Below are 72089 nucleotides of genomic sequence, written 5' to 3'. Positions count from 1 at the left end.
TGGTTGCCAGAAGAATTTCAGAATAGGGCAAATGTACAGATATTTCTACATCATACTTTCCCAACATTTTTGGATTTCCTAATGCAACAATACATATTTCTCCATTAGAAATATAAATTATGTACCTCTTACTTAGTTTTGGGGACCTGTTTTATGGAAAATAAATATATCCAGATAAGCATGTACACACACACACACACACACACACACACACACACGGTTGTTGTCGGAGTCTCAATACATATGTAGATAAATTCCCATTCTAATGCCAAAGTGCATTCTTGGTCTACTTGGGTGATGGCAGAAAGGAGGTTGCTGCACATTGGTACATCAGTGCATGAGTAAGATTTTTATTGATTGTCTGTGGAGTATACCTGTGCCGGCTCAAAACATCCAGCCTTCATGGTTGACATCTGTCCTCAAAAACTGTGGACACTTGAAAAAAACACGGAATCACAGAGAATCACAGAGAATCACAGAATCTTTAAGGTTGAAAGACACCTTCAAGATCATCTAGTCCAAGCATCAATTTAGCACCAGAATCACCCCTAAACCATATCACTAAGTGCCATATCCAGACACCTCTTGAACACTTCCAGAAACTGTTACTCTACTACCTCCCTGGGCAACTTATTTTTTCTAATATCCAGTCAGAATCTTTCCTGGTATGACTTAAGGCCACGTGATTTCATTATACAAAATAATAAAAAAAAATTGGAAGGGAGATTTTCATTGTCTTCTGACTCTTAGATGTTCATTTGGGGAATGTTTTTTGACCTTTTTTCCCCCAAAGATTTAAAATAAAATTTGTTTCCAGTTCCTGAAGTGTCATGTAGCCACATCTTCAAATACCTTAAGCTGTTAGGAAAGCAGCAAATCCAGCTAGCATTGACACAGCAAGTAATTTTTAGGTAAAAAGCTTCAGTCAGGCTTTCACAGCCACTGCTACATTCCTTCTTTATGATGCTTTAGAAGTTCCAGACAGAAGAGGAAGTGCTGAAATACTCAGAAAAAGGCACTTCTCTGCCCTAGGATGGAGTCCTGTCTGGAACTCAATGTGAACCACTGTACCATGGAAGGGAGACCGTTCTTGGGCGAGACTGATTCTGGCTTCTACAAACCTATGGCAGCTGAAGACTTGAGCTAAGATGTAGGGCTATAGACTGTGACCTTTTGTGTGCATTCTTCCCATAATTATACAACAAAAATGCAGACTGTTATTTCTATCTTGCTAAATATCAGCTGTGAATTTGAAACTGTCCAAGATCCAGACCAACACACTTTCTCTTTAACTTAGAAGTTAAAAGCTTAAAAAGTAGGCAAAAGCCACAAGCTGGAGATCAGGGATAGCAGTATGTCTTACAAAAAGAGGTGTGATAAGACAATACTGATGGAAATTTGTGTTTGTCTGTTGGGTAGAAACTGGAAATTTTCTAAGACTTTCTAGGAGAAAGCCGTGTGGAGTGGTTTTGGGATGTCAGAAAACTTTGACAGTAGTCAGGTAGGGAGAGCCTTTAGGAAGGTCAGAGAATGGGTTGAGGGAAGGATTTGAAGAAGTTGTCATTAACTTTGCAGAAACTGCGAGGTAAGAGAAATAATAGCAGAGAAACAAAAGTTATTTTATTACTGAAATTATATTTGCCAATCAAACATTTCTATTTAATGAGAATAGGTGATAACAATTCCTAGGAAGATATCATGGGTCTCAAAACCATTTAATCCTTGCTCACTTGTGTACATACAAAATCACAGTGGAAAGAGAGCTCTGAGGTCAGTTCAGCAATTCTTTTTTTGGCACTAACCTGTGTTTGTCTTCCAGATGATCAGAGAAACTTATTGAGCAATGTCTTGTAGTCAGTGATAGCAGAAAAGATATCATAATTATTTCTGATATTTGGTTGGTGCTGTGCCTTCACCAAGCCATGGCTGCTGAGGCAGATACGCAAAGCTTTACATCACGCTGACTGAGCTTTTCCTTGATAACAGGAAACACCTGCATAATGTTAAACCAGAGCAGATTATCTACCTTGCAGGTATCTGCAGCTTCAGAAGGGCCTGGAGCACTTCCATAGCTAACTGGTTTGTGGTCATCATCGGTATTATAAGCCAGAAGTGAAGTCTCTTCCCCCTCTGAGCACCTTCTGAAACACTTTTGTAACATGTACCTTTCATGCCACTTCATTAATTTCCTCTGCTTCTCAGAGTATCTTGTACTTTTGTAAAAAAGGTTGATAGTGAACATAGTCCCATGATGCAAATTAACAGGCATAGCAGACTTAACTGAACTGGATTGAAGTCAAGCCTGTCCGTACAGCCCATTGCCATGCCAAAAAGACGAAGATGTGAGTTACGATGTATCTCCTGTGTGTTGTAATTTTTTCTATGTGGAATACTCAAGCAGAAATATTATTGGTGATTCAATGTATTTCAGCCTGATGTATTATCTAGAAATAACATATATTTTTGAACAGGTAACAAATGGACATATTTTGCTCGCTGATAAAGAAATATCTTGACATATTAATTTGTTGTAATCACCTTTTCCAGTCTTTTGTTACTTTCAGCTATAGTTTTGTTAGGAAGTTGTTGTAGATCCGGAATGGGACTCCTAATGAAGATGAAATGCAGTTGCAGAGCAGATATAGCCCAGTGCACAGGGCCATCTGTCTAATTCCAATGAGAAACCTAAACTTAAATCTCCAACATCCTAGAAACTGTAGGAGCTCTCTCTTCCCCCACTCCCTTCATGATCAAGCATCAGAGGTTCCTTTGAGGATTTATGTTTTGTACAGGATCTGGTAATATTTAAATGAATTATGGCCTAAAATAAATGTGCACAGAAAAAAAAGGATATATGATTTTTGAAGTATTTTTAAAACCAGTAGAACTTAAACCCATCAATTCAGGGAGTCACAGCTGTGCATTGTGCCAGGAACAACAAAATTAAGTGAAAGAGTTTTCTTATTTTTCTTCTTGGTCATCCATCTTAAATGCAAATGCTCCTATTTGTGCAAATGTTGACACTGAAAATAGGATAATCAGGGTTTTAGTAGGATTTTACTATGGTGAGAATCAAATACAGTGTTATCCAATGACTTTGTGAAGGAAATTATTAACTCTGCAGAGAGTCTGAAGTGACTACAGATAAAATTGGAGAGAGCCAACAGAACTATAAGCAAAATTTATGTCTATCCCTAATGTTGATTTTGGCACAAAGGGAAATGACTGAGCAAGTGCAAGAATAGGAAAAAATTGAACTTTGTCAGAAATTTTTTAGTGTTCTTAAGCAGCCTGTGAATAAATCAACAAGAGAGAGAAAACTCCCAGGTATGTCCACAAAACTACCTCTCATTAGATGAAGGACAGTGAACAGTGGCTCTTCAGGTGAGTGAAGGCTACCGCTGAAGCGGGCTGTGCTTTAGGCAGGAATAGACTGCATTTTGGAAGTCAGTCTGAGTGTGGAAAATAGGGAGACTGTAGGGAGTGGAGTTAGTAACAGTGAAATAGGGAACAGCATTATTAACACATTGAATACATTACTCTCCTGCGATAAATGAACAAGGGCATGTGTTCTGAGACTGGGACTTCCTTGCTTTTCAGGCTAGAGATAGATCTGATGTTATTTCATGTTGTCCTTGGATTTGGCAATATTACATCTCACCAAGAAGGAGTCATCTTTTCATTGCTTCTGCCACCTTTTCCACATCCACTTGTGGTGACAGGCTAAAAAGGTTGATGCAGTAAAGCAGAAGTATTTCTTCACGTGCTTGTTTTGATTGCAAAGCTTTAAGTTTGCTCCTCCTTTGCACTCTATGGAAAGCCGACCAATGCAGAAGTATATAAACAGCTTCTGGGTTGCCAAATAATAGAATTCCCTCATAAGTTAATGAGAGGATGGGCACTCAGGTGAGATAAGGTGTGGCTCAGTAATTGTTTTTTTCCACGTATGTGTAGGTTTCTTTGTTTGTTTATTTGTTTGTTTAATACCTCAAAATGCAGAGATTTTTGCTTGTTTCTTCCATTCAATATTCTAACATTCTTATTTTTTTATAACCAAGGTTCTACTTTAGAAATTTTAATTTTAGAGCAAATATTTAAACACTTGTTTATTTTCTGCTAAACACAGGCCTGAAAAAGCATGTGTTTACAAAGTATTTTTGGGGTTGGGTTGAGAGTTGCGGCAACAAGAAAATCTAGGGTGGTTTGGGGGTTTTGGGGGGAGGGAGAGGTTTGAGACAAGAAAAGACACTAGTACTTTTTGTGAAAATCACATCTTTGAGAAGGAAAACAACCTCACATGTTTTCCAGTTTCCCACAGGTATAAGATGGAATAATAGTTTTATTCCGCAAAATAGCTATGCTTCCTTTCATAATAAAGTGGATAGAAGAGCTTTGATTTTGGCCAGATTAAAGAGGGGACACTGCTACTTGCTGTGAAGTGTGTAACCTATAATGCAGCAGTAGGAGAGCTGCAAAGAGAGCCTTTTTCTCGACACTGTGATACTCAGTTGGACTAAGTACTTGGAAACACGATTCTGCATGTGTTTAACTTTTGATGTACAAATAATTCAGCTGAAGTCAAGCTCACATGTGATTCCATGCACCCTTCTTGGGAAAGTATTCATTACTGCTGGGAATATTCCGTGGAGCTACGTGTATAAGGGCCACCTATATCGAGAACAAACATAGACAGTGTTGCCAGGGAATCCCAGGAGCTTTGAGAGTGCACGACAGCAAAAGCAGACTGAAAGGGTCTGTCCTGTACTGCTTACACTGCAGAAGTACACACTGTGGATTATAATCAGCCCCTTGAGGGCTGCCAGTTTATCCTGCCTGCATTTCACTGCAAATCATTCCTCTCTGCTGGGTGTATAGCCACTGTGACACTACTGAGGTCATTTTACTTGAGTCAAGGTGGCAGTCATTACAACTAACTACTTCTTTGGCAAAACATTGACAGCTTTATGGTGAAAGTAATTTCTGAGAACCTGGAGTCCAGCACGTCCTTATTTATTTTTGTCTTAGATGTTTTAAAATATTTGGTTACACCATTAAAACTAGTGGATCACGTAGGTCATGTTAACCAGCTATCTTTCTTCTCTCTGTCATTGTACTCACAAACCCATGCTTGCATTAGGGTCAGAATATTGTTATTTTTAACTTTCTCTCTGGTTGCTTTTGGGCCATGTCAACACTTGTTTTCTTCTTTTTTTTTTTTTTCACAGCTTTTTAAAAATCAAGATTCTTGTCTTTGTCCTCAGGGCATTTCTTCATTTAACTCATCTACAGAGGAGGACAGTTGAAGCTGCTGTTTAGGAAGATGGCCACAGACATCAAAGACTAGCTCTGCAAACTGTCTACTCTTTGCACCTTATTTTATTGTCATGGAGTCACCCCTACCTGACTTATCTGTGCATTTGTTTCACCGTTTTTTCACGTGCTTCTATGTTAAATGTGGGATGTTCTTTTTAAATGAGCCAAAACACCACAATACTGACTCTTAGAATCATAGAATATCCTGAGTTGGAAGGGACCAACAAGGATCATCAAAATCCAACTCCTGGCCTTGCACAGGACAGCCCGAAGAATCCCACCACATGCCTGCTTGTCCAAACATCCCCAAGAGTCACACTATGTGCCTGAGAGCAATGTCCAAACACTTCTTGAACTCTGTCAGGCTTGGTGCTGCGACCACTTCCCTGGGGAGCCTGTTCCAGTCCCCAACTACCCCTTGGGTGAAGAACCTTTTCCTGACATCCAGCCTAAACCTCCCCAGACACAACTTCAGGCCAGTCCCTTGTGTCCTGTCACTGGTCACCACAGAGTGGTGCCTGCCCCTCCTCTTCCCCTCAAGAGGAATCTGTAGACTACAATGAAGTCTCCGCTCAGTCTTCTCCAGGCTGAACAAACCAGGTGACTTCAGCTTTCCCTCTAGAGCCTTCACCATCTTCATGCCCCCAGGGCCCTTTCCATGGCATTGCTTTCCAGCACCTCATTCCCCAGTCTGTATGTACATCTGGGGTTGCCCCATCCCAGGTGCAGAATCCAGCACTTTCCCTCATTGAAATTCATGTGATTGGTGATTGCCCAGCCCTCTAATTGGTTCAGGTCTCTCTGCCTTTGAGTGAGTCAAGAGCTCCTCCCAATTTAGTATAGGCAGACTTATTTTATTTTATTTTTATTTAAAGCACTCTTGTGTGTTTTGCTTTTGCTGTGTACAAGACTTTAGCCAATGGATACAGTAAAAGGTAACTGTATATATAAGGATTTGTGAACCTAGGATTTGTGAACTGTATGCTGGCAACTCTGTTGCTTAGCTTTTCACTGTTGTGTGGTTAGCTTTCTGGGCTTTGTGTGTGGATTCTTGAGATAATACAATGCAAATTACAAAAAATGGAGGCAGGACAATGAATTCACACAGCTTTGTCTCTTGCCTCTGAAAATTATGGGTAGAGTCTTAACAGCAAAGACAAAACCAAATAAGTGGTGTTGGTGGTGAAAACAGAACATCTCCTGTTTCAGATACTAATTTAAGGTCAGGAGGTAGAAATGAGGAGTAACTAGGAATGCCTTAATGGATTCCTGTCCTGCCATCAAGGCTTTGAGCTTCAATACATTTATTCAAATCTTCAATGCTTCACAGCAATATTACAGAAAGTAATTACTTGGCCATTGTTTGTGGAATTAGTTTCTAACTGCAAATGAAGAACAATATAATTTTCTCAAATTTGGCTGAGATGAGTTTTATGTAATGTTTCGATTCCATTTCTATGAGTGTAATAATTTTCTATTTTGGTCTGGCTGCTTGGTGAAAGGCAAACAGGGGTGCAAAGGAGTTTTTTGAAAATGCTTGGAAATGCTTGTTAGGGAATTCATGGCATGAAAACCAGCCAGATGTTACAAAGTCTAGAATAAAACCAGGTCTGGTCAGTGGAAGTAGAGATCACAACAACCTTTAATAGACATGACCTGCCCTTAGGCATCAGATAAACTTTGTTCAACCTGTGATGTTTAGAAGAAAGAAGTAGAGACAATGAGACATGTTTTCATTTCTTTCTTCCATCAAGTTTGCTACTTAAGCCTTTTCTCATAAAGTAGCAACAGTTTTATTTTACTTAAATTGATATCGTAATTAAATGAAAAGCAGAACTGCCTTTCAAAGATTTTAATTTTTTTTCCTTCCTCTAAGATAAGATACCAGAGTAAAGTTATATGTACAGAACAGCATGGATGTTCAGTAAATATGTGGTGTATCTCATCTTTATTTCAGAAACTTCAGCACTGGGTTCCCTCAATAGGCAGTAATCTACAATACCAGATATGGGTATCATCCTGAAAAGTTCAGGTAAGTGTAATAATATATTTAAATTATTCTGGATATTGCAGATTACATCTCACTGTTTTTTGTTAGAGGTTCATTCTTTCACATACTGGTACAGAAATGAGTTTTGAATGAGTTCTTTTGCACCTTGAAATTTTACTCAACCATGTAGTAATGTTCTAACTTTAAATACCACAGGAGGCTTTCATTGTTTGAAGGGCTGACAACTGAAGAGTATGTTTGCACAGTATGTTAAAGAGATCTTGGGGAGTGTGAGGAGAACAAGGAGGGTGCATGCGTGTGTTGGCTGTTTTTCAGTATGTTACCACTATGTTCAGTGTGTTTGTTTTTGTGCTCTACTTTCTGAACTACTGTTTTATTCTCTGTGTGTAGAACTTTAAATTTGGAAAATACTACCACTGGAGAGCTTCTCTAGGTGCTGGTATTGTCCCAATTTTCTTAGCAACTGTGTGTCTCAAAAATGTATAGATTTCCAGTACCTCAGTGACACGGAGAAGGACTGTCATTCCGATTTTAAGACAGAACATGTGCAACTTTTCAACATGACAGTCTCTCTGTGTCAGGATGAAAATGAAATACACAAGTGCTGGATTCAAGCTTAGTTTTGGCATGATCTTCCCCTGCACTGGAAAGGAAGAAATTGTACCTTTTCTTACCCAGAATTAGAATTCTTCTTTAGCCTATAAGTGCTCATTAACTTTTACATACAAGTGACAAATACATGAGCACAGTGCAGGATAGATCTTTGGCTGATGTACATTGATCCGACTCCACCAGTCCTATGAAACTATGACAATTGACAGCATCTGCTCATATTCATTGCAAGAAATTATTCTCCTTAGTGCTACGTATGATGAACCAGCTCTTAGAAAAAAATTAATTCTAAAGACTGAATCCTCGGACTCTTAAATTTCTTCAAGTATTGAGCTGTGACCTTCACTTAAGCTCTTTGAGTTCACACAGCATCATACCTTAACCCTTCTTTCCTATTTGACTTTATTCTTTCTCTTGAATAGTGTCATCTTCAGAGCATTTGAGTGGGCCTCCAGAAATCTGAGCTTAGTTCCTGGTCTTGCCACAGGCCTCCTTCAGGCAGTACTTTATATTCCCTGCTTTCAGTGAGTTATGGATTTAGAACTGTTGGTCTAGTGAATATAGGTGAAGAGATTTTGATTTATCTGTACTCCTGTACTACTATGATGCAACTATGAATAATCATATTAGTACTGTGTTTGTGTACATATACACACACTGAATCTCTCTCACTCATGCCTGTGTCATGATTTGGGCACAGGTAAAGAAAAATAAATAATGCAAAAGTGTAATAATTTAGGACTTGTCAGGCTGAGGGATGCTATCTCTTTGCACAATCTCTCAAAATCATGATGAAGTGCCTAGGCAGGGAAGGGACAATGCCCTGGAGCTTGTTTCCAATGGGTGTTGGGTTGTTTTTTTCTCCCCCACTCCCTATTTTCTGTTCTACTTTCTACCACTGCAAAAATTCTCTTAACCATTCTGCTATTAATCAATGCATTTGCAAGTGACTTAATTAAAAAACTTCAATTATGCTGAACACCAGAAATTAATAATATCCATTGAAACAATCATTGTTGTCCACATCAAAAAGATTTTAGCAGTAGACAGGATGCATAAATGAGAACAACATAGGCAGCAGAACCTGGTATATATATGCTGATGATTAAAAAAAATGAAAATACCTTTTAATCTCACAATTTAATTATCCTGTAATTCAAATAATTGCTTAAGCATTTTTTAATTGAAACTGAAGGAAGAAATTCAGTAAAAATTAAAAAAATGCTATACAAGTGATTGCTAAGTTCACTTCTGGATACTCTGTTGTTGCAATTGTGGTAGTAGCTGCTGTGATAGTGATGACTGCTGTACTAGATGAGGGCTCCTTTTGTGTTAGGTGCTGCACAAACACTGGGTTCAGCAGTGAAGAGAAATTAGGCTCTAGGATCTACACTGTGAAACGAAGGCAGAAGAATCTATACTTAAGTGGTTAAAGGAAATGGAAATTCCTTCCTGTACCTCCAGAGCTGAGGGCAGAGTTGAGGCAAAGACCCTAACAGTGATTTAAAAAAAAATAAACCCCAATATTTAATGAAAACTAATCTTGCATGTTTACATATAGAAAAAACTTATGTAAATGAATAGAGAGGCCACAAAAAGAAACCAATAAGACACATAAACCAAAGGCTGTCAAGGCTAGGATTAGACCTTATAACTTGACTCACAATTCCTCGTAGTTAGTAGATCATACTGCATGACACCAGTCATGTGTTTTCATCATCCATTCTCTGGCTGATTAGTTATTTTGAGTCGCTACAAACAACATACTTAGTCTACAGGTTTTCCTTTCCCCTAAAAGTCTGTTTTTCCTAATTCCCAGATAAACTGGAACACCTCCTGTAAGCATGATCATTATATATTTAAGAGATAGAAGGAAATCCCTTAACCTGTAAGAACAATGTCTGGCTTGCCTGCCTTTTGTAGAAGCTTGAGTATTCAAAGAAAGGTCAGTGTTTCTGCACTATACAGGAAACCAGAGATTGCTTATGGTCAGTTGCCTCAAGTATTTTTATGGAGTTTAGTGACCTGCTTTTTTAGAGCAGACAGTGTCAGCTGCAGGTTGTTTCACCATGGTTTTTTTTTTTCCTCCAAAACCCATTTATTTTATACTTAGTGACTCAGTCACTTTTGCCAAAAAGGTTTCTTAGTTTTTTATTCCTCACAATGGGACATAGAATGGCGTTGAGAGGTATTGTAGCTGGCATAGCCTGCAGGCACTGTGAAACTGGGTAGAATACTTCATCTCTTTCTCACTGTTTAATCTTGGCTTACAGTCATACAGACTTATTAAAACAAAATGGAAAAAACCCAACCCACCCAAATATTCCAGCTTGATTTTTATCTGAAAGGGCTTCTGTGCCAAGAAGACACCTGGTTGGTTTCAGAGTGTTATTTTCCAACATAGCCAGATTATTAATTATTTTTCTTTTTAAGGGCCATGTCAGAATTTTGAACTCTGAACATCACGTACCTCTCCACAAACAAAGCAGATGTATAGGATGGCTTTTATTAATTGTCCCATCCTGAGACTGCAAGGTACTGACAAGAGGGCATAGTTGTATTAACCAGATGAAGATCTGGAATCTCCCTGAGCTGTTATGCCTTTGCCTTTTCATCAACACACCCTAGAATCTTCACTTTCTTCATATTTCCAATGCAGTTTCAGACTTCTGCCTAGTCTTTATCAGTTCTCTCTTAGTTTATGACCTTGAACATTTGGAGATGAACTTCTAAACTTGCCAGTTCCAAACCCTATGATTATAGCAATAATTCAAGAAGTCAGGAGCCAACTGGAAATTCAGTTTCAAAAGTGAAATTCAGAACTACAGGCATATCATGAGCCCAAGGAGACATTTCCAGAAAAAAAAGCTTGAAAGTTGCTATACTAGAAATGAAGTTGTGGCTGTCAGTTGCTGTTATTACGCTAAATAATGATAGCTGGCCTAATGCTGGAAAGCATGTGACACACATGAGGACCTCTGTGATCTTGCAACAAGATGTTTTAGCCGCAACCCACTGGAGTGAAAAAAGGGGTACCAAAACTGTACTGAGAGTTATCTAAAGCAGAATGAGACCGAAATAACTGAACTTCAGTGTTATGTTCCTACAAGAATGACACTGAGGCTGACTGCATGCTTCTCACCTTGTATTCTCAGTGGACTTTGGATGTACATCATATTTAACACAGCCTTAGGGACATATCTACTTGCCCAGGCAGTCTCTAGCTCTACAATCATCTCTTTTCAACAGCTTTGGTCCAAAAGGAAAGCCTGAGAGTTTCTCCTGCCATGATTCTAATGTTGCTTACCATAGATGTATATGGCATTTGTAGTCTGATTTAAAAGTGAGAGCAGGCTTTCGTATATCTGGCTGGGTCATGGGATTATCCTGGAATACAGAAGGTTCCTCAAGTGCTCTGTCAGATATGGCGGTTGAAACCTCTGAGAGCAAGGAGTATGTATAATACACCTTGTAAATGAGGACCTCAGAGTATAAGGTTCTTTGTAGCCTTTTATTACTTGTTCTTTCTATATCATACAAATCTTTTCTTTAGTTCACCATGAAATTCATCCCGACTAGAATCTGGTATATATTGTCTGAGTCATTCCATTCTATCATTACAATGTATTTTTTCATCATGACATCCTACTTAATCTGTCGTTTGATCTCAAAATCTTAGCAAAGTTGAGTCTGGGTGGCATCTGGATGAATGTCTTCCAAGAAAACATCAATATTGCACAGGAAATAGCACTAGTGATTCATGACAAAATTATGATTCTTTGATTTGAAATACTTTAGAAATAATAAGTCTTCTGTATTTTGAAGAGGTAAAAAAGCTAAGTCATTCAATTCAGCATGAACCCTGAGGGGTTTGGGTTTAAGGTTGGTCTTATTTTTTTCTGTGTGGGAAGCTTCTCCATCTTGTATAGTGTTGCTTTACTGTTGCCCCTTATTAACCCCAAGATTAGTCTGTGGTGGCTCTACCTGACCCTCTCTCAGATTTTTGTCATGCAGGAGGTATTTGGTAATAAATCCGTTGGCCCACCATTACTGCCCTTGCTGCCAGTATGTCAGCTTATTACACTTTCTTCAGGACACAGCGGGTGTAGAAGACTACTATGTGCATAACTAACTTGCTACTTAAGTGAGCTGAGTGGTAGAGGCTGATGACTTCTTTAAGATGAATTAAATATGTTGAAGAATATGTTGCTAATATTGTCAAAACAATAAGAGGCATTCACACGTGAGAAAATTACTTGACCACTTGTAGAAGTGAAGTATATGGACCAGGATGGGGGGGATGCAAAGGGAATGAGTTTTTTAAATCTAAATTTGCCAGTAAGATTACTATTCCTCATCAGCTTTCATATTTGCATCAAACATGACATGTAAAGATGAAAGGATTACCCACAGACCCAAAGAGAGCCAATGATCAACACCCATTATTTTCCTAGTTTCCTGAACTTTTGAAAAGTAGTTTGCTTTTTTCCCTTTCTGTTCAATTTTAGGAGATGTTTGTTATTCTGAGTTAAAAAGTTAATGAAAGGGTATTTATGTCATTGCAAATGTAAGATGCATCTACACCAGCAGAGGCATTCTCCTCATCACAGGCTTTGCAAAGTCTAGCATAATTTTCAAAAACCTTGCAATGATTTTTTTTGTGCCAGTGGAGCAACACAAATTGGGCCAAGCCAAGTCTGATCTTAGATATAATTCAATTGAATTTGGATTAGTGACTTGCGTGGTCCAATACATATTCTTTGCTCAAAGGAAGATTCAGAGGGGATGATACACCAGATGGCTGTGCTGCCATTCAGAGGGACATCAACAGGATAGAGAAGTGGGACTGCAGCAATGTCATAAAGTCTGACAATGGGAAGTGCAAAGTCCTACACCTAGAGAAGAACAGTCCCAGGCACCAATAATGCTGGGGCTGACTGTCTGGGAAGCAGCTCGACAGAAAGGACCTAGGTGTCCTGGTGGACTCCAAGTTGAACATGAGCTAATAACATGATCTTCCAGCACAGAAGGCTAGCACCTTCTGGTCTGCATGAGGAACAGCATTGCCAGCAGGCCAAAGGAGGGGATTTTCCTCTCTACACAGCATTGGTGAGGCCCTTCCTGGAATGCTGTGGCCAGCACTGGACTTCCCAGTACAAGAGGGTCATGGACATGCTGGAGCAAATCCAGCAAAGGACCATGAAGCTCATTAAGAGAATGGAACATCTCTTATCCTAGGAGAGCCTGAGAAAGCTGGAAGTGTTCAGCCTGGAGAAGAGAACTTAGGGGTGCATTTGTGTGTCATATTGCCACCCATATTTTTGTGTTCAATATCTGATGTGGAGGGAGTAAAGAAGATGAAGCTAGACTTTTCTCAAGTGTTCTCTCCAGTGTTGCCCAGGGACAAGAGGCAATAGACACAGACTGAAACACAAGAAAGACCACTTTAGCAGAGGAAAAAACCTTTTCATTGTGAAGGTGATCAAACACTGGAACAGGTTGCCATGAGAGGTCGTGGAGATATTCAAAACTTGACTGGATAAGGCTCTGAGCAACCTGCTCTAGCTGACCGTGCTTTGAATAAGGGAGATGGTCTAAATGATATTTGACTGTTCATTTTAAGGTCCACCACTCTGGGATTCTGTGTAATTATCTACAGATAACTGAACCGTATGAACATTGGAGAAAACTAGCTGCCATATTTTGCATTCCTCAGCAAAACTAAGGTCAATGGAGTGATCTTTTGAGAATAAAATATAGGTGTTAAAAGCCTTTCAAACTCTCGAAATTGTAGGTTTGTCAAATCCTCTGCAAGAGAAGTGGCAGAAATCACGTGCCTTGAAATTTCTACTAGTTGAGACAATCCTTTCAGAATAATTGTAGAGAACAAGATATTTTGGCATAGGAGTGGACTGCACAAGTCTCTGCCTGTTCGGGCAAATTTCTGTGATTCAGATATTTCGACACAAAGGGACACATGTTATTAAAGCAGTACTTTATTTGTGTTATGTAGATGTACTTGCACATGACAGGGACTCAAAATGTACTAGCAAAAAAAAAAAAAGTCATAGTCAAGGGGAGTAACTGGGTAACTGTTGTTTGTTACCCAGAACAGTTTGAGCTAGATGTCTTATATTCTAGACTGTGTGAAGGATTTATCTGTGTAATGCAAGTGGGACATAGAAAAGCAAAATGTGTGAGGCCAGGTTTGCTAGTCTAGCTGTGTCCTTCCTAGTACCTGGAAAGCTTATCCATTGCTTACAGATTTTGCCTATCTGTGGGACCTGAAATTGGAGGTTTTGTTGGTTTTGTTGTTGTTCATACCTTCAAATATGACTAAAACATTTAGAGAAAGCTGGGCAGCAATGCCTTCCCAGCATAGTGTGCAAATTCACACAACTATCGCAGGGGAAAAGGGAAAAGGTCTCTGATTTAGGCAGCAAAGTATTTCTGCTTACCTGATACACATAAAGGATTACTTTTTACTGCATGGTCCCTCATTAATTTTTATTTGTTGCTAGTCAACTCCTTAACTCAATTCACTCTAATTAATTAAAGTGATAAGATACAATACCCCAATAGACCTATTAATACAAATGAGTGGAATCAACCTTGCTGCACACCTGTTCTCAGTAATCTGCTCAAATACTAGTGAATTATAATTGCCTCTCAGAAATAACATCCACGATGACATCTTGTTATTCTTTGTTGCTGGCTGATAGAGGCTCATGTTATCACATCGCACAGGATGCTTTGGAAAATACAATCTCTGTGACTGTGAACTATGGCTGAGCTTCATACATCTTGAACAGACAGCTCTAATTTGCTTGCAACCCCACCAGATCTGTCTGAATTTATGGCTTGAAGTGTTATAATACAAAAGTATCTCAGAAATATCAAAAGAGATTCACGTTTCCAATTTGGGACCATAAAGTACAAGAAAATCTCCCATTTTGCCCCTTTCTCACCCTCAATGTCAGTTTAAAAAATCTTTGTCTTATTCAAGAGTTTTGTTCCAGAGCTTAAACTTTGGTCCTCAAGCCCAGAGCCCTGGCATTTTGCATTTGCTAGAAAAGATAAAACTGAAATCCTGAATAGTAGTTTCTTCTTCAGGCAATGATCTCATGAAAGCTACTCCTAAATGTATGTTGACAAGACAGTCCACCAAACACTTTCACCCAATTTGCCCAGCCTTACAAACAGTATATCTTGGCATACAAAAGTAATCCAGAATTGCAGGATTTTTGGTACCTATTCTTACAGTTTTCTGTGTGCTGCCACTTCCAATTTATACTCTACTGTCTTCTTGATATGATATTTGAAATGTCATGGCAGTCAGGTGAAGCCCTGGGTGACTGGAAAAAGGGTAACACTGTACCCATCTTTAAAAAAGGTAGAATGGAGGACCCTGGGAAGTACTGATCTGTCAGCCTCACCTCTGTGCTGGGAAGATCATGGAACAAATCCTCCTAGAAGTTATGCTAAGGCACACGAAGGACAGGGAGCTGATTTGGGACAGCCAGCACAGCTTCACCAAGGGCAAGTCCTCTCTGACCAACCCAGTGGCCTTCTATGATAGAGTGACTTCATCAGTGGACAAGGAAAAGGCTGCAGATGCCATTTATCTGGATTTCTGTAAAGCCTTTAACGTGGTCCCCCACAACATCCTTTTCTCTAAATTGGACAGAGATGGATTCAATGGCTGGACTGTTAGGCTGATAAGAAATTGGTTGGATGATTGCATCCAGAGGGTAGTGGTCAATGGCTCAGAGTCCCAGTGGAGATCAGTGACAAGTGGTGTCCCTCGGGGGCCTGTATTTGGACCAGTGTTATTTAATATCTCCCAAATCTTCGTTCGCGAAGCCTAGCCATGATTCAATATCTCCATTAATGACACAGATGAAGGGACTGAGTGCACCATCAGTAGGTTTAGGTTAGATAATAGCAAGAAACTCTTTGCTGTGAGGGTGGTGAGGCACTGGAATAGGTTGCCCAGGGTAGTTGTGGATGTGCCATCTCTGGAAGTGTTCAAAGGCCAGGTTGGATGGGGCTCTGAGTAATGTGGTCTAGTGAAAGGTGTCCCTGCCCATGGCAGGGGGGGTTGGAACTGGATGATCTTTAAGGTCATTTCCAACTCAAATAATTTTATGATTCTATGATTCTTCTGTACCACCTCCTACAAAGGAGAACATAGCATCTCTAAGTGGTACACTTTCCTACCTTTTCCATAGAAAATTTTAAACGGTATTAGATGCAAGCAGCAATTCCTTGTTCATTTTCATAAAATCTGCTGTCCAGAAATCAAGACTTCATTGCTCTTACACACTTAGATAACACCTGCTAAAGACATAGTATGCTCTCAGATATCCATGTATCACCAGTGACGTCTGGAGAATATTAAGAAGAGACTAATATACCTCTGAAAAACAAAAAGGATGTTTTATATACATTTAGTTAAAATATCTTTGGAACAGGATGCTGAAAATGGTTAAGAAACTGATGGAGTTCACTAGCCAGAGGGATCTTTCCTGCTTCTCGGTAGGGATAGCAATGATTGGCTAGGATTATTGTAGCACTGTATGGATCAGTTAGGTACAGAATTGCTCCTACGTTAGAAAAATAGCCTTTGAGAGTTTAATGTTGTATGCATTAAAATTTAGGGTTCTTAAAAATGAAAAGCAGGGTTGAGAGATACATCCCAAGTCCACGTAGATTTGTTATGAAAGGAAAAAGAGGGAAGGGCATATAGTCACATGGGGAAAGGGATTGAAAATTTTAACATGAGGTGGTATGGCCTTTAGCTGTGAGAAGAAGCTGAAGTGTAGTCTTGATTGCTTACTGCATGCAGTCTGACATTTTGGCCAATATGATGGGGAGAATGGCAACCAGTATGCAACTGTCACCATAGAGGATTAGCTCCTGGCAAAGTGTGAAAAAATAAAGTAAAAGGAAGCTGTGAAATTCAGTTGGTGCAGCATACTACTCTTTTACTGGTAACCTCCTTCTTATGAGGAACAAAAGGAAGTTCTCTGATAGGAAATGCAGCATTTTTCTTGAGGGCAGGTGGCAGGAGTGCCGAGAACAAGCCCTGTTCTTAGAAATAGAAAGGTGTGGTTTTGCACAAAAAAGAAAAGCTTCTTTGTTTTATTGCTGTGAGTAGCACTGCTGACATGAAACCAAACAATTCAGGAAAGGCAAGCACCTTCTTAGAAAGCACATAAAAATTGCTAAGAGAGTTCAGTAGTAAAGTCAGTGGGATTTTTTTCCTGATATGTTGAAATGTTGATATCTCTGAAATAATGAAAAAGAGAAAAAAAGGAAAAAGCTGTAACATATAATTTAGGGCTTGATCTTACAGCTTTTACTTGTGCAAGTAGTTTCACTGTTTTCCAAAGGCTTATTCCATGTGGTTAAGCATTATTTTTCCCTAAGCTTAGGTTGCAGTAATAATTTTCAAACATAAAGGTATTTGGGGACAGATCTTTCTCTTGCTGAGGTCATGAGCAACACTTCTAACTTATTTCAAGTGTCCTTTAATCTTTTCAAGGCATTTTTAATTAAAATGAATTATTTACTATGTGTGCAGCACTTTGTAAGTACACATAGCTACGTAAGTGTGCTGTTGTTATTATTGTTCAGTTCATTATTATTATCTTTTAGGTTTACCATAAAACTAACTGTGACTTAGCTGCTGTTAAGCTCCTTAGTTCTCAAGGAAAATTAACATTAAAAAATGCTTTGACTTCTTTTTTTTTTTTAAACCATGGCAAATTACTACTACTGCTGATTACAGCAGTGATGATAATGTACAAGCACTAGGTGAACCAATTAAGAGACTGATTGTAGCTACACTTCTTTAATAAACTACTCTTATGAATTGCTGTGCTTAACTTGATCGTGATGGTCCTATTTGGAAGCATGGATACATGAAAATGATTTGTCATTGCTCCATTCTTTTTATAGTCACCAACATTGATGCACATTATGCATGCAAACAGATGAACCCTTAGAAAATCATAACTATACACCTGGTTTGTACTCATGTCAGTGGTCACAAGAGGTACAGGGCAGTGGCAAGTCAAAAGTGGAAGGTACTTGCATTATGCCTGTGCATATGTGTTACAAGAATGGGACACTTAATCTAATGATGTCATAAGGAATTTGTTTCAGTGTGAGTGAAAGATGCTAGCTGCATTTGCAAATCCATGCATTTGAAGTTTCTAAATACATCTTGTTTAAAGTTAGGTGTGTGCATGCTCCAATGTTTTGGAAGATATTTTCAGGCAGGTTTAGGAAAATGATCTGATTTTTTTTGGGAAGAGGTACAACTTTAACTTTTTTCATGTGAAATTAGAACCTTGCTAACATCCTAAAACAGACACTCTGCTAAGTTTCTCATTGAATAGCTATAGTAATAAATATAAAAGTATACCACTAAACATATCAATAAAGTTACATGTTTTTCAGAGTGCATATATGCCTTAGCCACATATATTATCAATGTTTTGATGTAAAAATTAAATTTTACTACAGGCAAATATTGTGAATTAATAGGAATGGGATCGGGTGAATTTTGGATACCTCTGAGGTAAATGCTGCATAGCATTATTTAGGCTACAAAAATACTTGTCCCGCACTTAGTTGTCTGTTGGTTTAGTTGTAACAGAAGGACCAGAAGAATACTTTAGCCCTTGGAGTTTTTAAAAGAAATATATAGTAACATATAGGATATAGTCTATCTCTTTTATTTCCTAAATTAATAATGTTAATCCTACCTGTACACACTCGGAAAGAGACTTCATAGAGAAAATCACATAAAACCTTGATAAGATTCTTCATACTTTGAGTGAAAGGGAATAATAGGTTACTGTCTAGTTAACTTGAGGTATAATGAAACTTTACAGATGAATTACATTAATTTTTGTGTCTGCTGTATTATTCTGATGACTTCTGTTAGTAATATATGACATATGCATCTTTCCTCTGAAGATGTAAAAAGCACTTACAAGCTCACTTAAGTTTCGTTAAAACCTGTATTTGATATAACTCTTTAGGTAGAAATAGATATATAGGAGAAACTGTGGCAGAGGTTTTCGGTGGCTTATTTAAATGCACTCAATGAGTTGCTTGCTGACTGGGGACAGGTTTTTGATTCTTAATCTGTCATTCCATCTAAATCACGTATTTCTACCACCACCACCAGATTCTTCTGATGTAAAGGGAATTACATTTAACTTTCTGAATCACTACATTTCCTTTCGCATGCCTGTTCAAATACAGTTAGGAGGAAATGAAAACTAATTTTCCCGTGTATATGCTCATAGCATTTATTGAAATGGTCTCTCATGCTGAACCTCAGAACAAGCAGCTTTCGTCATCTATGAAAACTTTACCTTTCCCAAGAGAAGGCTAGCTGCTTGGAAGTTTTCTTTTTCAGGTTAGGAAGGTGGCATAACAGACCCTACAACAAGTATTTAGGCAACTATAAAGAACCAAATGCACTTGGAGCAGCAAAGGACATGGGGGGGAATAAAAAGCAAAAGTCTTGGTCCCTGTACCTGTGTTAAATTTATCTTTAAGACAAAGATTTGATTTTTTTTTTTAAAGGAATTGTCCCATTTTATAAACTTGCATTTTAGGGTACTCTAACATTAAATCATCAAGATCTTCTTTACTTGACCTACTGTCATTGACCAGCTTGTTGTGGCATCATCAAGTGAATAAAGACCTGAGAATCAAAACTTTTTTTCTGTTTATTTCTGGATGTAATGATTCTTTGCTGTGGTAAAAAGGGTAGACAGATTTACTGAAATAAAAGAATTACAGGACCCTGAAATTCAAGTCCTGACTTGTGACTGCAAATTGCTGAATTTCTCAGAGACTCTGTCCTTTTCTCCACTTCTTTCTTTCAAATTTGCTATTTAAATTGAAGTCCTTCAAGGAAGGGATTTTCTATAGTATATACTAATACAACATTTAGAATAGTTGATTATTTAACCTGAACATCATATTTATAAGTAAAATGAACAAACCTTAAAGAAATGAGCATGAATCATGACCCTAATGTGGGGAACTGCGGTAGGAGATGGATAGAAGCAGGGATGGGATTGTCCAAGTGTCACGAAATTCTAACCACAGAAAATGAAGAGTGACAGAACACACTTTTGCAAGGCACCTAGGCCTAAATAATTTCTAAATAAAACAGGGTAATGGGATTAAAATGAACTTAAAAAACCCTCAAAACTAAACAACTGAAGAACCCAAAGCGGTAATGGAAAAGTTAAATTTCACCAGAATCAAAGCAGAAGTTTCAATAAAGCTACTCTCTGAATGCGTCTGAAGTCAGTGTTAGCAGAAGCATTCTTATTTATAGTACACAGTTCTTGAGTACTTTCTACTGCTCACATTACTGAGTTAGTATCCTCTCTAGCATCCCTATTATCTGTGGAAATACAACTCATAATGTGAGGAGTGCTCTTTTTCATGTGAGGAATGAAACACTAGGGAAAAGAGTGAGATTTTTTTTTGGAGAGGTGACTGACTTGAAATATTTTCCTCAATTTCTTTTGTTGCCAGAGTGCTGTAAAATACCCTCATGGGGAAAAAAAAAAGAAAAAACACATCAATTTATACGTATGTAACATCCCTCTATAGGAAGCAAAAAACCACTTCTTGCATTATCATTTAGATTGTTTTAGGGTGATAGAATTAACTTTTCCTAATGTTGCAAAGAAAATGCCCTGTATGAACAGTATTTCAAACTGAAGACAATATAATAAGAAAAAACCCCAAACCCCAAAACAAAAGCCCAGCATGAACAGATGTTCTGAGTAGTTTAGGAAAAGCTAGTGCCCTGGGGCTAAGGCAGACTTTGAGCAATATTGTGCATATGTCCCACGTACTTTTAACAGTTTTTAATAAAGAACCTGTGAAACTGAAGGAGTTAATTGAAGAAATGCCATTCAGAAATGGCCTGAAAGTAAATGTATAAAACAAATTTACAAGGAGTTTTGGACAGTTACAATACGGTTTCATTCAAAGATTTGTAGTTTCTGTCATGAATATTGAAACTACTGAAATGAAAAAAGAAGCCTTGGCTTTCAGTCTTTGATATAAGAAGTTCCTTGTCCTCACTTAGGGAAATAAATTGCCCATTAACTCCTTACTGCCTCATCCAAGAAGATCGCTCCCAAGGATGAAGACCTGCAAACTCATGGATATCCCAGGAAGCTGCAAACTTCTGGGATATTTTGGCTGCAAATTCATGATTTATAAAAGACATGCAAATGAAGATAATAAAGTACTGAAAAAACTATGAGAGGAAAGGTTAGTTTGGAAATTTGAATTCTACTCAAGAAAACTTCAAAATTGTCTGACTTGACACTGAGCATGAATGGTATTCAGATGAGCTTTCACTGAGAATAAAACCCTGATGAAACTGCTCGTAGCTGTTAGCTGGGATGGTCATTCCACTACATTTTGCTTGGCAAGATGGAAGAAGGTTGAACTAAACAGGGTGTGTAAAGACACTAAGATGGCCATTTGTAATGTATGAAACTTATAACAGGATTAAAGGATCTGATTTATAGATTAAGAAATGCAGGAAAGTCGTTGTTGATTCTGACTTCAGGTTGGCAATGGCATTAGGGAATATAGTATAGACCAGCTCAATCTCAGATTAAGACAGCTTGTTTATATATTTTTAAAACACATTTTTTTGTTACATTTTTGTACTATTTTCCACATTAAGTTGAAAAAGAAAATGAGGAGTTCAGTACCACTTTAGTATCAAATGTGAGCAGGATGATGATAAAATAGTAGATTTCTAATGGCTTCTATTTCAGTATCCACAGCTTCCTAGACTTTGATTAATGCTTAGGGCATATAGTTACTAATCTCATGCATCCAAGAGGCTACTTTTGAGAAGAAACCTTCACTCAGAAAGGTAAACTGCTGCATTACTTACTGTAAGATGTTTAATTTCTTTGTGTTCCAGTGCTCCAGATTGAAAGAGAATTGAATATTTGGGACAAAGCACAGCAATATATATATTAGACCTACAAGGAGGTACTGTGGCTACCTTTTTTACTTCTACCTGGATATCTTTTGATAAAGACTGGAAAACTCAGTTCTCAATCCATGGAAGATCTGAACTATGTCTTGGTTTGGGAAGATATGGTAGGAGAATAGGATTCAAGTTCAAGGAAACAGGATTCTTAGCAATTTCTGGTTTTGGCTTTACTACAAATACAATAATAAGAACTTTTATTATGGCATTTCAGCATTTCTGCCTCCACTCCTACACAAAAATTATCTACAGGAGGTGGAACTTCAAAATATATGAGGATGAACAGAGGGAGATTGAAAGTTTGGGTCACGTATAGCTTTCATCAGCAACTGAAATTCATGTACAAATATGCAGCAAGAATGACAAGGGCACACAACTCATTTAATTCAGTGGTAACACACTGTATAAGAAGCTCTCCAGAGGGATACAATGAAGCAAAAGGTCAGTGATTTCCTGGGAAAACGGAAATGGCCCTTTCTCAGCTGGAAAAGCTGGGACTGGAGGGCTTTTCTAGAACTTTGAGCCAAATGACTTAGAAACCACTACAGCGATAATAATAAAATTTTACACCCCTTGCACCTTCCCTCCCCCCTGCCCCCAATCTGTCTAGTGTTTTAGATGGGTAGGAATACCTTAACATCATAACTTGTTGACAGCTATGCATATAGCTGACAGTATAGTTCTAGTAATGTGAGAGGAAGACTTTAAATTCTGGTCCTAGCTTCTCTTGGGAGTTTGGGAGGTAATTTACAGAGTCTACGGGTAGATTAAGTTGTTCTCTTCTCATATTCAATACATAAAAGTCTTTTTTCCTTTTCTTGTGCAATATGCAGAGTATTTGGGCTGACTAATTTTAATTCTGACAAGGTCTTCTGATTGTCCTTATTTATAGATCCTGTTTTTCTTAAAACAAGCTGCCTTATCTATTAGGGTGGATAGGGTGTTTTGGTTTGTTCCAATACTGTCTGACTCAACCAGGTGTGTTTTAGCGTCAGGTTTGTTTACTGTAGCTTATTGAAACAGGGAGATTATTTTTGTTTTGCATAGAAATTTGGGGATCATTAACAAAGGGATGTGGGGATTTTTTCTAGTCTCAAATTTGTCACTATTATACAACCACACCCATGAGTCAATTTTTTCATTTTGCTGTCATACAATGAATGCAGGCTCTTAGGAGGTGCCAGACTGACAGCTTTGAAGCCAACAGAACAGGTTTTGCAGAGACATCAGCAGTCCCAGTTCTCCTTGTGCACGTTGATCTTTCTGAACCACTGTGGCTTGATTACAAGACAACCTCAGTTATAGACAACTGGTATATCTAAGTATAACTTGCCAAATCTTAGGATATTTTGTTCTTTCCCTATCCAGAAGTGACCCAATTATATGGTCTTTTTCTTCCTTAGTTCAAATGAATACTGTCCCAATTTGGCATCTACTGGATGAAATGTCCTAATTGTAGTGCTGCCTTATGGACTGAGTGGGCAATGAGGCTGACTACCTTTTTCTGCTCCAGGAACTTCACTCCAAATTGCCATGAGGAGCTGTTCCTGTGGGCAATTTGCATTCTCCTTACCTGTGCTCAGCCTCACTGCAGATAAACTTAAGGAATCAGGTCTTCTGGGCTATTAAATCAGCACCTCTCACAGCTGCCAGTTTCTCAGAATAATCAGCTCTCAATTACACAGCATAATGGCAAGGTAGAACAATCCAAATAAAACAAAACCAAAGCTGATACAAAAGTCAAATAAATTAGGCAGTAAGGATAGATTTAGTGTGTTCACCTTTGAAAGGCTGGTAAGCAGATTCTATAGAGAACAGAGGCAGCTTTAAGTAGGCAGAGTGGGGCTGGTTACCTGTGGGATGAAAGTTGCTCCATTCAGATGTGGTGCCGTGGCCAGGAATGACAGAGGAAGGTAAGGCCTGGTGAATACATACCATGGGTAATCTGTTCAGGTAACACTGCAACTTGCCTGAATAATTTTATTTTTAATTGAACATATTATTTCTTTAAGAACATGTGCTGCTGATCCCAATCAAAAAGTGCAAATAGACAGTCATTCAATGATCCACAGCATTTTAAGTGAAGGAATTGTTGCTGAGAGAAGGGGGTGATTTTTCTCTTTCGGCAAAGAGAAAAAATGCAGTTTTATGAGAGGTACAAATTCTTGTTTGGCTGTAATGAAAAACTTTTGCCCAGGGCCAGGGAGGCAAAGCTAAGCAAAACTTTTCTCCTCCTCATCTCTAGCCATATCACTCTGCAGCTGCACAATTCTCCAGGGATAAGCTCATGGACACACTAACTAGCTCTGAAACAAAAAGCTTCATTCTTTGTTTTTGGCAGTGAAAGCAGTGAGAAGCGGCAAGGCAGGCACACAGGTTGTGCTGAATCCCTCGGGATGATCTCTCCCATGAATCTCCTGGGGGTAGGACCAGAGCAGTAGCCTTGCTTTCCTGTCGCTGTGAGGTACCCTTTTGCAGCTGTGCTGCAAAGAGTAACTGCATTCAAAATAGTCTTGCTTAGTCTGAGAAAATAAGGCTGAGTAAACAAAATATCAATCAATCTACTTATTTTGTACTCTGGGGTCTTGCACTTAGGTACCTAGATACAGTTTGATGGAGTGCCACAGCAACTTACACAGGTAGTTCAGCCACAGGTAAGTAAAGACCTACACAACCAAGTGCAGGTTGTAAAATACACTATCTGACATGCAAAAAGCTGGTATGGATCTACTATAAAATGGTGGCCTGAGCAGTTGTAACTCCACCTCACATTTCCTATGTCCAGGTACAGTTATCAAGGCAGTTACAGTAAACAAACTTACTAGTTCCTCATGTCCTGGTCTTCATGCTACTGTGGTTGAAACTGGAAAGAAACGTGACGCTATGCATGGATTCAGTTTTGATGGCACTGAATTTTATAAACATTACAGAATATGAACATCTATACCGATACTGTTGACTTCAGCCACATACAAAGTTTATTAACAGTGAATGCTTTAATGTTGTTGGCTTTGCTCATTCCACCTTGACAAATTATGGATGATATGTTTAATTTCCCATTACTGAACCTGACTGCTCCTTAGATTATGAGAAGACTTTTATTTTCTTTTGCTGATGAAGAACTGAGGTACATTGTAGGGCTGTGCCCAAATTATATAGGAAGTTATGGCAGAGGAGGTAACTGAAATGAGCTTTAGCTGAAACCTGTCTCAGTTCTCTCATGTATAACTTCAACTATGCCTAATTCTTCCTCGTGTATCAAATTCATCAACTTTCCCTTCAAGAAAGTAAATGTCTCAAGGCATGAAATATCTAGCCTTTCTTCCTTTCTTCATGACCATCTGCAGGGAAATAGCAACAGACTGTTGGCTTCAAATGTGAGATTATGCTCTAGATACCCAACTTTCACAAAAGATGCAATTCGTGAATTCCCTCGTATTTTTAATATCTGAGATAAGTAAACACAGGGATCAATTGTTTCAGTCAAGAAGGAGAAAAACAGTATCAACAAGAAGAAGGGTTAAGCTTTCCTTCTCTGTTGAGGGCTGCCGGACTCTGCTGTCAAGTTGACCAGTAGTGCCTTGTGCTCTGCAGGGACAGACTGCTTCTGAAAACAGTAATGGCAAAACCTATCTTATTACATTTATTTAGAAAAAGATTTATGTCTTTATAGTTGGATTAGGGAGTTATCACCCATCTCTTGACTGAAGCTCCCAAACACAGCCTGTTGTAGTTCTGTTTAACTCAATACACACAGTCTGCCTTATAGGCAAGGAAGGTGACGTGGTAAATATGAACTACCATCTCACACCAGTGCTCCATGGGCTTCCTGCCCAGCTTCCAGCACTTCAAAGCTCCATAGCTGTCTGGTCTCCAGCTGTCTTACAAACAACCTCTTCACCCATGAAGCATGCTGTGGGTAGGGGCAGTTGTTTCACAGGAACCCAGAATACATTATGTTCCCAGGGTAAGTTCTTGCCTGACTTTACCTCCAGGGAACAGGAAGAGCCTGAGCTGGACTGTCCTCAGAGCTGTTTGCAAACTGTTCTCAGAAACAATGGCTGATGATTCATCTGGCACTGTCATCAACAACCTCCAGGCCTGCCGTTTAACAGACCTTCCCAAAATAAAGAAAAGAGACCTTCCCAGACAGAATCATACATTTTTTAGTGGTGGATCTACAGAAGAGTAACCTAGGCTTAAGAGTGCTCGTAATCAAGTGATTACATATGCTTGCCTGAGGTTAGAGAGCAAGCCAGTTTAGCAGCTCTGGGGACCCTTGTTCCTGTCTTGTGCTCACATGACATGAGCACACTGACTCATCCACGTGTGGGGATATATAAATGCCTACTTATAACGTGTTTTTGCAAGTTTTAGTAATAAAGCCAGATCTGTGAGGTTGCAGTCCTTCTATGGCAACAGAACACTGTCATCACCAACATTTGACTTAAAAAATAGTTTGAAAAAGAAACTCAGCTCCTTTGTTTTTGTTTATGTTAGTAATGCAGAAGGTCACTGGTTTAATGTGTGCAACATTTTAAAGTTATCTCTATGAATAAACATTTGCTGGAAGATATCCTGCCTGGGTGATATCTTTTGAAAATGCCTGAAATTATGCTACCTAAACAAACTTTTCTCTGGTGAGAACAAGCCAAAGTATGGGGTGGCCTCTCTAGAGGCAGACATCCTAGTATGATAGGCCAAGTGATATCACAATATCTGAAAATGACAGACCCTAGAGCAGAGAAGATGGATGGTGTCTACCCTCTGCAATTGCTAGCAGTGAAAGGATAGTGACGACTGAGGAAGACCAAGGTACATTATTGAAGTAAGCTTGTACTACTCATGAAGGATGTGAGTTGACAGAGGTTACATATCATGCTGGCATCTCTGGGAATGAAATGTATCTGATGCATGGAGCCTACATAAGCACATAGGGAAGCCATCCACTGAAAACCAAAATTGTGGATGTCTGCAACATGATATACATAAAATATTTACCTAAGGGATTTAAAACCATGCTAAAAAAACCCCAAACAAAACATGTCTACTGAATCACCCCCAAAAAAATCATGTGAAAAGAGGACTAAAAATTGGACTAAAAAGGTGAAACAAAGAGAAGTGGAAATTAACAAAACAATCCTTCAGCATGGGGCTGCAGGGAATACTTGCAGTTGCTGTAACACACATGGCTCTGCCAGAGGAAATTTCTGTTTTCTCTTTACAAGATTTTAACCAAAAGTTAGTTATCCTTATTAGACTAGTGGATGTAAATAGTTATCTTAGGGGAATATTGAAATCCTTGAAGCTTAGTTGATTAATAACACTGAAGGCTGAAGCATATTTTTATTTAAGCAGGGAATTGTAGCTTAAAAACCCCAAATACATCAAAACCTTTTTTTCTCTCTTTCTCATCTTCTCTTACACATTGGTAGATGAATTCAGTGCAGGGTGTTCACTTATGTTACCAAGAAAACAACACAAATCTTTAAACACTGTACATGTTGTACTTCATGCAGGTGGGAGGAAGATGTACAGAAGTGTGCCCTTTCTTGGGATGCATCAACTCACACACCTTCCTGGAAAAGACAAAAGGACAAAGAAAAAAACCTCAGCCATGAGAAAAAAACATCGACAAAGAATTCTGTGTTGCTCTGTCACTTTCCATGTCATATGAAAATACTTCTTCCAAAATTTGGAAGCATTTTGTAAGAACATTCAGAAGCATATTGGGTTTTTTCTCTCTTTTCCTTTTCAAAGTAAAGCAAAGTTCCACCCTTGCTCTCTGTCTCTCTTTTTTGTCCTCTCTCTTAAGGGAAAAAAAAAAAGTTTTGAGAATTTCATTTTTTTCTATTCACTGCAGTCCTAGCCAAAGTAAAGCCCTCTTTTACATTGACGTCAAGATCTTTACTAAGATTAGGGTTTCATTTCTCTATTGCAGCAATTAGCTAGGGAATGTATAAAAGGCTTCAGGGAAGCAAGCGAGGACTCCAGAGGGGAGAGCACTTTGCACCATAGGCAGATAGCAAGAGAGAGTGCGAGAGGAGGAAGGCAGGAATACAGAAACGCGGAGTGGGGGGGGTGGGGTGGGCGGGGGAGGCAGAGAGGGAAAGAGAGGGAGGGAGGCAAGGAGGAAGGAACAGAAAGTTTATGTACATAAACCTTTTTTAAAAAGTATTGTTGCACCTGGTAGCTAGCTTTAGTGGCACAGAAATGAGAGGTCTGTTCAGTGCTTAAATAGCTGAGAAACAATGGGATAGTGCAGGAAAGTTAACAATTAACAGTCTCAGCTTAAATTTTGTAACTGCAGGGAACTGGAAACACAGCTGCCTCTCTCTTCAACAAAAGCAGGTCTCCTGGTTAAGAGAAAAATTTTTCACATCTTAATTTCTGAAAAATAAGCAGCTCAGAACTGAATGAGTATAGTTCAGTTATGGTTTTAACCAGCCTGCTCATATTTAACTATCTCTGCTCATTTTAAAAAGAACAGCTGAGAGAAGAATAGGGAGGCTTTTGAAATGCCTTTTACTTTACTCTCTTAAATGAGGGTACAGAGCAATAAAGAGAGCTAAAGGCATCCAGCTGAAAAGAAGCAGCAAGGAAGATGGGTCTGCTAAGTGTGGATTTGCTGATCACGCTTCAGATCTTGCCGGTCTTTTTCTCCAATTGCCTCTTTCTTGCGCTGTATGACTCTGTGATTCTCCTGAAACACATGGTGCTGTTTCTGAGCCGCTCTAAGTCTGGGCGCGGTGAGTGGAGGAGGATGCTGACCTCGGAGGGGCTGCGCTGCGTCTGGAACAGCTTCCTCCTGGACGCCTACAAGCAGGTGAGTACACGGGGACGGGGACTGTCAGCTTGGGGTGGGTGAGCTGGGATGAGCATCCCGCTTGTCAGCGAAGAAGGAAAGGGAATGACTCTGTGCGGTGCAGACTGTTTCCTAGCTGATGTTAAGTTTGATGGGAAAGGTATCAGTACTGAATACTGAATACTGAATACTGAAGGGATCAGTACTTCTAAGTCGAGGCTAAGTATTCACGAGATTCTGGAGCTGCTGACTCTGCTCTGCCACTACCTCTCTGCACAGCTGTGGCCACTCCAGTTAGGTGTGCCTCAGTTTCCTCACTGGCACGAATAATAATCTTCATATTTTTCAAGTATTTCAAGATCTTCATATAAGAGTAATTGTAAAATGCTCTAGATGTTTTCACAGCTGTTGTTTATTTGTTTGCTGTATAAGATCCTCAGATATTATAAAAAGACTGCATCTTCAGATAGAGCTCCACAGAAACAGATGTCAGCTATGTAACATAGAGAGTTGTTTTGCTTAGAGTAAAACATAGAAATGAACCATTGTCATTACACTGGCATTTTCTATTACTCATATGTTAACTTTTATGCTGGGTGCAGGGTGAAACAGTGACCTTTTTTCCTTCATGAAAACAGTGACAGAGGGACATGTCAAGAGATTAAAAATGAACTTGATTAGCTGTCGGACAGCTGCCTGGTGTTCTAAGATAATAAAGCCAGTAGCAATTATGCAACATGTACTTTTCCTCTTAAGATTTCTTCAAACATTACCCAGTAGTGCTGTCCAGGTCTGATGAGGTAGCTAGAGTTCCCTTTTATAGATTGAAAAGGTGGACCCAAACCCATGAATTTTCCTGCACAGACCACCCAGTTAGTAACTAGAAGAACTGAATTCAGACCTCTGTGGCTTTCAAAACAGTGCTTAGTCTGTTGATGTGTTGTCTTATTTAGACCATCTAATTTAACATACCCCATGTGATGTCATCCAGATGACAGCTCTCTTTTTTGAAATATTTCTTTTTGTATCATCTTCCCCCCCAGTTCCTTTTTTCACCTCTACAGAGGCATTTGTATTTCCTCTTATTTAAAGATGTGAAGAACTGGTGGTGTTGGTGTTTTCTGGCTTTGTGATATGGAATACAGTCTGCTTAATGTGAAACCCAAGACATTAATTTTCAGTGTAAGACAAATATAAATAACACTATCTTTTGCCAAATGGGTCAACCTCTTACTGCCACCTTAAGAATCATCCAGCTGGCTACCCAAATAAAATAATGCTGAATGAAGCCCACTATTCTCCTAGCCCGTTTAGTCTTTTTTTTATTCCTTTCATAGATATTAACTACATTTAGAGTGACCTTTTTAAATGGGTTGGTGAACGCAATCATTCCCATTTTACAGACAAGGCAAGACAGGACAGTTAACACATGACTTGGTCAAACCTCCAGTGGAAGTTCATAGCACAACTCTGTGACAGTCAAATTTCCAATTCCCACATTTGCAACCTGTTTGCAGTCTGAGGTCTGGAGAAGCTGTGAAGCTGTAAGGAACCTCATATTCATGAGGTATTTTCAGTCTCATCTTGCTTAAATTACACAAAATGATTTAAAATCAAGATATTGCCTGTGTTTCTGTAGTTTCCAAACTAAGTCACGCTTTGCCTTTCCTTCAGTACTGTTGATGCCAACCATAGATGCTACAGGGATGATGACTCTGTGCTATTTTTGGTGTTGGTAATGAAACTCACTCCTTGAACTTTGGCAACTTTATTCTCTTTCTTATCACCATTAAATCACCCAGGTCGTTCAGGCCAATCAGGCTTTAAGGTCACTAGAATGAAATCTGGGCCTCAATGAACTCAGCAGAAAAATACATATAAATATAACCAAATTTTATCACCTTGTTCCAAAAAGGGGGAAAAGTCCATTCATGGCAACTATCCTTAAGACATAAGGAATTGGCCAACAATTAATTCATGGAAAGACTCTGTTTTACTTAACAGAATTATGGGCCATAAGCAGAGAAGATCATTGGAAAACCTTGATTGTCACAGAAAGGTACTTAATGTAGAAGTCAAATTATAAAGGGGACATAATAAACTGAGGAGCAATATTGGAAGAAGAGTCATCACCTCCACAATAGAGTAGAAACTTCTTTTACTTCTGTAAGGAAGAAAAAAGGAAAAAAGTTTCAGCTAAAAGGGTGTACTGGTAGAATTGAAAATGATTGAAACATACTCTGCTTTGTGACATGTTTAAAAAGCATGAAAAATAGTGAAATATATTAAACAATGGCCCACTAAGCATATTTTTCATTAAATTACCCTTTTCTGAATCCTGACTAGGACTGCCCAGTTGTGATATCTTAATCTGAAACAATTAGGGAGGGTAAGAAATGAAAATATCATGGAATCTGGATACTATACAGAATGCCAAAATGCAGTCAATACAATAACTACTAGTGCTTATTGCTCCAATTTACAAGCTGAAGCCAGGAATTAGCCAAGTACTTAGGCAGGTGCTTAAACTCATTCCATTGAGAAGTATTTATGAAATAATCACCATTTTTCAGCTTGAATAATAGCATTGCAGATGTCTAAGATAACCAAAGCTAGACTGCCATTTAGCAGAATACTGGATCAAAGAAGTAACCATGCTTGGTTTTACTATGTTTTGTGTCACTTACATAGAATTCTTCCTGTGTACATTTCATAACATTTTTCACAAAAGTACTTGATATAAAATTTCTATTTACAGAAAAAATTACTGGAAACCATTCCAGAACAACACTGTGGGTGGATATTATACTCTAAATTAAAGTAAATTTATTACAAGAAAGGACTTCTGTCTTAAAAGCACACAGACTGTCCCAGAATGAATCAATTTTTTTTTTCAAGACTAATATCTGCAAGATATGACCTTGGAATGGTTAGAGTATATTTGAAAACAGCTATTCTAATGTATTTTCTCTTTTTCTAGAAAAACTTTTTAATATCTTACTCAAATTTCCACATTTTTTCCTGCCTTTTTTCCTTATTAGGTATTATTGCACATGACTTTGTTGGGGGTAATCATTTTGTAGGTAAGATTACCTAGCAACAGTTGAAGATTTTAACATCTTCAGCGGGGAATCAATGTAAAGTTTGTTGTATTGTATGTAGACTATATTCAGTATTTATTTTATTGGAACATTCTATATGACTGTTTTTTTCCAGATTTTAGAGTTCTACTGGAATCAAAATAGTTGCTCTTTTGTTTATTTTGATTTTTAATGTAAATTTTGTCAATTATTAATATATTTTTTTTACTTCCTTATCTCTCAGTTAAGTGTTTGTCACACTCACTGTTGATATTGTCTACACTGCACCAGCTTTGTGATTTATAGACCATCCTCCTATTATTTTCCAAGAGGCAAATGTGTCTTACATTACAAGGGATTCTTTAGGACCTGATTAACTGTCATAACAGGGATAAATAGAGCTAGCAGTCAAGTTAACTTTTTATACTTGAAAGTGTGCAACAGTTTTATTTAAATATTCTTTTTCATATATGTATGTGTTGTGTGTTTGTAAGAATTTACACTTTTATACGTGTTTGCATGTGTAAAGATATATATACTTGTGTGTATTTGTCTCTATACAAGTACATACATGTATGTATATAAACGCAAAAATGTACATACATAAACATACATAATCTACTCTTCCAGGAGTCAATCCTCTCTCATTTTTCTGTATATGTATACACATACATATGTGTGTATGTATACATATGTATAGGTATGAATGCAGCCACACCTACTGATGAGAGAGAAAAAACAAGACTTTTGGGGAGGGTGTTAGTGTGATTTCTGCATGATTTACATAGACCATTTCTACAAATGCCACTGAGGCATTTGTTTTAGCCTACAGTATGTATATGGAATGCATCACACATATGCAGAAATCCAGGAAAAAAGGTAGAGAAGTTTTGAAAAAAAAAATTCCTCTTAAAAGCTTTTTTTGCTTTCTTAATTCCGATGCTTTATTTAGTACTGGGATGAATCTGCTTTCTAAGATTTCAGTGGTGAGAAATCATTATCTTACAATGCTTTTAAAATGGCTTCAAAAAGGTTGTGCCCATTAGCAGTGCCCAGTGTTGAGGCCTCATGCTGGGATCATTTCCAGTGCCAGATATGAGCTCTGTGTTTCAGCAAGGCAGAGTTACCATTCCTGGTCTCCAGTAGAGAGCTCTAATGTTATCCTTGAGGAGATCATTCCTCCTCTCCACCTCAGTGCAGGATAGATAGGGGGAAGACCTTAATGGCATCTCCCTGAAGCAGCCAAGTCCTTAGGAATGCTGTAGTGTATCTATGGGGGCAACACGCACGTGTGCACATACACATTTGTGGGTAAATGTGCGTCACAGGCCTTAGAGGGATGCTGGTATCTCAGGTGATGGATGGTGATAGGTGTGTGTGTGTACTTGTACAGCTTTTTACTGCCTTTAGAGTGGGCCAGCAGCAAGCTCTGGCATGACAACCCCAACACAGAAGAATGGCTGGCGCAGGATCCCAGATTAACAGCGTAGGCCCAGCTTTGGATGTAGCAGCAACTCAACTGGTTCAGTAAACACCCAGTGGGATTTTCCTGAGATTTCAGGGAGGAACAGTTAAATTACCTTTGGCTACTTTTGCCTGCCTGATAAGTACATCTTCCAAAATAAATCCTTATGCCAAACAAAACTGTCCAAAAACTAACATGTTAAGCATATCCTGCACAGCATCATCACCAAAATATCTGTGAAAGTAATAAAAGCATGATCCTCTACCTAGTCTTTGGCTATTTAGTTACTCTTTGCTTTTTGGGGAAATCTTTTAAAGGTTGGAACAAAGACATAACTTCCATACTTATTGTTTGTATTTGTTTTGTCTGGCATGGTAAGGAAGTGTCTCTCTCTGCATCTGACAGTGATAAAGAGATTTTGTGAAAGAAAGCCTATTGTATAATTTCAAGGTTTAGAACTAGACATTGTGTGGTATTAAAAATATTTTATTGGCTTTACAAAGTTCAGCTTTGGCAGAATTGCTTTCACTGACATTTGCAAATGAAAACAATCTTGAAAGAAGTGAGAAAAACAAAACCAAATCACAATTAAAACCTCTCCTACAGGATTTGGAACAAAAATTCAACAGAATTTGGGCTTTTGTCATTATTATTAAAGCATTGTCATTATTAATACAAATAATACAAATATATTATATATTAATAATCATGTTTGTTATAGTAGTGTCTGAGGACCAACTTAGACCAGGGACCCATTGTACTAGGTAGTACCCAAACAAAAGGAGCAGACAGTTGGTCTCATGGAACTTAAGAGTTCAACCACTCAAGACAGACAAAAGGTAGGAAAAGGAATATGAGGTCTCATCATACTTGTTTCATTTTGTGGGTCTAACTTCATTTCTTCCACATCACCACTTTGCAGTCCTTTATTTTCACCCTTATGCGTGAAAAACTGACAGAAAGAATGCTTGCTTTGTTGTCAAAGCTTTGTGAAAAATCCCTTTGGCTGTGACAGACACAAAAAATTAGCTAACAGTCACCGTTCAGGAAAAGGACTGTACATGTTTCTTGTGCCCTGGCTCTACCTCTCTGACAAAACCACTACTGTGTATTCATGTGGTCCTAAAGCTGAGTTTAAAAAAAAAAAATCATCCAAATTAGACTCAAATGCCCTCCAGGTGCTGAAGTAAAGGCCTCTGTCATCTGTAAGTAGAGCCCACCAGGGCAGCCAGTGGCCCAGTGGCCATGGTGTAGTGGGTCATGCTCCCATCTTGAGGGAAACATAAAGCCCTTAAAAATCTTTCTCTAGGTTCCTCGATCAGAGGAACTAAAATTATCCATAAGAGTGCAAGGCAAAAGACTCCTTTGTGCTTTCCCTATGCTATACATACTCATTTGTGGGACTGGCAGCTTTAAATGGAGAGAGCAACATTTGGCTAGTTATTTTTATCTGGACTGTACCCTGTTAATTTGTCTCCTACTTCCCTCCCTCAGGTCCACGCACCTGATCCTAAATAAAAGACTGTGGGAGAGCTCAAGTCATTTCCAGTCTCTGCTCTCCAACTCAAGTAACTGAGTCTCCTAAAGCAAGCTGCCATCTCCCCAAGAAAAATGAAGAGATTCCACATCCCTACATTACTCCAGACAAGGGTCTCTTGTGATTTTTATCAACTGCACAACTCTGGGTCGTGTAAATAAAGACTAAATTGTATAAATTCTCCAGCCAGAGTCTGATTTTGATTTGGATGAAAATATATCTAGCTAAATGAGTTTAAATCAAAGGAGAGAATATGAAAAAGTGTAAAAGGCTCCAGGGATTTAGGTCATTACCAATAGCTGCACTCTAGTCGCAAACATGGCATGTCCATACTTAAATGACTAATATCACAAACTGGTAATTGTCTGGCAGCACCTATTTTCTTTAGGGGCAAATTGACACAGCCTGATGAGTCTGCCAAATTGTTTGAAAATCCCTAATGCAGGGAATGAAAGCTGTATTCCAGTGCACAGGATCCAAGGAAGGTTATGCTGAAGCTGATAAAAGTAAAATAAGAAAAAAGAAAAGGTATATGAGGAGATGATGTTTTGTCCATGGGGCTTTACCCAGTCCTTATGGAGAATGTACCACAAAGTTAGCGGTATGTGCTATTTCTAGCCTGTAGTTTATGAATAGGGCTTTCTTTCCTGCTCCTACATCTCCTTCATTTTGCAGACTGCGTGCTAAAGCATCAGCAAGCTTGTTCCCTTTTCATTCTGAATGCAGACTCAGAACAAGCTGTCCAGCAAACACAAAGTTCTCACAAATGATGTGAATCACTGCTTTGGTGTTGGTGATTGCTCTTGCTGATGGCTGGGCTGGCTCTCAGATTTGGTTGGCCTACGTTGCGTGTCCCATGCAGGCTGTGTGGGAGGGGATGCCTGCGTGCTGCCTGGTTTCTACTTCATTCAGAAGGCTGGCATCGAATGGCCAAATGTTCATGCACAAAAGTACGTGATTATGGATTGCGTGTGAGGGGAATTCTGCTAGTTTGTTTCTCAGAATTTATATTTTGCCTGCTTTTGTGTAAGATTTCAAAAGCGGTTTGGCTGAATACATGGGGGTTTTTGTTTGTTTTCTCATTGCATTGATTTTCTTTTCCAAGAGCTATTTTTTCTTTCAATAAATAACAACAAAGAAGATGGCCAAGGCTTACAATGCAGATGATCAGCAAGGACGATATTGTCATCCTGTGTCAATCTGTTCAGAGCCTGGTGAAATAAACAGTCTCTTGGGAACGTCAGTGCTTCATCAAGACCAATTAGTGGAGTTGCCGCTGCTGCTTATGTTTAAGCATTAACGACTGGGCAGGGCTGCTTTTTGGAGTGCCTGACACTGGCATGGAACAAGGCACCGACCTAATTACTTCTCTACAAGAGCAGAAAATGCCTCGTGAATGCCTGCTTGGCAAGGATGTCTCATTAAGAGGAAAAAACCCATCACAAGCACTCCTAGAAACAAAAATTAAAATGATAGGTAACCTGCGGCCATGAGACTTACTTCATGACTGTGGGAAATGAAGAGAAACTGATATAAGGTGATGTATAGTTGTATAGATATATAAGGGCTTCTTTTTACTTTGTTTCCTCAATCTCTATTTTTTTAGTCAATAAGGAGTATGAGAAACAGAATGCAAACTTGCATTGTTGAAGAACTGTGAGGTTTGTTGCCACCTTTGGTATCAATGTTAAATAGGACTTGAAGGGCATTCCCATGTTGATATCTGATGGAAGTTGTTTTATTGGTCTGTTCCTTCAGGGTTTGCAAACTTGCCTAGGAAATCAAGCGTTTGGTAGACCTGAGTGAGGAGCTGATAATGAGGAACTTAAAATATATAGCTTCTCTTTCTGCTTAAAGATGACCAAGAAGTAAACTGTGGTTTCCCAGTTCAAGAGTGTTGGCTAGATATTTTCAGTCACAATGGTTTTGTTAAAATAAAACCAGAAGAATAAGTGAAAATAGCTGCTCAGATGTTTCTTTGTCCTGAGCAGCTCTGTTCATTGCTGAGTTTTATGTGCTTCTTTTTACCTTTATTTTTCTTATCCTCTGAAGAGTGGCAGCAAATATCAGAAATTCAAAGTGTGCTCCTTAATTGTGATTTGTGAGATAAATTACATGTCATTACTTTTTTTCTTTGACTGGATGAGCATATAGTCCTAAATACTGAGGCCCATTATTCATCCAGGGAATGGGTGCACCACAAATACTTACATGTCAGGCTTTGCCCAAAAGACACATTTTAGGCAAGCTAGCTCGGAAGAAGCATTTACATGGTAGTGCAGGAACAGTGAAGTTTTCTAGGTAAAGAGGGATCTAATGTTTGTGCAGATATGCATATGCTGTTTCTTGGTATGTGCCTTTTTTTTACAGTCACCAACTTATCACAAAATGTCTGAGTTGTTTAGATGGCTTCTTAATTGAATGCATTCCTCAGGATGGTTATGTGGATGCCATGTGATCTTTACCTGTGTATTTCTTTCTTCAAGTGTGGCCCTATACCTTACTCACTCCTGATTTGCCTATCTTACTTCACAGAATGGCAGAGAGAAATGAAGTGATCAACAGCTGAACAGAAGAGTACCTGCTACCTGCTAAGGTGTAGGTGGCCTTAAACACTGTAAGATGCTTAATGCTACTTCTTAAACGCAAGAGCCTGAGTCGCTGAGCCTGCCTCTTCTCAGGCAGGTCATTTCTTCTCAAAAACTGGGATATAGATATTTTCCTTCTTTGAGTTCAACGGGCAACTGAGTTCAATGTTCACACAGCAGGTCCTAAAGTCAGCTGTTTGAGGCCTCTTGCTTTCAAAGGCAGAGAAGCACAAGGCTTTTTCTAAACTGTTGCCAGGCTCTAGCAGATAGCAATGCTGCAGATGCAGGTTTTCAGAGACAGGGGCACAACTGGCTGTGCTTTCCTGGGCCATCACTTACTTCTCTTGCCTGTGGTGCAGCTGCACATCCTCTACTTCCAGTGGCAAGATCACCACATTGTTGACCTGGTGAGATCTGTGGGTCTCAGGCAGTCTTTTTTCTGTGACTCTCTTTCTTGCTGATCTCCGAGTGAGAATGTCAGCATGGTTGTGTTTCGATTTACCCTATGGAAAATAGTCAAAATAAAGCTTATATCATGTGACAACATGCCCTGAGACCTTCTCATATAGCTGTGAAGTCTGGCAGCTTTAAGGGTTGTGTCTTACAAACTTTGCTTTGATTACACTCTTGCTTCTGGTGCTCTTCTGATGAAATAGTTGAGAGTCATGAATAACTGTAGATTTGTTCAAGGTAGTCAGGTTTCTCAGGGAGAAATGGAGGATCCAGTATTAACAATGTACTTGCCTTTGGATCTGTGCAGCAGCAACTGCGTAAGTTCAGTATTCAGCTATCTCAGTTTCTTACTGTATCTGACTCACTAGAATATCCTATAATGTAATGTAAAATAGAAGTGCACCAGAAATCAGTTATTTATTCAGTTTTTACACAGTTCTCATTTAGCACTAACTTCTACAGACTTTAATTGTTGTAGTTTCAGAAAGAAATACATAAAATGTAAAAGACTTCTGAATTTGACCCTGTATGTTTCCTTCAAAGCAAGATTTCTGAATGCAATCAAATAGTGTATATAGAGAGAAAGAGTCAGGGAAATACAAAGGATAATTGCATTGTTGTACTAGAGCTTGATGTTAAAGGCAGATACATAGGAATTGCTGTGGCAGAGCTCATTAAAAACTAATCGTATTATGTAATAATATGTTGTGGTTCTACAGTAATCAGCTAAGGATCTTGGAGCCCTCTGCAGGCTCCACCTTATTCTACCACTCCCTTCTGTGAGATGCTTATATTCTGGGGTTTTTTTCTATAGATATGCAAGTAGAAATGGTCAGGTAAAATTTTTCCACAATTGCCTGTTGTGTCCGAGTTACATCTGGAGCTGGAGCTAATAAAACGGTTTATTTTCCCCTCATCCTACTTCAACCATCATATAAACTTTCCCCTTTTTGTGCTGGATTTTTTTCCCCAATCATTTTGTAAAGAATCGTTGCAGTAGAAGGAAATATGTCACTCAGTCACTGATGAAATTACTACAAATTGATTAGAAGAAACTTTAGACAGTGCAGTCTTGGATGGTCCACTGTCAAGACAGAATGTACAATGAATGAGCATCTGCAGAGATCCCAGAGATCTCTTATTTAGTACTCTGAGTATTTTCATTCTTGGACTGCAGGATGGAAGAGAATATATAAGTATGAAATCTTCAAACCTCTGAAAATTGAGAGGTACTGCATGTGTTGTGAAGATCAGGAATATAACGCAGAATGATTGAGAATTGGAAAAATGGCTTAAAATGTAGAATGCAGTTCAGTGGGGCTGAGTGCAAAGGATAAAATTCAGACTAATGAAGTACTCAAATCCATGATGGGGAACAACTAGAAAGGCAGAAAAGGGACCTTGGCATTTCACTAGCTTTTAGCTAGGCATTTCACTAGTTAATCCCCAATAGACAGTCTACTCTTTTTGCAAAACAACCGTGATGTCTCATAAAAAGCAAACATCTAGAATGTATAAACAGGTGTAGTCTGTGAGCTACTTCATTACATTAAGCAATTGCCTGATTATTCTGAGAATTGGTAAATACACTGTTGAAGTTTTGAACACTACATTTCAAGGAAGATGTGAACCAAGTGGAGACGACTCATTGAAAATGTCTCATTGAAAAAAAATGACTCATTGAAAAAAAATCCTATCTAGAAAATTTGTCTCACAGAGGAAAGTTAGAAGAAATTTGAGGTAGTCTGTCTGAAAGCAAATGCGAGTCTCCAAATACATAAGGGTGGACTGGGCTATGTGTGTAGTGGACAGGACAAGACAATTTGATTCAATTTTCTAACATTTTTAACATTTCTCTGATCAAATTTTCTAACATTAATGAAGTAGTATACCTGTCAGGAATGCTACATTTCCCTAAATTATGAGTGAAGGTGGGCTAGATGAACTTTTTTAAACTGCTGCCTTTGATGATTTGCTATATCCCCATGCTACTGTCCATGGAGCTAGTTAGGTGTGCTTTTTGAAGACAGTAGTCATGAGGATACTGCACAGGCAAGTCACACTAACTTGCTATGTTTTAATTTGTTTTGCCATCAGGTCAAACTGGGAGGAGAAGCTCCTAACTCCAGTGTAATCCACATATCCAAGGGCAGTGATGGTAGCAGTAGCAGCTGGAAGAATGTTGGTAGCAAGTGTGGAACGAAATGCCACCTTCTGGACTTTGCCAATTCCGAGCGGCCACTGGTGGTCAACTTTGGCTCAGCTACCTGACCACCGTTCACAAGCCAGCTGTCGGCCTTCAGCAAGCTGGTGGAGGAGTTCTCTGGTGTGGCTGACTTTCTGTTGGTCTACATCGATGAAGCTCACCCATCAGATGGCTGGGCTGCTCCTGGAATCTCTCCCTCTTCATTCGAAGTTAAGAAACACAGGAACCAGGAAGAGAGATGTGCAGCTGCTCATCAGCTCCTAGAACACTTTTCCTTGCCACCTCAGTGCCAAGTGGTGGCTGACTGTATGGACAACAATGCCAATGTGGCCTATGGAGTTTCATTTGAGCGAGTATGCATTGTGCAGAGACAAAAAATCGCCTACCTGGGAGGCAAAGGCCCCTTTTTCTACAACCTGCAGGAAGTTCGGCTTTGGCTGGAACAAAACTTCAGTAAAAGATGAAATCCATTCTCTACAGAAGCTGTGTTAACAGATGTCCCTTTAAGGAGATGCAAAAGGGAAAAAAAAGAGAACATACTGGTTTGAATAAAACCTTTCAGACGATTGCAGGAGAACACATTTGATAACAATTTCAAGTGAATGTTAACGAGGAAATGAAAGTTAAAAAAAATCTAGCTCCACAGATACATTATCTGAAAAAAAATCCCACTCCTGCGCTTGCTGTGGGACAGAAGGGGTGAACAGGCTTCTGTGAAAAGGTGCTACTGGCAAGCAGGAAGAGTAATAAGACCTGTCTCCTAGGAACCCCTCTCACGAAGTGTCAGCTCTGGGGTGCGCCAGAGGAAGCATTTCTGCTTGGAAGGCATTCCATGGAAAGGCAGTGCTGTGAATTTCTTCAGAAATGCTTCTTTAGTCCCCTGTGGCCAATGCAAAGAACCTGGGAGGAGCAGGAAGTTTGCAATTACTTGCATAGGAATGGAGTGTAGCGATTGTCTTTTCTTGGTAGAGAAGTTATTGTTTAGGGACTACAGGAACCACCATGCAATGCGTCGCTCAGGCAGACTGGCTGCTCAGATCAAGATGAACCATGGTCTGCTGGTATTTGTACTCTCTGTGCACATCTCTGCACAGCATATTAACTATGTAATGCTACCTATATGTTTGTATCCAGTAGGCAGGCCTGTGCCTGCTGAGAAATATGTTAAAATCTGTGTAGTTGGACCAAAAAGACAAAAGTGATCAAATAAGCCCATTACCATTTGAAAACTAAAAACTAAAATACTTGGACTATTTATAACAAAACATTGAGAACCATCTAGAACATGCATCAGGAGACAAAACTCAGCTGCTGCCAACCAAACCTGTGGTTCTCAGAGCTGACAACACACATTTATCAATATTCTCTGGTTCTCATCTCTGTTTTTTACCCCATCTCCATCTCTTTCTGTCTAGCAATAGGCTTAAAGGTAATTTCATTTTTAGCTTTTAAAAAAGTAACTTATTTCTCTCCTTTATTTTTATTTGAGATAATGACCTTGCAGGTGTATTTTGGGGATGGGGGAATTTATGCACAACTTTACCTCATTGAAATGGAAACCTATCCTGTCATTTACCCTGTTAAATGTAGTCATGCTGACTTTTGCTATCTTAGATACATGAAACTAGTTTATAGCTAGTTTATCTGAATATGTTTATATTTTAGTTTATCTGCAGGTTAAGTCGTTTGTAGCTTTAGAATTGATTAGCTGCCGTTTTGCTACCAGATAAGCTGATGGTCGGTTTCACTCCTGTTCTCAAAAACCTTCCCAGAAGAGAAACAGGGAGGACAAATAGTGTGAATTAATGTGAATGGGTGTAAAAGGTGGTAGAATTTTCATACAAATGGGTCTGAGGAATTAATCTTATGTTTAAAGAGATACTGTGAGCTTAGAGTATACATTAAGTATTTCTAAAACTAAAATTATTTGATCAAGCCTAAGGAAAAGGTAGATTTGCAATGAACTAACCCACTAGATCTGAAAAATGAAAACCCATACGGAGATAGACTATCCAATTTTTCTCTCAACTTTGGCAGAAACATGAAACAGATAAGCAGAGTAAGTGGCAAATATCAAGTTAGTTCTTTCAATTTCTTGTTCTGCCCATTGTCAGGAATATGATGTGTTGATATTAACACAGGAAAGAACAGAAAATGCATACATAATTATTTCCATTTTCACAATGCCCATTAATATTGTGTATTTCTTCTTGCTAGGTTGTTGGTCAACTTAGCCAATGTACAAGGAATTTGGAAATGTGTTTTCAAGTACAGATCTGAAATAATGACAGTAACATGGATGATTTCTCCCATACTCAGATTCATGCTTCCCATTCTCACATTTTCCTCAACACACTGTTAAACATATACACACACACACTTACACAGTTTGGTAATGTGCGTCAGAGAAGGGTGTAAAGAATGGTCTTCAGATCTCCTGGTGAGCTCCACTTCTTAGAAGGCATGCGTCTCTGTGTGTGTGTATACATGTGTATGCATCTGTATGTATATAATACATTTTTATGTAAGTATATATACATGCATGCACATATAAGTGGTGTCTAAAACCCCTAATAATAATTATTCTGTTCTCCCTTCATTATTATTACTGTAACTCATTGCTCAGTGTGGAAGATTGTTATAGATCTTCATGACTAACTGGGATATATAACTGAAATTTTTAAACCTAATATCATAGAAACAGTAACATAGCCAAACTTCATGGTTTATTTAATCCAGCATCCTACCTCTGACTGTATCAGATGCTTCAGGGGAAGGTGCAATAGTTTCTTACAGAATTTTCATTAACTTCAACCCTTATTATCTTTGCCTCATCTAAAGGGATTGTTGATGTCTCATCATCCCTATGAGCAACTGATCCTGAGTTTTGAGGTCTAAATATTTTGTGAGGTGGGGTTACTACAGTCAAAAAAATCACACTTAAGAACAAAGAAAACCAAACGAAAACAGATTTTTTTCAGATTTAAATTGGCTGCTTTTCATGTCATTCTCATCTTTTGCTATTATATGCTAAACCACTATAAACAGAAGTGATCCCAATTTTTCTTCTGTATGTCAGTCATTGTAAAATATATATAGAAATTTATGTACCTTTCCTTTGTTCCTTAAGACAAGCAATAACTCATATTCTTATTCAGGTCCGTATTCTTTGCTTGTCTCTGAATCTCTTCTATTTTTACTACACTGTCCTTTTACTCAAGTGAGTAAACATGTAGACACTAATCCTAGTGAAAATATGTATTGATATACCCAGCATATCTTTTCCTTATATCCTATTCTTCAGTCATCTGAAACTTTTTTAATCCATAGCAACTCCATAACCTTTGTAAAACTTAAACTAGTCTTTTTCTCTTCTTTTCCTCATTATACAGTTTAAGTCTGAACTGTTTATCTGGGAAATGCTGGACAATAGTTTAGCACAAGTGTTGAAACATGCCTTTAGTTCAGAGGAAAAAGCCTGAGTTAGTAATTCAGTTTGTTAATATTCATTTGCACAGCTAAAGTTACAATTATTTGTCAAGTCCATTCCCTCCTTTTGAATTTCCATTATTGTATCTTGTAATTCATAGATGCCTGTTCATCACAGTATAAAGTGGCTCCCATACATGAGAAATCCACATTGATTTTTCACAAGAAAAAATGCACAATAACTTCATTTTTTTCTTAGCAATATGCATGACTGTCCTGTCTAAAACTTAAAGATAATCCAACCTCAATGATTATCAAGACAGATTTTGCAAATCCTTGAATTTCCCCAGAAAATTTCTAGTCAGAAAGCAGGGCTTTCTTCAAAAAGAAACAGGCTCAGAGGAAAGAAAAAAGTATTTTCTAAATAGCTGATAGAAATATAGCCTCTTTTTTTTTTTGACAAAATTAAAGCATTTTATAGAAAAGGTTTTAGATTAAACTTTATGCATTGTCCTCAGTTGATGATATAAGTGACCATATATCAGATACCCCAAATTTTTGTAACAGTGGGTTGTTTTGAGTCCAGGCAGAAATTTTACTGCTTTGCTAGCCTTGTTCGTCACAGCTGGTCTAGTCTGCTGTGAGAGTGAATTTACTTCTGTCTCTTATTCTCAGTATTTCAGGGCACTATACCATATTACTTGAGGTGCTTCAGCGTGACATGCATATTGAGCAAAAGCTCACAAAATAGGTGCCTGAAAGTATTCTGGAAGGCTACTGTATATAATAGAGACCCCAATACTGTGTCTCAACATTAGTATGGGAAACTTCCAGTACTTTTTCATTTTGAGCAAGGTAAAAAGCTATTCTGGGTTATCATTTTACATTGCTTTCTGTGCTTAGCATCTGTATTTAGCATTGTATAAAAGGAATGTAAAACATTTTGTACAGATGACAATGATAGCATTTTGCTTTTCCTTGTGTAGACAACGATATAATTTTAAGGCAGCAGGAAAACATGCCCTGTCTATTAAAAAAAAGAAAATATATTGTGAAATATATTGCTGAACAACTATCTGAACACTTCGAAAAACAAAATGCAGTGATTTTTAGGAAGGTGATCTTGGTGGTGAAACCCACAAAGTATCAGTGCTATGTGTTCATGCATGTGTGGGAAGCTATGTTTCTGCGTGTGTGAAAGTGGCTTTTCTGTGATGTGGAGTATGGGGTTAAGAGTTTTTAAGACTTTCATTCAGTACTATTACCAAAGCAATAAGAGGTATCAGGTAGGGAATATTGGCCAGTTTTGTTCAACTTGACACCATGTCTGTGACAAAACCGTATTCAGTGACCTTTGGGCCCCATTCGGAGTCTTCAGCGAAGAGAAATTGGGGTGAGACAATGGAGGCTTGTGTGCTTATGAAGATCGCTAATAAAAGAGTGATTAACTCAGTTAGCGTTCAGATGCCCTCACACTGGCATTCCTCTGTGCACCTTGATGTTTCTGTATTTGAAAGAGGGGTCTCTTTGGGTCTGTTAATAAGATCACCATGTTGTAGGTCCTGTGTGTACTATGTGTGTGTCATTGCTTAAATGTCAAAAATACACTTTGCAGGAGAGCCAGCAGAATTTTGTTACAATATGGTGCTCTGTGAAATATGCTTTCTAGATTTGTTTTTCTTGTATTATAATAAATGATAAAGAAAAATATACCTTTTCTGTGACTTCTTGTTCTAATACTGGCTGCTAACACAAAGTGGAATCTAGACATTAGACCAAGGAAACGTAAAACTGTATTTAATAAAAAAGCCTATGCCACCCTGACTAGATCTTCAGTAATACAAGCAAACTCCTTTATAAATGGTGGGACTAATTTAATATCTGACTACTCCTCAACTTTTAAGAAAGGTGAAGGGGAGAGAAACTGAGAGCTGCAAGGACTGTGGTTGAGTCTGCTCAGAATTGCACTGTTCAAAAAACATCTGCTTGAAGAAAACATGCCAAGCTGTGGGTAGCATATGAAATCTAGACAAATTTGTTGTGAAGGCATCAGCTATAAATGCCACTTCCATTTCAATGTACAGGCAAAAGACCAAAAATAAAATTAAACCCACAGCTGAATAGCTGTTACAAGAAAAAAAAATCAAATGGAAAATGAGCAGCAACTTCCTAAACAAATTCAATTTGTGATTTAGTTGTATTTTAGAAATTTCCTCCTCTTTGTCATCTTTTGTTATAAAAAACATTATAGGACCTTGCATCTGAAAACTGCTTGTGAATATAGGTAAAAAAGAACATAACAAATCACCAAAGGGAAGGCCATGGAAAAGGTTGCATCCAAGTGTCCCCAACAGAAATGTTCATTACAATATACTTTTACAGCCCCTGAAACAACCAAATAAACAACTCTCTCTAGATTATCTAGTTCACATCACAAAAATAACGCACAAAAGTACTGAAAGGAGACTTTTGAGATGTGAGAATATTCCTGTAGTCTGTCTGATAGTGATTATGACCTTTATATCAATTGTTGCTATAAGGAGCTACTCAGTACTCTGGAAGAAATAAAAAGACCTTTCAGGACCTTCTTCTTATTTCACAGCTGCATAAATCAGGTGAAGGTTTTATTAGAAGATAGGATCATTAATAAATAACTTGTTAAAAAAATCAGACTCAGACTGCTCCCAAATATTTGTCACAGTGGTTTGTTTGATTTGTTTTTCTGGAATAGATGATGTCCATGGTAGAAGTAAAAAAAAGAGTAAAATTAGAAAGTGGATTGTTTATAGAGCAATATTCTCAAGGTGATTACTACTGCTCTAGATCTTACTTTCTGACAGAGAATTCCTGAGGCATAATAAACCTTTCCAAAATATAAAGTTCAAGCAAAGGACCTAAATGTTGGTTGAAGACTTTGATCACAGACAAGTTGACTCACTGTATATGCCTGTATGCTTCTAATGTTCATGTTAGTAAATCCACCAGCTTAATTGTGTCGTACAGAGCTAATGTGAAATGGAAACACATAGTTCAAATCCTTAAGGTCTGAAGATTTGTAAGGCTTGCTATGTGGCTTGACTAGAGAATGAGAATCCTTTTGAGGTCATATGTATGAAACATATAAATAGATCAAGTGTTTTAGTTCTCTCTAAGATAGTGCTTATTATATAAAATTAAAGAAGTAGTAAGAAGGAAAAAAATGGTCTCTGTAAATCAGTATTTCCCATATTTTCAATATGTGTATTTGTGTTATCCATAGAAAAGCTACTGTGACTTAGCTATTGGTTAGGTGTGCAGGTAATAGGAGGGGAAGTTTTCTTCAAAACCTTATCTTCTTTAGGAATTAATCAACTTTCGATGTCCTTTAACCCTGTTCATTTTCCCTTATACCTTTCCTGCACCTGATTTCCCATGTCCCTTTCCAATCTGTCATACCATTGGTGATGTTTCCCCCATTTCAGTCCTTGGTTTTGTGGAGTTTACTTAAGGCTGCAGAATAGCTGAGTATTTCAAGTATAAGTACTTTTAAAAGGATGTCAGTTGTCTGAAGGTCAAGTGAAATAACAGGAGAATACAGTTGTACTGTTTATCTGTGTATTCTCAGTGTACATCATCTGCATGTAGGTTTGTTCTCAAACATGATTTTTCACATGCCAGCCTAGAGAGCTAAAGCTTATTTTCTGGGCAGATTATAACAACACAAATATTTAGCTTCCTGCAGACTGGAGGGAGTGAACATACAGATTTTAATACCAACCCTAGCTACCAGAGTTTGTATTTCCCTGTGTCTACCAACATTTTGTAAGAACTCTAACCTCACACAAGGTGAGGGTCTGAGCACTATGAGTACCACACATTAGATGTGACCAGAAGTCTTTTGAGACAAATCTTTCTGAGGTTTTCTCAGAGGCTCATAGGAAATTAGACCAATCCTTCCAAGCCAGAAATTAGTGGACTATGCTTGTAAATGAAAAGCAATGGCTTTATGAGAAAGGTAGTCTTGTAGCGGATGCTGATAGAGAAGGAGCAACAGATTTTTGCTAGCTACAGAAGTTCTTTCTGAAGTGGTCTTTGCAGATCTTTACAGATGGACTGAGTGGCAGTACCAAAACTGTCCACAGCAGTTCATCCAAAGACTGAACACACTTAATGGAATATAACACAGTTTTGTCACTTGTGCTTCCAGGGTATCGCAAAACATTCGAAAAACAGGAGTGCGTCTCTACTGCAGAGTAATTTGATAACAATTAGGCTGGATGCCTTGACTGAAAGTGCATATATAATATCACAGCTATTTTCTCAGGGTATTTCTCTTGCCTGTCACCACCATCAGTATAATGCTACTTCTTTGTTGTTTGATACTATGACAAACTGTCTAGCATCGCACCCAGCTCCTCTCGAATAGATTGCAGTGACCTCTTACTTTATACTGTGTGACACTGGTGCTGAGCTGATTTGAAGTTCAGGTCATCCTATTTGTTATTGAAACTGATATTTCTGAGTCAACAGATCAAAAAGCTTCCCAGCACTATTTTCAGCAGTGGAAGATCACAGTAGGTGGGGTTGGAAGGAAAAGTTCAACAGACCCTTTTTATTCCAATGGGACTTGCTGTATAATGTTAATTGCAAGAGTTTTTTCATTATATGTTTAGTAACATATGAAAATCTGCATGAGGCTTCCATTTCTATCTACTTAGACCGTGAAATTCTAACTTTTTCTATGTGAAATGGAATTTTACAAGTCACAGGTATTTTTTTCAGGTTTCAGAAACTGTAACTGTGACAAAGTCAGGAGATACTCCTTCCAGTTTATGACAACTATTTGGAGTTGATTCTGTGAATTGTTGAGGGAAGGAGAAAAATAGTTGTTGTCCTGTATCATGATCCATGTCAATGTGAGACAAAAGGAAGATTTTTCAGGGCATACAACAATCCTTTGTGACTTCTAAAGCCTTCCTTGTTATTACCTCTGTTCTGGAGTGAGATAACCATGCCTTGAGAAGAAGCATGCTAGAGTAACCCAGTGGTGCTATGGTTCTATGAGATGCTTTTCCTTTAAAGGACAGAATATCCCCTGAGCTGACGGCTTCAGAGTAACAACAGAACCACCCCCCACCCCCTCAAAAAATCCCCAACAACAAAAAACCAAAAATGGACCATGAGAACTAGGTAAGTTTCCATTCTCAAACTGAGTGCGGAGGAGGATCTTCCTGTTGTAGTTATGCTGTTTTAATCAATTTCATGTTTTCTCCCACTACAGAAGGGAATGGGCTGCTTCAATGATTTAAACATTTAAGAGCTGGGGTAGCCTAGGCTAGCTGAATCTTTTTGCTGCCCCTTCCCCCTTTGTTTGGGACCAGGTAAATAGATATAATAAGTCATTACTAAGATTATTGCAGTCTGGATTATTACCTAGAATACCATCTGCCAGTATTTTGTCAAGCTTCCTTCTATTAAAAAACCATTAGATTACGTCTGACATTCATTTATTAACTGCAGATAAATCAGTTCTCTTGACAGCTAAATAGGAACCCAAGTAACTATTTTTTAATTGTGTCTACTACTACATGTTGTCGCTCGTGATATATTTAATAGTTGATAATACTTTATTAAATATATCTTAAATCTATTTGTGTTGTCAATAGAAAAAAAGAATAGATGGCAATATTTTGATGGGGCTTTGAGTGTACTGTAGACTTACATTTTCACTGACATGCCATAAAGAATTCAATTTGAAAAAAATATATATTATTAAAGTGCAGCATGCATTACTTATGATATTTAGAGAACAAAAACTGTTGGGTAAAGTTGGCAATACTTGAATTTTGAAGTAAAATTCAGAAGCAATAGTAGTATCTTCATTAAGGAAAAGGACTTTCACATAGTGTCTCAAAGATTTTTTTGTGCATTTTTGCAATAACTCTTTTGCATAGAGTGGGTAATTAAAATATAGGATATTCCTGTTAAGTGTATATATATGCTTAGACTACATAATTTTTAATTTTAACAGAATGAAAGAAAACAGTGCTAAGTTTCAAATTTAAAGACTGCTTATATCACCCTCTTTTTAGTTTTCATATCTCAGTATGTTAAAAAAGGTTCGTGGAGTGTCCTGAGGATAACTCTACTGGAAATGTAATCACAGTTCATACAAGATCATACTACTTAGTTTGCTTTCTGACTCCTGGCAGCCTGAACCAGAGATGCACATGAGTCACCACAGAATACAACAATCAGTGTCTCCTTCAGGGCAGTATGTAAGTTTACAAATAGGTCCATAATGTGATTAAAATTTCTTAAGGATTTATGGGCTTTAAAAAATTAAATGTGGTTAACCTAAATACAGCTGATATAATAGAACTTCACAGTTCATACTTTCCATTATTCATCACTCTCTTTTGAAATATAATCTTCTGTGAATTTTTTTTCCCCAGAAACATTCCAACCATGAATTCATTCCAAAGTTGTTGGGTTTTTTTGTTATTGCTTTTTTTTTCTTTTGTGGAAAATGTCAAGACATTTTACTTTGCTATTTCAGAATGTGGTAAAGAATAGATCAACATCCACACAGAGACACACGGACGCACATTTTTACCATGGTAAAAAAAAAGACACGATCACGGTTAAACAAAAGGAGATGGCTGTACCAAGCATTTTTTACCTGATATATTGTACGTAAAAACTCTTAAGTAGAAATCTTCAGGAAAAATAATGCTCATGTAAGCTGTTGAAAACCTGTAGATGAGCATTTTATTCTGAGAAAGTGACAACATAATACAAACTGTAATACTACTTTCCACAGGTTAGGACTTTATATGTTTTTTCATTATAAGGATGAAGTTCTGGATGGATGGTCATGGAGGATGACTTCTTTAACAGAAGTTCTCCAAAAGAAGCCAGAGCATGTTAAAGGAATACCACCAGAAAATATGTGCCATCCAGTGTGTCTCCATTTTCAGAAAAATTTTCTTGCCATGGGTAAAATCAGCTCCTTGGCCATCCAAACTTTCATTATGACTATCCAGTTATTTCTGTAGAATCCTGCTGAAACTAACTTTTTTTCTTTATTCTGTGTTTTCCCTGCATCTATAAACAAGTATATGTAATTGTATTGCTCTGAAAAAGCGCCTTCTTTCATGAGCCTTTGGAGATGTGTATACTTTCTTCCCATCCACCTCACTCTGCATGGCTGTCTTACAGGTAATCTGTTTAGTGCAAACAGCCTGTGCCAGTGTTTCTGGGGACATGCCAACACACCCAGTGTACGCAGGGTCTGCATGGTCTGAACAGCATGTTCTGGCTTTGCCTGCAGTTGTGCTTGTTGTATATGCAGTAAGGGGTATATGCAGTAAGTAGACAGATCTGTGCTGTAGTGTAGATATGGTCTTTTCTGTCCAGAATACCAAATGAAAATATTTTTTGCAGAAATATGTGGATAACTTGCTTCATTAAGAATAAACAAATATCTTAGTTCACGTAAAATATTCTCCCTCATCCAATGGATTGGATGGGAAAAAAGTCAGGTCTCGAACACCAGGAGTTCACAGGGCTGTTGAACACAGGAACAGATGAGCTTGCAGGAGGACCACTCCCCCTACACCAACATCGCACAGTACATCAGGACATGAGCTGCTCAACTCATCTGTTGACGTATTTTGCAAATTAAAATATTACAATTTGTGACTTTATAAAACAATTTTAGAGAAATCAAAATGTTGCCAGAACATGAAGGAATGAGAGAAAGAAAGGAAAATCCCACAACTGAAGGTCTCCAAGGAACTGAGAAGAATTAAGATGAGAATCCATAAGCACTGTCTGCAGCGGTGTGCAGTAATTCTACAGCCTCACAAGACTGTTACCCAAACTGGACATACTTCGAGAAGTGTGTTTTTACACTCTAAACACTCAAAGTATAGTATTTAAGAAGCACATTGGCCATTGACATTTTATTCAAGGAAAAATTTAGATAACTATGATAGAAAGTTAAGACCAGTAAGCTGTAAAAAGACAAAATTTTCAGAAGAAACTCATCTGACATTATCATAAGGTTAGTTATATTACAAAAGAAAGTTTCAAGAAAGTTTAATTTTAGTGATTAATCAACAATACTAACAAACCTGATTAAGCTGACATTAAGTAGTTGAATTTCAGTGTGATGTAAACAACTTGATTATTTTTATTGTTCCTGAGAAAAAGTTTGACTGAATCTTTAAACTTTTAAATTTCATTTAAAGGCCTGAATTAACCATGTGAAAATACCTGGAGCTTAGGCACTAGGTGAATCAGATCTAAGTTAAGCACCTGGTATGAGGCTGACTCCAGAGCTAGCACTCTCACTTCTAAGACAAAGCCATGCTAGTACAGCCTGCACCATGAGGGACTCAAAATGAAAGGCTGTTTGGCAAATTATTTTCTCAGTGCTCTAATGTTAGTATAATTTCTGCAGATGTCAAGTAGACCCGATATTTCACCACATTTTCCATTTAGTGAAGTTGTGTGACTGACCTTCACAGTTCTCAGGTAAAAAGGGCTTGTGATATAAAATTATGATCATTGACTAAAACCAAAAGTTTCTCAGGAAAGGAGCAATAAATTCTTGTTGTCCTCTTTCCTAAAGTTGCAAATAAACCTGGAAAAGTATCTGGTAATCCAGTCTCAAGGAAAATAAGAAGTATAACTGAAGACTGGTCCACTTATATGTGCTTAATTAAGCAAACAGACAAACTTTTATTTTAATATTTTTTTTAACTGGGAAGTTATTAAAAAATGTGAGCACAGAGATAACATTCAGAAAAAAAGTAAGGAAAAGAGCAGAAAATAGATGCGCTCTATTGGCAGCATTCATCACAAGGTCACAGTTCTATTTGCCTTGTTCTTGCCTTCAATCCCTTGGAGCTTGTGTTGGTCTGCAGTTTAGGAGGAGGGTAAGCATCAGAGAAGACCAAAGAAGATAGACATCCCTGGAATCAGTGGAAGAGTAGGATATTTACCAAATTAACACTTTTTTCACCTTAAGTAATTGGATATTATATTCCTGCATACTTATTCATGAGTCTTTGGAATGTCTCACCCTCAGCAAGGTCACTGATGACACCAAGGTTTTTGGTGCAGTCAACATGCTGAAGGGAAGGGATGTCATGCAGAGGGACCTTGACACTCTTGAGATGTGGGCAGAAGCAAATCTCATGAAGTTCAACAAAGCAAAGTGCAAGGTCCTACGTTTGGGTCGCAGCAATCCCAAGTACACTTACAAGTTGGGTAGAGAAGTGATTGAGAGCAGCACTGCAGAGGAAGACTTGGGAGCCAGAGAGGGACTCTTTGTCAGGAACTCTAGTGATAGGACAAGGAGGAATCAGTACAAACTGAAAGAGAGGAAATTTAGGCTAGATATTAGGAAGAAATTCTTTACTGTGGGACACTGGAACAGGTTGCCCAGGGAGGTTGTGGATGCACCAACCCCGGTAGTGTTCAAGCCCAGGCTGGACAAGGCCTTGAGCAACCTGGTCCACTGGGAGTAGTCCCTGCTCACGGCAGTGGAGGTTGGGACTAGATGATCTTAAGGTTCCTTCCAGCCCCTAACATTCTATAATTGCATGATTCTAGGATTGTCCCCTGGAGAACATTATCTAGGACTTTCTCCATTTCAATTTTAAGTGATAAGACACATAACTACTTTCCATTAGTATTTACAAGTTCAGTTGTAAACCTTCATACGAAGGTGGTTTTGTTTGTTTGTTTGTTTGTTTATTTTTTAGTTTGGGGTTTTTATTTTTTTTTTGTTTGTTTGTTTGCTTTTTTTTCTGTCAGGCTAAAGCTTTATTTCCCTTTTCTGGATTTTCTGAGACACTCAATCTCCCTTGTTATTAACTAAAAATCATGCAAAAAACCCATGTGCCTTTATCCAGGCCTGAATACAACCCAATTCTCCCATGTTTTCTGTTTCTCAGCCTTTTCCTTTAAACCTTAGACCACACTGACTAATCTAAAGTCTATTTTAAAAATTGCTTACATATAAATAAGGTTTAGAGCGTAGGATTTTGAAGATCCAAGGTATAAAAATCAATAGCCAACATTCTGTTTTGATCTTTTGTAAATCCAGGAGCCATTCGCAAATATAATCAAGGTTTTACTCACCTAAATTTTGCTTGGTATGCATATAAGCAAACACTTTGTGCTAGCCTGTCCTCTGTTTAAAGTAAGAAAAAACAAAGTGCGGTAAAGTTGGCTCTGTAGGTCTTTGAAGGAAACTGGTAATTCAGACAGAATATTGTATAGTAAATGCTCACTGAATATCTCGTTATGCTTTGGAAGTTACTTGTAGGGTGTTAGTTGATATTGGTAACATTTACAACAACTCAGCTTTTCTGACTTATTTCTATAAAAGATGATAATGATAATCTTTTCTTTCCACCGCCACTTCAATATTACTCAGGGGAGCAAGAAAAACATAGCTGTCCCTTTGGATGACTCTGTTACTTAAAAATAAATCTTTATTTCTTGCAACACTACATAGTTTATGTTGCAGTTCTAGTTCTTCCAGGTCTGACATTATTTCTGGACAATTATTTATGCATTTATGTCATTATAGATATCTACCTTTCATACAACAGGCACACATAGGCCTTGTTGCTTAAGTAGCATTCTGATCCATGGGCGTTTTTCTAAGAGGTTGGGTTTGCTTTTTTTCTGAATAACTGGGCAGCTGCAGGATGTCAGGAGATCAGTGGCCTAGCAGTTGGAACAGTGACCTCTGAATTGGTATTGCACTAGAGATCCTCTAACACATGTGTGGAGACTGCTGCCAGGCAGGCCTCGGTGACCCTGGGCACTGCTGAATTTCTGTTAAGCTTGCACAAGAGGAGTGGTATTTCCCCACTCCCTTTCAAAATATTAGTTTGTGCAAATCCCTTTTTGTTCCTTGCACCTGACGAGCTCTTGCCAGGCAGGGACTCAGTCCTGCTTATAATAAGTGCAGCCCTGGCACTCTGGGCTTTCATGTGAAGCTCAGGCACGGATTAGCTCTTGCTAGCTTTCTGTAGCAGGTGGTCAGAGGACAACTGCTGACAAGCTGGTTCTCAGTGCTGGTTTGGTAACACAATGTTGAGTGCTGCCTGCAAGGCATGTGTGCTGCTGAGCTGTGTGTGGAGGATAAGCCAGATCAAGTGGAACTAGCATAACCCTAGTCCAAACCTGGGTAAATAGTGCATCAAAAATCTTTGTGAATGTATAGAAGACCTTCCAAATATATAGTCTATGGCATAGAAATGAGTGATACTATCAGGACCTGTGTTCACATGTAGGGACGAAAGTACTGCTCTTTGTCTTGTTGGTGCTCCACTTATAAGGCCTACAGATTTTGTTGTTTTTAATTGACTTTTGTGAAACTGCCTGGAAATGCTTCTTTTTTTCTTTTCCTTTTTTTTTTTTTTAAATTCTAAACACAATATGTTGCAATGTTACAACCCTTTACTCCTTACCCTAAAACACATGTGCACGCCCATATAGCAAAAGACTTCTTATGCCCTTTGTATATTAACAGGCTGAATTTCTAATATGTTCATCTCCCATGCAGATAGCTCCATAAATTACCAGATTTCCAGAAGAGGCTCACCCGCCAGTTTTGTGAACTGGAATAAATGGGACCGAGATTCTACCATTAGAATTTTGGGAGCAATTTGAGTATGCAAAATCTGAGAGCTTTGATTTACTGCTGCATCAAACAGACACCAAGCCACAATCAAAAATATTTGGAAATGATATAAGAACCTTGATTTCAGGTGTCAGACATTAAGGAAAAGTCCTTAGACTTATTCTTGTCTTCTTTAACACAAGCTAATACTGCTTTCTTGTCTTTGAATGGCAGCAGTCTCTGGACCTGTTTCTTTTCTGGTTTACAAAATAGGCCAGGCCTACTTTGAGTTCCTCCTAATCTGCAGCCCAGAAAAAGTGGAAATCTCATCAGACATTTTAAATCTTTGCCTTCGTCAGGGGTTGTTATTCAGTTAATGCCCTCCCTTTGGGTTTGCCCCATGACAATAGAATGTCTTGCTCAGGACAGAAAAGTTACGGGTTGGTTTCTTTTTTTTTTATTAAAGAGATAAGGTGAAGCTTACACCTAGCCAACAAAAAGTACTTGCTTGTATTAACCTGGACCTAATCTGTCTTCTGATGGTTTTGGTAAGTAAAAATATGTGTATGCATTAGCTGGAACAAATGAGACAGCCTCAGACACTAGTGATATAGGGTTATTTTTGTTAGACTAAGTAGAACTGTGCAGTTCATTGCAGAGGAACACATTCTTCTTGATGCTGGTCTGCTTTGGAAAAAGTCTTGATCTTTGACTGTTGTGGTGTATGATTTTTCAAGACAGAAGAAAAGTTTTGAAAGAATGTGGATTTGCACAAAAAAATATCAACCACAGCACTAGCAAAGTTGAGAATGAAAGACACTAAGACATTTTTGCATATTAGCTCCCTAAAATTCTACAAATCTACCCTAGTCTGTTTGGCACTCTGTGAGGACAGAAAAAATATGCTCAGTTCATCCAGTACTCAGTTTTTCTCTTGTTTAATAACAGCCTTATTCGAGAGGAAACTCTCCTGCCTTCCTTAATTTACCAAATAATAACTAATTGTTAAATCAAACTTGAGGCAGGTGTAAATTTACGCTGCCCTTGACACAGCAGGCACTAAAGGACTCTGATTTCTGTGCTAGTGCTTCCAGCTGAGGGTTTGGCTGTGGAGCTGCCTCTGCAGAGGCATACAAGAAGAGGATTTATTTTTCAGTGTATTCTTACATAAGAGTCTGGACACAGCGCAAGGCATGCGCTCTTGGAAAAGGCTTAGGCTATTCTTTAGGGAAAAGGGGGCAGTAGTGACTATGTTTTAGGATTATAGCTTCTTCTCAAATCTGAAAGAGCATATTGCTTATATTAGATCAATTCCAGATGTGCCAATATGCTGGCAGGGAACCAAGAAATTTTAAGAGGATAGGAGCTTTTACTTCTTGTCACATACATTGCTCCCTAGCATATTTCCGGTGCTTTCTATAGGGGAATATTTTTTTTTTAGCTTGAGTGTGTTGGTACTTACAGTGCTGATGATCCATTCTGTACTGTTGAGGGAGCTAAAAAACAGTCTTTAAAACAGCATTTGGCATTCAAGTAAATATCTCACAACAAAGATGATAGTCACTGATCATCCCTATGCTTCAGGCTGACTGCCCTCAAATTTTTTCAGCCTAGAGCTGTGATGGCCATGGCCTGGGGGTGTATCACAGACTTTCTGTCTTTGTCCTCAGGGTTATTACAACAACTGCACTGTGTAGGAACAATGAGATGGTGGCAAAGGGCTCTCAGATCTGGGATATGACTTCTTTGCAACTGGCACTTAAGTTTGGAAATGTGTCATGCCAGGAGATTTGTAATGTGACTACAGTTAAACGACTGCTTAGCTCCTACATAGTAAGTGGGGTACTCTCAGACATAGTCTGGTTGTTGGCTTTGAGAGTTCCTTGCTTTGCTTTAGCTAATATTCTGAACATGTGCACAGGAAAACCTGAGCACAGAATCAATCACTAGGGACTTTGTCAAGGTTAAACAGTGAATTAGTTGTAGTGATTAATTACATCTCACCTCTTAATTCCTGAGCAATTAGAGAATCATATTGCCTTGCAAAACAATTCCCATGCCTTCCTTTTATTCCTCCACACTATTTTCCCACAGACCTCCTTGAAAGCTCAAGTGTGGACACGCTGTTTTCCAGCCTGGAGTCCAGACTTGCAAGGAGTCATCTGTGCATTTCATTTATGTAGCTGGTCTGATACAGTTAGTGGTTGTTTAGCCTGGAGAGCCAAATAGCTCTGGGGCAAAGTAATCTGTCTCCATGCATGGTTTGCAACTAATAATATTGTAATACAGAAGAAACCTGAAGCACTGGATGTCTCCTTCCAATACTCTGACATTCAAGCAAGTAGGATATGTTTGAGACTTGCCAGCTTCTTAATCCAAAGAGTCTACATGATAAATATGATAGGTTAGAATAAGATAAATAGTAGGTTAGAACATGCAAAGACATCTCTTGCCTTCCCCTTATGACATAACATTTTCACACTTGCAGAGCAGCAAATTTGTATAGTATGTGTCTATTACAGAGAGGGGAATTTTTTCCCTCTGTTTTCAAAAAGCAGTAAAAGAAGTCAAAGGGTAAAAACATTTTCAGATTTCTGTGTTCAAATTGAGGCTTTTGCCTTTTCTTTAGCTGGCTAAACTCCATGATTTGCTCTTTGGAGATTCTCAGCATCAGTTTATTAATGTATTATTCATGAGGGGAAAAAAGGCAGGAAATACACAGCTGAAATTACAGTTGTTTGATCTAACTTGTGAAGTCCTAGGATGTGAGTTTGTCAGCCTTTCAAGTCCAGCTCTGTGAGGAGGGATCTTTAAGAGATGTGTTACTTTTGTCATGTTAGGTTTGATTTATGATAGTATATTCTAAATCTGGTTTAATTTTGAGATGCTGAAATAGAAAGATCTAACAGTCTGAAAAAATTTTGTGATCTGAATACCAAGAAAAGACAGGTCAAGGAAAGGAAATCTTTAGGATGGTAGGCAGGATAAATATAAGCAAGGGCAAACTGAGGTGGAACATCAGAAGAAAAATCCTGGAATTAAAATAGCATAGTTGCATAATCTTAGCTCTTTAGGACATTCAACATTAGATTAAAAATACACCACCAAAACTGTAGCTATATATTTATAGGTTCTATCTGTAGGCTCTATCCAAAGTACCTGCCTACACTTTTTTTAGAGCTCTTCTCACTGCACTACCAGAAAAGGGCTTGGGGTCAGCCTGCTGGAGCAAGGAAGTAGTCTACATGGCCTATGTACCTGTTTCAAACACAAGCTCTGGAGCCCAGTCCTCTTGCTTTATCATATCACTGTGAGCACATTCCCTTGTAAATAGGTGGGATTTCCTGGGAACACATCCTGATAAAAACTTTATTTCACTCCCTCAAATTAAACAATGTAACTTTACAGCTATCCAAACATAAACTAGATTTTCAGATCCCCAAACCTAGCTTAACCTGAAAGAAAGTGGCATCACTTCTTCTCCCTCTGTCATGTAGGAAGCACTTATAGGTCATTACATTACAAAGTTAAATTTCCCACTTAGTTTTCCTGTATAAACCTGGTGCATCTCCTAAACCTGATATATCTTTTACAATGGTGAATGTTTGACTTTTCTGCATTGTATGAAGTGGAGGCAATAAAATTAAAGTTCTCTCAAGTACTAGTGTGCTGTCTAATTATTTTTTTATTATTATTATTTCAGTTGTGGCTTTAAACACAGAGCAGAAGGTAAATTTGGGTCCTTTCCAACTTTGGAGCATCAGCAGATTTGCTAGACCTAAGTATTTAATTTTTTTAAGTTATTAAAGCTGGCAGGCAGAATTTAGCCATTACCAGGATTTTGTATTATATTTCTATTCCCTTACACACTGCCAACTGCTAACAGCACATGGAGCTAATTCTAGGTGGCCCAGCTTCTGGAACCTGCAGGCTGAATTAGTTGAAAAGGCCTTAAGACACATTGCCCAAATGTGAGGCTTTTTTTAGATGGTAAGTCATCCTGCAGTTTAAGGCTAGAAATGGGTCCAGACAAACATCCTTGAACTGGAGAAGAAATATGGATACAAATTTTGAAACTAATATTTTTCTCTACTGGAAAAGAACCCCCTAATTTTCTATTTATCCTGTTCCTCCTTTTCTAACAAAGCAGTATTTTTCTGATCATGTGAATTTTATTTACTGACTACCAAGTAATTGCATGGTGAATAATTGGATGGCTTTGTAGGACTGGAAACGGAATACTGACTCCTTAACCTGTAGGTGAGTATCTTAGCCCCGTGCTGCCCCAGCAGTGAGTACAGATTGCTCTGAAATGCCTGCTGCGTGCCATGTGGTGGGATTCAGCCCAGTGAAGCCAAGCATGTGCATCACAAGGAACCACTTAGCTCTGTTGTCAGCCTTGGGAAAGGAGCATGGAAAAAAAGGGTCTTAGGAAGAATGTCCCTCTTACTAACTACCCATTGTCTGGATGGACTGTATGTATGGCTATCTGAAAATATAGAAGTACTTGCAGTAATCGAAATCTCAATTTGTTCATGCTGAGTACCTGCCGAGCTCTGTTATCTTTCACTGACACTAGATGAAAATTAAATATTTGATTTAGCTGCAGGACTCTAGGTAACTGCCTAAATCACTGCTGGAAAAGTAAATATGATTTTAAAAGAAAAACTTGTAGCACAGAAAATGCCAGAAGGAAACAGTACTCAGCACTGCTTTAGTTGAGAAAGAACAATTCCTGCCATTTCTCAGCAGCGAATCTTTTCTTTCTGACCCAGCAGCAGTTGATTAGTTACCCTGAGCTGTTGTAATCTGCACCAAGTCCCACTAAAATCCCGTGTTTTTTTGCTTAAGAAGGAATGGTGAAAAAATGCAGCCCAGCTGTTACAATATAGAAACTTACAACATGAGCAAAGCTTGTAAAAAGAAGCCCAGCACAGAGAGAGCTTTTATTCATATGGATAAAGGTTTTCCTCATTTTCTTTTTCCTTTTTTTTTTTTTAAATCTCATGGAACTTTTTATTCCTGTGGTTTTTTGCAAATCTTCTTCCCCTTGTTGCTGGGAGATTTAAAACAAACAGCCAAACAACCAAGAGTATTTAATGAACTCTGAATTACCCTGCTATTAACTGAGGGAATTTCTAGGTTTCCCACTTCCCCAATTGGCCTAAAATCACAAAAATAACCTCATCTTATTATAATTCTGTTTCACAACTCGTTTTTCACTGCTTGATTCCACTCTAGACTGGATTTTTCTTTCTTTTTAGCTCTCATTTTCTCCCTACCACACATATATCCACTCTTCCTCCGTCACAAACAAGCTTGCTCACCACTCCCACATATCCATGCTCACATACATCAGGAGTGGTTTACAGCTCAAATTGAAAGATGTTTCTTAACAAAAAAACCTTCCAAAACAGCAAAACCTTTCATTGTTTCTGATGTGGAGCACAACTAACAAAACAAAGGAAACCAGAGTGGGCAGTAAAACACTTGTGGTCTGCAAACTCAGTTGTGGGAAATGTGGTGTTAATTTGTCTTATTTTAAAACCACTAATGCCTCTCATAGAACTTAAAAGAACATTTTGTTTACTTAAAAAAATAAAAAAAAATCTGATGACTTCATTATATGGGATTTATTTGGGTTCTTTCTTTTTCTTAACTAGGAAAGTTTGTAGGAAAACAGGATATTTGTCACTGAAGAGGTTGTCTGCTACTTATTTCCCGCATAAACTTCCTGCTGCTGCTACTTCAGAAACTACTGTCTAATCTACTTTTGTCCCAGGCTTTAACTCTCCACCTAGTGCCCAAACCATGGACTTTCAAAATGAGTTTGCCCTCCTGTATCAGTCCTGCCCCTAATTTCTTTAGCATCCACTGGCTGGGTCACCTGTCAAGTCTGTCCTCATCCCTCGAACAATCATTTTGTTCACCTATGTCTCTCAAATTTCCCTGTTTCCTCTCATGCCATTCTTCATAGTGCATAAACTTGAACCATCACCATCTTCTATCATAGCCTGTGAGAACGAGGTCCTTACTTTTGTGGATGCTTCAGCACTGTCTCATCGCACACAGAAAACACCCACTGCCTTGCAAATCTCCCTGGAAATTTGATTTCCTGTTTTCTTTGACTTCATAACTACTTCTTTCATCCTTGCATTAGTACACTTGTTATGACCTTCCTTCTCTAGTTTAGCTAGTCTCTATGTAACATGGCAATGCCATGCCAAATTTTTTTTTTTTAAGAGTGATAAAATGCTATTTTCTTCAGTCAGGGCAGATTACACAGTCAGCTGTGTATTAAAAGGTCAGCGTACAAAAACCTTATAAAAGTATTGATCAGTCTGGAAGCTGGTGATATTTTTGTAATGCCCTGGTGACACGATGATCAAACTGATTTAGCCATAAATGATGAGGACATACACTTCTGTCAGTTCAGCTCCTGGAATAGCCCTCCAGCCCCCAATCTCACAGTGTTCTGGATAAATGTGCTTTGAGTTCGTCGTAAAACTCCAGGTCAACGGACTGCCGAGTACTCAAACAAAGCAAAACGTCCCGACCACGTGCAAAGCCAGCCCTCCTGCCTATGCTACAGGTGAAATCAAGGCAGGGAAATGTGAGCAGTTGGCACACCTACAACAAATGCCATCTCAAGTTGTCTGTGATGAAGGTGAGCTTTTCCTTCTCATCGGTGACATGCTTTCCGCTCCTGCCTGGCAATTTGACTGGCTGCTCTTCACTACTTATTACTATCCAGATAGTCTCAGGTCTGATATATTTTGATTTGGAAAAGCTTTCTATCTAATTCTTTGTAGAACATAATCACAGTACAACAGCTTCAAAGAGAAAGCCTGAATGTGTCCAGCACCTACTACTGGGGCAATTCTAATGGCTCTAACAAATGAAGCTAAACCTTGAGACCATTTGAAGATTGTGACAAGTGTGGGTGATGGTGGTGGTGGTAACAGCTTGCTTATTATGCATGTCACACCAGGAGCACTGCACAGCAGCTTTCTTCCACCTGAGTGGTGTGCCAGAACTTGGGGCCAAAATTCAGTCCTAACTGTTTCAGGCTCTGATTACCTGGGAGATGCTCCTTTTTTGCAGCATTGCATACCCAGAGCTGGTGACGAAGGAGCTGAAGTCGGAATGCGTCAAGACGACGTTTGTGGTAGCACACTCTGTATCACAGCCTGCGTTGGCTCACTTGCTAGGCAACCTCTGAATGCCAGCTTTCTCAAGTGTTTGGGAGGAGGTGAACCGATCTCCTTTTGAGCATGGCTAGAACAGAGCAGCTCTGATCCTGAATCATTATTCTGCCACTGATTAATTAACAATGGGAACAGTTTATTCATTAACTGAACTTGTCTCTCTTCTCTGCTTTAATTTGGCAAAAGCAATTAAGTACTAAGGTTGATGAACCAGAGTGCAAATACACAAACATCTAGTCCCAAAGCCCTGTGCCTTTCTCTATGTAAGGATGGCATTAACACACCTGTAATGTAAACTTCCTGCAACTCTCCTGCAAGAGCTGGTAGGGATGAGGCTATGGAGAGTGAACAGTGTGGATGCAGTGTTGGCACCCACACATGACAGAAGCTGGGCACGGGTGAAGATCAGCACGCAGACGCAGCTGGTGCATCAGGCCCTGCACGGATTTAGCAGTTGCTATGCATCTGTGGAACTAGTAACAGTGCACAACAACCTTGTATGGAAGGAATTTCATTCTCATTTTCTGTCTTTCTAAAAGCCCTCTTTGTAAGTGCAGCTACTTGTACATGCTGCAGTAGCAGAGAGGATGTTTTGCTATGTATGTAAGAATTGCTAGATCTATTACTTGACATGCGCCTGCCTTCTGGATGGAAGGCATTTTCTTGCCCTCTCCAATTCCTAGCATTCAGAATGGATGAGAAAAACAGTACCAGGTGAATGAGCAACTGGTGTTAGCCTGCTGAGATGGGATACCACTTTCAAGTTGCACATGACTGAAATTTGTAATGATTTCCAGCCTTCTGGGGAACCGCTGGCCAGCTATAGGCAAAAAGTGATAGGTTTGAGATATCTTGGCAGCTGGAGGGATAAGCTGTTGAATGGTCATTAACTGATTCAGACAGACAGAATCTCTAAAGTAAAAGGAAAAGCAACTCGGGGGAGTGAGATGTGTGTTTTTCTCTGAATCTATTTTTAGCTGCTGTTTCTTATCATGGCCCACTGATTCCACTGATTCTGTAGAAAGATATTTTTTGTAGCATAGATTTTCTAGTTTCTTTGCAAACTCGGGTTTCATTTTTCCAGGGGTGAGTTCAAACATTCAGTCTTGGTCTTGAACTCTCATGTGACAGATTAGGCACCTGCATTATAATTATGACCAGACATTTTCTATTCCTGAGGAATTTTCTTGGCTCTTTCTCATTGATGCCAGGAAGGGTTAAGTAACAGCCAAGGGAGTTAACAACTTAGCTACTTTCTTCTTCGGTCCTTGGTGAGATGAGTTTGTGAAGACTTGTAGACTTGTTTCACTGTTATGTATTAATGGTCAAGAGTGTGGTAGCACCTAGAAGAGAAGCCAAGAATACAGGCTAGGCCTCCATCTGTCAAATGCCTTCCTTCCTTGCTGGACAAATTATGTGCGACAAAAGAAAAGAAGGCAGAAAGAGATGAAGGTACAGAGGGAGACAGCAGCAAAGATGGGGCAGATATTGAATAACTAGGTCTTCCAGTCTCCTCTGTGAAGCTACTTTTTCTCTTCAGCCATTTTAGAGAGGATCTTTCAATCAAATTAGAAATGGAGGCCAAAGCCTGAGCATGCAGTGAGAGAAAGCAGCAGCTTGAAACCTCAAGACACTTCTTTTCTGTCCTGTGCAGAGGAATTGACACTGGACTGATAACAGAAGAATGGATATGGATTTGCCTCAGAGAACCTGTGCAGCACATAGCAGATAATGCAGGTTCTGAATCTCAGTGACATTTCTGCCCCTGACACAGCTCAGAGAAAAATGAAGCTTTTAATTACAGAGGGTTTCAATTACAAATTATTTTGACTTGTGCCAGCCACAAACTGAAGGAATAAAATAAACTTAAACCTAACCCTGCATGTAGCCTGTGAACACCTCTCTTCTGCCAGACAAAGTGCTTTCAGATATCTCTCCTGAAGCAGTTGAATATTTAACAGCCTTTAAAAAAAAAAAAAAGAAAAGCTTAGGTAAGATGTTCCTCTTCACTTGGATTTTATGACTTCTCTTCCCATCCTCTCTGGTGTTTGTGCAGCAGACATCAGCAGTGCTGCATGCTCCCTCCTACCCCAGAAACCCACTGTGTGAAGTAAGAAGAGGGAATGAGCAAAGGGAAACTTGAGATGTAACTGGACAGTAGGGGAAAATAAAGAAGAAATGTTTGTCATGGATCGTGCATGTTAATGACCAGCCAGAGTTGAGAAAATATTAAGCTCAACAGTCTGATCAAGTTTGACAAACTCTTCTTTAAGAAAGGAATTCAAAGCCTTACTTTGTTAGGATCAGTTCCAGACCAGGATTTAGGCATCATGACATTAAGTAGAGGAATTCCTCTCCTCCCTCTACCCCCCAGTTCAAAAGCTTGGTTACAGCACATGATTGTACAGAGCTGACTTCCGATCATTACATAATGAATTTAGGTGTCTAAGAATAGCTGTCAGACTGAACGGAGTGGATGAGAGAAAGTCTGATCCAGCCAACTGGCAATGCTGATGAGACCATTCTCTATATTGCCTGGATTTAGAGAGTGATCTCAGAGTTGGTGTTTTGAAATGGAGTTTCAGCTTCTGAAACTGCTTCTGGCAGATAAATGCCTGGCCTGTATGCTTTGGGTAAAATCTGCTATGTTTTCATAAAACTTGTTTGAAGGAGGAGCCTTCAACAGCCCTTGTTTTATAGCTAGATTTCTCATTCAGGAAGTGTTAAAGATGAGTATAGACCTTTTGCCTGCTATAATGGCATAAATAACTCTCGTATGGGAAACATTTCCACATTTCTTGAGGCTGGGTCAGAGTGCACAATGTGCACAGATTCAATGGAAAGCAAGCAGAAATACAAAGTGATTGAATAGTACAGTGCTTGCACTTTGAAACACTAGATTGGTCTTTGTTTCCAGTTTTAATTGTTCTACTCATTTTGAAGGCAAGTGCTATACATTCATACAACTTCATGAAAAAATATGGCTGGGAAGCTGTCAGGTACTGGCTTATCAATAGCTGGCAAGTTCAAGATTATTTTCTCAATAACAGGAGCATTATGGTGAACGATAAGAGCACCGATTTCTCAATCTATATAGCAGTAATGGGACGGACCCCATTGATGTCTCTAGTGGCCTAAAATAAGACAGATTAAGGAACAGAGTACATAAGAGATAAAATGGTGTAATTATGTCTGTTCTTCTTAGTGGGCAATATGACAAAGGAGAATTCAACAGAAGAGCAGTAGACTGGCATGCAGCTGGGTTGCCATAGTCAAACAGACTTAAAACCATGACACCCACAAGAGGTGTAATTTTGTTCTAAGTGTGTTGCAGACCTTTTTCTGTGCCCATAAGAAGGGTCTGCAAAGGCATCCTAGATTTCTTTTCCATGCCCTCTCCTCTTTTCACATTTACCTTAGGGGTGATACTGACACTTGATCATTATGATTTCCTGTGACTCATGCTCAGCAACACAAAGCTAAATTGATTACTAATCCATCCTCCAGGAAATACTGGTGGGTATCCTCAGGAATTTAGGTTATGTTCAGGTAAACATCTCTCACACTGGTTCTTCTGATGACCAGAGCAATTTGGTCCTTCCTACTTTCTGTTTCTAACAACAGAAGTCCTGTTCTCAGTTAAATAAAAAAAAGTATATACTTGGTAGTTAAAAAAACCCTAAACAACAAAAAACCCAACAAAACCTTCCATCAGAAAATATAATGATATACCAGAAGAACCATTTATGCTTTAAAATCTCTCTCAATTTTCCAGGAGGCATCCGAAGTTCATTAAAAGAGGCTTTATTTTAGTGTGGTTGTGGTTTTCATTTTCTCTCTTCTTAAAACAGCTTCTGCCACAAACAAATCACTTTCTCTAGCATTTTAAAGCACATATTTTCTAGCAGTCATGCTAATACCATCACAGGAGGGAAGCATTTAACTATCGCTGTTTCACCTCTATCTCAGCAGTGAGAAATTCTGTCTTGCAGTTGCCATTGATTACAATTTTTTCTGTAAGGAAATGTAGCCACAATAGAGCCCTTCCCTTAAATAATAAAATCATTACCCAATGACTAATTTTTCACTATGCAAACCTATTCTTTTGCATGGTTGAATTGGTGGAATACAAGGAGATCTCCAAGTCAAGTAATCGTGACGTACCCAGGAGGCAGCACACAAACTTGAGATTTTGTTGCAAGCTATGTTGAAGAACAGAGAAGAATAAGGGGTAGAATTACTCAGTAATGGTGTGTTTGGACCAAGATGGTTGATTTTACCTGAAATCTACCTCCAGTGTCTGGGTGCCAAACTGTGGTGGCCTTATCCACAATGTTTGCTATGTAACAGACTTATCTAAAATGTTTTCAAGTCAATGCAAAACTTCTCATTGCTTTTAACAGGTTTTGTGCAAGGCTTGAACACACATGTAAAGGTTCAATTATAGCCTTCATCTCCCTGCTTTGAAAATGTGGTCTTGGCCACCCAGCATGAAGAAGGCTTCCTTGGTGCCAACAGCTGGATTCATTTATTGTTGTCTTCCTTACAGGAAACGTCACTCAGTGGAGTCTGATTTAGCAAGGTACTTAAAAACACATTCTTAATTTTAAGACAGTTTATGGACCTGTGTAAATCAGGCAGGTTCTCACCCAAGTTGTTAAAATACAGAATCAGAGCAGTCATATGCACAACTAGCAATCCTCCTTGATACTAACACTGAAGTATTGTAGAATGAAAATGTGACCCTTTTGTCCCTAAGGCATTCAGTTGAAGGATCTAAAACAAAGCATTCAGTTGGTAGAGATGGCCTTGAAGTAGGGAATAGCTGACAGGAATGGTGTGGAGTTAGTCACTGGCAGAAATAAGCACACTGATGGAGAAGAAGTAGTTAAAGAGGACCAGCAGTTCCAGGACTAAATACCAGAACAGAAACCTCTCCCTGAGGTTGCTATAGATGCAGAAAGTTAGTAGGAGACTGGAGCTGAATTCCCTCCTCCTGCTATAGCATGTCTGACCAGTTGTCTGTGGTTGTATTACACTTAGTGCTTTCTTCATGGGTCTCCTGAGCTGAGAAGGTGTAGCAGCATTCTCAATAGTCTACCTAGTTACTTGACTCAGTTGTGCTTTCTAGGTACTCTAGGTGAGGTTTTGTAGAACACTGAAGCTGGCCTGCTATCTCATCGTTTTTACAAGAGGTGAGGTGGTACTTTGTTGGCATTATTATTAGCTGGTTTAGCAAGTTAAACAAGCATCAGGATGGATACAGAGGAAAGGGCAATGTGGACAGCTGTGGTAGGGGGATGGACTTTCTCTGCATCAGAAATTAGACAAGTGTAGCCATTTCTTGCAAGATCAACATTTTTCATACCTCTATACTCAGTAGTACTATCTGTATTTTCAGAGCTTAATGATCTACCCTAGTTTATATCTTCCTTCTGTGTGTAAGGTAGTGCAAGAGAAAGACTGAGACACTCAGGATTATTGTGCAGATGAAGGAAGGTGGTTACTGAGCACTTATGATGGATCCTGAGTATCTTATAGACCCCATGACTAATCGCTTTGCCTTCGTGAGACCCTGATTTCCTCTATTTAGAGGAAAAAAATAGTCTTCTGTCTTCTAAAACTATTGCAAGGCTAAAGTATTTATTTTCCAGAAAAAGTAGTTGGTTTCAGCTTCAGACCTATCAGACATTCTCATGGTTCTTGTTCATACATTTATTTTTTTTAAAATGTATGGGAGACAAGAAGACTGAAGGTTAGTGGTCCAAAAAAAATTTTAGTGGTTATTACTGTAGCAAATAGTTGGATTTGGTAAACATATGAACAAGACTTTTTTCTTCTCAGCACTTTTTTTTTCCCACAGAAGAATGTGAGCCATTCTTTATTAGGTGTAAATTGTGTATTACTGCATCAAGAGAATGATGTGAATTTACATGGGATCGTGGTTTGGCTTACTCAAGCTTTGCTCCACTTTGCTGGACTACTTTATGACTGCAATGAGGCATCATACTAATTTATCCTGCAACCCTATTCCTCACATGTCCCGGACCATGGTGTTTGTGTTTCCTGATTTTAAAGCACAGTGTCTTAATTATGGTCAGAAAAAAGACATAAGGGAAGGGAATGTCCTGATTTGTCTTTTCATTGCAGTTCTTACTGGTATTTATTTCAAAGTAATTATAGGAATGGAAATTACTATGAAAAAATGGCCTTTTCCTACTAACAATCTCTGCCACTTGTGTATATTTGAGTCAAATCTGCAGACCTCTGTTGACACAAGTTTTGTTGAAAACCGTATTTATTTTCCAGCCACTACTGCAAAATAGCCATGCAGCAAGGAGAGGAGAAGGGTAAGGAACCAAAGGGACCAGCAGTGCAAAAGTCACTTTTGCCGTTTACTCTCTTGTCACAGGCAGCTTTTTCTGCCAAAACTGTGAGCCTCTCCTGCCCCCTCGTGCAGGCATGTGAGCACTGCCGGCAATTCTTTTTTTCAAAAATCCACACAGAGAAATAGCAAAATAGAATAAACAGGCAAAAGAACTTCGAGATATGTCGATTATGTTGAACAGTTTTATAAAGGATAGCTATGCGAAGACAGCTATCCAATCCTGCACTGGAAAGCCTCCCAAGACACCAGCAAAAAGAAGTTGCTTCTTGAAAACTTGGTTTTCCAGGCTGTAAAACACAGCAGCTTCTGAAGAGGGTAGATCTAGTGAAAGTTTGTTTATGTGTCACATTCAGATTTTACAATAACTACATCCAAAAGTTTTATCTGAAGAATGGTATCTTCAGGAATTAAGTGTGGAAAGATCAGCTCACTCTTTCTGCTCTACTGCTTCTCTCTGCAGGACAGGTCTCCCATCCATGTTCAATCTCTGTTTGCTGACATGTTGCTGAGTCCTGCTCCCACCTGGTGCCCCTTACCCCCTCATCTTGTATTCAGATGTCTCAGACTAGACATCTGTTCTTCTGGCCTAAATCTCTCACTACACTGAGTTTTAAAATATTTTTTGAGTGCCCTTAAAGTGAAAAAAATTATCAGGACAAATATCAAAAAGTTCATCAGAAACAGCATGGTGATCAAAGGGTGAGAGGTGCTTCAATACCTAGGTTTTGCATTCATATTTCCATGCACAGTTTTATGTATGTGCACCAATACTGGACCATATTTAGAAGACTATTTGTTTTGTTTTTCTCAGTGCTAACTTAGACAAAATTTCACTAAGGTTAGTGGGAGTTCAGCTGAGCAGCGAATGAATACAACTGGAATCAAGACTGTGGTATTTGGCTGTGGGGTTTTTTTTTATCCTAATACAGTCAGGGTCAGAATGGATTGGTCTGTGTTCCAAAAACATCACAGCAGAAGATATTGAATTACAGCAACAGTTTCCTCACCTTATTTTTGAGGACCAAACAGTTCTAGGACACAAACCAGGTTATATAACTAATTCTATTGAGTAAACACATAGCAACATTGTCTGTGGTCTTAGATACCCTTATATTTTGGGTGCAGCTTAACTGCTTTGGAAAAAAGAACAATCAGTAATACAGGACCGATCAAGAGCAGAGAGGATAAGTGGAATGGTCAGGAATACAAGTCCTCTAATTCTTTTTCTAGGGTACCACATTGTAGGGTTTGTGTCTTTATCTTTCTTTGCATAAATGAAATCCTAAGAACCTCCTGCTCTCAATTCACATACAAAAAAAAAAAAAAAAAAGAAAACTCACAACAAAAAAACCACCAAACAACAAAGAGAGGAAATTGCCGCTGTGATTACTGTGAACAGAATCTTAAGAGCAGATTTATAAGGTCTCTATTCTCTAAACTAGCTTTGCTTACTGGAAAACATTCCTGCAAGCAGCAGGGCACAATCATGTTGTACAATGTAGGGGAGCACTTGAATAAACAAAGTCACAGAATTAAAATCCACTAACAGTTGTTAAATACAAGGATATAACCTCTGTGTCATGAAGTTCCTAAACTATGGATTGTTAAAGCCTATGGCTTTCCCAAGGGAAGTATAACAGTAAGCTTGCTTTGCTGCTTCCCCACCTTACTTATAGCCACTGCCAAAAAAAGACAGAATCAGGTAGCTGGATGTTCAGTCTGATCCTGTCATTCTATTCTTATGGATTCTCTTAATCTGAAACCCAATGAGAGCAAATAAATTGTGGTTTACAAGGAAAGAAATTAAGTAGCGAGTAATTTACACACTCTTCCCAGTACCAGGCAGACATCCCTGCAAATGTACGAGTAGCTATGAAAACAGAGAATTAAAAAGAAAAAAGAAGAGCCATGAATGGATTCATTAGACCCAAATTTTAAATAATTCAACCTAGAATGATTAAGTGGTGGTGGTGGTGTTACTCCAACTTTTTTAAGGCCTCAATTAAATCTTGAGAAAGAGAGCCAATGCACCTTTAAAACTTTCTGCTTAATCAAGTATAGTGAATGCTCATTTAATGATTGTCTTTTTGTACCAACAAGAAGTAACAACGCTTTTAGCAAAAGAAATGGAATGAGAGAGAAATTGCCTAATCAGCCCTACTCATGGAGTGCTTTGTGAGAGAGATTATTGAATTTTCAGCCTCTGCAGAATTTTAATGAAGCTCTGTCTTGCTGGAAAATCCAGCCCTTTGTCAATAAAGTTCAATAACTCGACCACCCATGTAATAAGATGTACCGCCTGCAATCTTTCACTTGCCAAAGCCAGAGCTCTGCTGGAGTCTCCCTGAAAGTTGGAAGTACTCATTTGTGTTGTATATTTTCCTACAGTCCGCATGCAGTGGAATTTGTATTTACTGTAGTGAAAGTGTTTACAGTGAGGTAGAGAAAAAATTCGAATTTGTCTCAGCGTGCTGGTTGCTATTCTAATAGAAATATTGCCCTGCTGAAAGGGAATACAATCAACTTGTGTTTAGGACTGCATCTGTCACACAAAGAGAATAGTAAAACTCTTTGTTAAGTTGAGAAATAAATAACAAGGTACTGAGGAAGACAAAACTATAAGAAAGGGAGATGAAAGGTATTTCAGTAAGGTGTGAGCTGAGGTGAAAAATGAACGGGCAGAGAAATTCAGAAGGCCACTAAACAGCAGAATACCCTTGCACTACTGCTGATGGTTGGTATCAGAGGAAAAGTGAAACCACTAATCTGACAAATTGGATAGAGCAAATTTAAAGGTATATTCACAAAATAAAAAAAAAACCAAACCAAACACAAAACAAAAACAAACAAACAAACAAAACCCCAAATAAAACACAACAAAACAAAAACACCTCAAAACTAGAAATAAAAGAAAGAAACAGTTAATTTGATTGTATGGGTACGGAGTGACTCGTATGTATACATCAAAAGTTAAGGTTTAAAAAAAATAAAAAAATTGAAGGCATTTGAACAGTTTTTTCTATTGAATAACTGGCCACACTGAAGTCTTCTGTGCTGCTAGTTTCAAACAGAAATTTTGTGCTGGATTTACAGGACATTTTCTTGACGGAATTTCATTGTGGCACTAACTTATAGCAGTGAGAAATTGGTTTCTATTAATTATCTTCTTGTAGTGGAAAAAATTTTTTGCTGAAAAAATTTCTAAACTGATTGCTCTCCAACTCTGTACTGGAATACAAGATGAGCAAGAATGGAATTAAAACCTGAAGAGGAATTTCTGTAAGGAAAATCCATAGA

General features: G+C 38.5%; 1 protein-coding gene across 2 annotated transcripts; it reads left to right on the top strand.

Annotated features, from left to right (window-relative positions):
• The first annotated feature begins 27954 nt into the window (after positions 1 to 27954).
• On the top strand, positions 27955 to 42634 carry DIO2 (iodothyronine deiodinase 2). Of its 2 annotated transcripts, none has more exons than XM_008925027.3 (2): positions 27955 to 28830; positions 40030 to 40602. In XM_008925027.3, the coding sequence occupies exons 1-2, from the start codon at positions 28609 to 28611 to the stop codon at positions 40600 to 40602; spliced, it is 795 nt and encodes a 264-aa protein (XP_008923275.2). In that variant the 5' UTR covers positions 27955 to 28608. The 2 variants fall into 2 exon arrangements, with proteins under 2 accessions (XP_008923275.2, XP_017938260.2); XM_018082771.2 differs by having other exon boundaries at positions 27956 to 28830; positions 40030 to 42634.
• The last annotated feature ends 29455 nt before the right edge of the window (positions 42635 to 72089 follow it).

Source organism: Manacus vitellinus, unplaced genomic scaffold (genome assembly GCF_001715985.3).
Source record: "Manacus vitellinus isolate BGI_N305 unplaced genomic scaffold, ASM171598v3 scaffold_6_pilon, whole genome shotgun sequence".
NCBI lineage: Eukaryota > Metazoa > Chordata > Aves > Passeriformes > Pipridae > Manacus > Manacus vitellinus.
Note: the sequence above shows the minus strand (reverse complement) of the source record. Positions and strands in the feature narration are given on the sequence as shown.